The 72,089-nt window shown below is 35.9% G+C and overlaps 2 protein-coding genes and 1 long non-coding RNA gene across 3 annotated transcripts; all 3 read right to left on the bottom strand.

Moving 5' to 3' along the window:
- Positions 1-3,958: 3,958 nt before the first annotated feature.
- Positions 3,959-4,975, bottom strand: LOC115699243 (signal peptidase complex-like protein DTM1). The gene is made up of 2 exons (XM_030626549.2): positions 4,451-4,975; positions 3,959-4,196 (listed from the first exon to the last, which is right to left on the bottom strand). The coding sequence occupies exons 1-2, from the start codon at positions 4,693-4,695 to the stop codon at positions 4,109-4,111; spliced, it is 333 nt and encodes a 110-aa protein (XP_030482409.1). The 5' UTR covers positions 4,696-4,975; the 3' UTR covers positions 3,959-4,108.
- A 36,105-nt stretch (positions 4,976-41,080) lies between these two features.
- Positions 41,081-42,501, bottom strand: LOC133032502 (uncharacterized). Its single transcript, XM_061106469.1, has 2 exons — positions 41,458-42,501; positions 41,081-41,406 (listed from the first exon to the last, which is right to left on the bottom strand). The coding sequence occupies exons 1-2, from the start codon at positions 42,214-42,216 to the stop codon at positions 41,359-41,361; spliced, it is 807 nt and encodes a 268-aa protein (XP_060962452.1). The 5' UTR covers positions 42,217-42,501; the 3' UTR covers positions 41,081-41,358.
- A 20,977-nt stretch (positions 42,502-63,478) lies between these two features.
- LOC133031898 (uncharacterized) lies at positions 63,479-65,622 on the bottom strand. Its single transcript, XR_009684948.1, has 3 exons — positions 64,965-65,622; positions 64,185-64,247; positions 63,479-63,708 (listed from the first exon to the last, which is right to left on the bottom strand). It is a non-coding gene; the product is annotated as an uncharacterized LOC133031898 (long non-coding RNA).
- Between the last annotated feature and the right edge of the window lie 6,467 nt (positions 65,623-72,089).

Genomic DNA, 72,089 nt, shown 5'->3' with positions numbered 1-72,089 from the left:
TATTTTTTATGAATCTTAAATTCAGATTTTTTTAAATGTTTTATATGGTTTTTTTTTTTGAAACTCGTTGGCATGATACAAGGTTGATTGGGTAGTCCATACTGTACGCTTGGTACACTAGGCCGAGTTTGCCTAAGTGACATCGTAAGCCGCAGGAGGCGCTTTTGTTGAAAATGAAGCTTGTTGGCAGGGTTGTGGAAGTAGTGCAGGGACCGTCAGATCTTTGTTAGTCACTGCAGTGGTCGAGAGTTAATGACTGAGATGGTTCAAAGTGGGATAGACACGGAATGCTTCAGTTGCTACATTGTGTATCAAGAGGGGCACACATGGAGACCAAGGGGGGGCATATGTCGCAATTGTCAGAGGATGATTGTACTTGGAGGTGTTCGCATGTGACTCTTATTTGATCCATATGGTAGCGCTGAGACAGTTGAGTGGGATGTGTCGGCTTGTAAAAGCGCCAGTGGGCGTAAGTCACACAAAGGCATCGATAGAGATGCGCAGTTGTGGAATGAATGCATCAAAGAAGCCAACAGGGATGAGAAGACCGAGCGTAAGCATTGAGATGGTGCTAGAGTTAAGTGGAGGCCAGAGGGCTGTGCCAGTGAGACTTAGTAGTCATGTGAGCCTACGAAGGTCAAGAAGGGTGCTAGAGTTTGCATGATGGCCAGACGGTTGAATCATTGGAACTTAGTACATCGTGGGAGCTAGAAGGACGTGATGCAAGTGTGAATTAGTTGGATGGTTGAGCGGACATTGCATGTTGGGTTTTGTGCCCTAAATAAAACCCATTACAATCTGATTAAGAGATTTGAAGTGATTTATGTTTGCATGTATTTTTCATGCTTATGGTTTAATATATATATTCAATATATGCACAAAATCAGTTAAGTCCAGAACATATGTTTATTCACAATTACAGTATTGTCAATACAGTGGAATGTGATTGTGATTATATGATTCAAAAGACTAAGTCCCTGTTTCATCAGTGTTTTAGATTTACATTGATGTGATAATCAACGATGAAGTATACTTACACTTGGAGTAAGTGTGTTCTTTCCAGGACATTGGTAAAGTATACTAGTTTCGAATGTATGGAGTATACATTGGACTGGACCGATATTGAACTTAGTCAAGATATTATAAACTTACCGTTATATCTTTCCAAGTCAATATCAGTAGTTGATCTTAGATTAAAAGAATCTAAATCCTGATATGCTTAGGCTCAATCTCAGGAGTGCTATTCATGTTCTTTGATTTATTAGTTAAGCCTACTTTTGGGTCAGGGTGATACGTATATTTTGGGAACATGATAGTATGACTGAGTGGGAGCGCTGAACATAAATATGGAATCTATAGCTTCTACTGGTGTATAGAAGTCAAGTGATGATTCCCTTCGAGCTTAGCTAAATAGAAGTAAATGGATGAGTTCTTGTTTCAGTGACTATATATATTAGATCACTAAAACATCATTTACAGGTAGTTAAGTGTTCTAAGGGGCCAAATACATTGAGGGGTGAAAATGGTAAATTTATCCCATCTCGATGTAAATCATCTATATAGAGGATCTTTGATCACATTAAGATTATAACAATGGTTAAATGAGATAGCATATCTATATCGTGGAACATATAGAATGCTCTATATAAGTCTGAGAGTGCAATTCCAAGTTCTAAGAGTGGATTCAACAAGGAATTAATAAGTTAGGGAATTTACTTGGTAAATTCGGTTCAACTTATTGGAAGCTCAGCAATATAGATCCATGGTCCCCATTCTAGTTGAGACCATACTGTTTGTAAGACTCAATAATTGATTTATGATTAATCAATTATAATTCTAAAAGTTAGACTATGTCTAATTTGTGAATTCTCACTAAGTAGGGGTGAAATTGTAAAGAAAATAGATTCTAGGTTTATTTATTAATTAAGAGACTCTATATGTCTAATTAATAATTATATTAAATGACAATATTATTTAATAATCTATTTTAGTTATTAAATAATTAGTTTTGGCGTTTAAATGGTTAGAATTGGAAAATTGGCATTTTTGGGAAAATAGAAATAAAATTGTGGAAACTGCAAAATCCAAGTGAGACCTATCACACCTATGGCCCGCCACTTGTGTGTATGTTTCCTAATTATTATTTTCAATTTTTTAATGCCAAATAATTACTAACCTAAACCTAGCAGTTATCTATAAGTGGAAAGTGGTGGCTCACACTAAATAAGGCAATTAAGCAATTACTCTGTAATTTAGGAAACTGCCTCTTTCAGAAAGTTGAGTTTCCCTTTTCTCTATATATAGCCGCCCATCATCTCTTCTTCGTGCTTGAACAATACACAACAATACAAGAGAGATACAATTTCGAATTCCCTAGTGAGAGAGTAGTGCCCACACACATCAAACAGTACCTCAATCATAGATTGGAAGACTGTGAAGGATCACATCCAACAGAAGGACATTCAGGCTCATATCTTGATTATACTCTGCAACAGAAAGGAATCAAGAGTTAGAGATCTGAGTGGAAGGAGACATATTATTCCGCTGCACCCACTGTAAGGTTTCTCATACTTTATATGTGTTTATTTATTATCGTTTTAGAAGTTCATATTTAGATTGTTAATCAACATACTTGTGAGTAGATCTAAGATCCTGGTAAAATAAATTCCAACATTGCATGCATACGGAAATCGACGGGGGTGCTATATGAGATAGTTGACTCGAGAGTCACATTCTGCGGGATGCACTTTTAGAGGCTTGGTGTGCATGAAGAGTTGGGCAGTCAGGCATTTGCGTGTGGGCATATTGTCGAGGACGCCAACAGATGAAGTGGGGGAGAGACCTCACGGTTCACTCAACAGACTAGGGATTCATTACAAGCATCGAGATAAGTATCATGGAGATTGATTGTTGTTCAGGATGTAAAGTCAAGAAGACTCGGGACACAGGCAGTGCCGGTTATCTAGGGTGAAAGTCTGCAGGACTCAGGTACTAAGATAACACCATGACAATATTTGCCTAAGGAGAAAGTCAGCAAGAATAAGGTACTAAGGTAACATTGAAATGTCAAGGAGCGAAGAGTTAGAGTGACCGAGGCATTAGTTCAACATCTTCATCAAAGTGATATGTGGAATGCAGGGACTGTATGCGAGTACTCGGGTAGCTTGCGAGATATATCTTGAGGGGTATTCCTCTAAGAGAGAAGTTTTTCCCAAGTTAAAGCGGGGGAGCCCACTAATTCATGTGCTTGAAGAATCAGGGTACTTGTTCAGTTTTGGTGTGTGAATCCAAAGAGAAACACTAGAACAGATGGGTTGTTCAGTGTGAAGACTTGCATGATTGTTGTAAACTGCAGATAGACAATATGCAGGGGCGTAGGCTGAGATCAAGACTGAGCTAGTTTGCGACATGTATGGGCATGTTTTGTGTTTATGGGGACACTGTAAGCCGAATGATTCAGAGAGGATATGCTGATGGGAGATAGCGGATTGGGACGACTTCAAGTCTTAAGAGTAAGACTGGGCGTTATTAAGTTTGTCGAAAGTTAGCGAGCCATATTTTTAGTTTGATTGGTTAAATAATGCTATATTTAGTGACATTTACTTTTTATGCTATATTTATGATAATTTTAATAATTTTTTTTCATATTTTTGAAAATAGCCAAATTTAAATTTTCCTCTCCTAATTTCAAAAAAAAAAAAAAATACAAAAATACTGAAATTTGAGTAACTTTTATAAAAATACTCACACAGAAATCTTTTCAAAAATACTGTGTTTTTGTAAAACAACAGTAGAACACAAAACAGAACAACTAAAAACAATAGTAGAACAGCTAAAAAACAACCGTAGAACAATAGTGAAAACTTAACTCAGTATAAAACTTACACAGTATTTTTTAAAAAAATTCTATCCCACAGTATGAAAATAAAAAAGTTAGAAATTTCAGTATGTCGTGTAATTATCTAAAAAAAAAAATAATTACTTTGAAATTTTTGGTACATTTATATTACAAATTAAAGGAAAGAAGTAGTCGGTAGCCCTCAAACAAAAGTTTTATCTCTAAAAAAAGATAAGTAATCAAAGTGGATTAAATGATTAATTAACTAAACTAGCTTGAGACGAACATCCACCACTTGTACAGCCCAAGCCCATAAATTATTGAATAGCCGATCACTCTCATTGGGTACATCCTAACTCTGCAGATCATAAACCAAACACTACTTAATTATAAAATTTTCTAATTCTAATAATTAATCAAGCTTAGTTAAATAATTTTGATAAATCACGAAACAAAAAAAAAAAATTCAAAAACAAATATTAGCACATATAATTACTTTTAAATTGAAAGGGGAAAAAAAACAAAAGATATTATTATTCCAAATTAACAAATATTAAACATTAATTAATTAAGTGAAAATGTATATAAGAGAAAAGGGATAAATAAGCTTGCCTTGGTAGTCCAGATCTGTGAGAAGCAGCATGAGAGGCCCTTTCATCAGCGGTAACTGGGTGGATCCAGCGAGAGAAGTCACGGTCGAAATAAGCCCAGTCTGGGCAAAACACCCCGGCAAGGCCCACTACTCCCACCAAGTATGTTCCCACTATTTTCTTAAACGACAACGTGCATACCCCAACCACAGCCACCACCGCAGCCAACCAAATCAAGCCTGACCGCAAACCTGTGTCGTTAGCCATAGTAATAAGAGATAGAGAGGGAGACACACTTATTCTCTTGTTTTGTTTTGTTGCCTAATTTGCTTTGCTGATTTTCTTTTGGACCCCCTTAAACTTAAACTCAAACTCAAAACTCATAACCTATATTTCTTGCTAAAAATATTATGCTCATTTTCTTAGCCAAGCCAACCACTACAACTAGAAAGAAAATAGCTTCCATATTATTATAGGTGGTGGGTCCCACTCCCATCCCATAGAAGGGGAGTTATGGACCCTCAGCTATCAACACTCCCAACTGTATCCATTAATAATATCTCATTCTAACCAATATCAAATATTATTATTATTAAATATAACTTGTTTTTTTTTTTTATCTTAAAAATATGTGTTGACTGTTGAGTGTTGGGTGTTTGTTGTAAAACAGAGTGAAATCATATGTGCACCTAATGTGACACTTGCCTTTTATCATATATACAGTAATTTTTTGATGGGTGTGTACTAATATATGTGCACGAGGTGTTGCGTACTAATATCATACTTTGTATTTATTTCGTATCGTGAGATTTTTAAAATTAAATATTTAGTTGAAATAAAGTTAAAAAAAAAATAAATAAAAAGATGAGGAAACACTAGTATTTTTTTTTACGTGATTTAACCGTTAACAAACCTAAATTCATGATGCAGCCTCAGAAACGTTTATGAAGTTTTTACAGTTCAAATGTGTATTTCTCGGATTGTGAACCCTTTACATGGAGAAGATAATATCATATTTATAGACATCCATGCTTAATGGGTCGGACATATTCAAGTTGAACTAAGGTTTATTATAAGAAAAAGTCCATTGATGGTGTAAAATACATTAGTTTAACATTTTTGTAAGCTATTGTGCTGGGTAGGTGAGGCCCAATTCCAAAAAGAAATTTGTCATACCGTGCATGGTACTATTGACAATGACAGCTGGTGTCGTATGAAAAGGCAATGTCAGAGTAGTGCTGAGTTCCACAAAAAGGTAACCACATTTTTGCCATGAGCCTTTCTAAAATCTGGCAGAGGGGACATGTCACCAGATTCCTCGAGATCGTGTCAGAGAGGTGCCACGTAAGAATCATCCGAGATAATATGTTGTCCCATATGCCCTTTCCACTTTGATTCCCGAATAGCCTTTGGTGGTGTCTCGGTATGCTTTGAGATATTCTTGTAAACTTCGTTGGTCAACAATGGTATAACTATTGTCTCGAAAAGCTCATGAATCCTGAGTATTATGTGGAATCCAGATACAAGATCCGAACTTATATTACTCAAGGAAAAAGTCTACCTAGCAGATCTTCTTGGACTGATTGACAGGCCCAAAACTCATTAAATATTGGCTAGGTGCCACATGTCTTTTATATGGAAACACAAAAAATATTTACTCCACAACTTGTTGGTTTTATAGTACTAAATCAGATACGCAGCGGAATTATTCGTATTAATGATTATCATTATATCATAGTCTCAATAGATCTCCAGATGTGTATACATTAAATCAAAATAATAAATTACGTGAAAAAATATATATACCTCTTGATAACTATCAGGGTATCCTCGAAACTTCTCGTATGTTGTATCCTTTTGGTTGATTAGAAACTCATACCGTAGTCTTCCAAATTAATCCACCACACACAAAGAATAGTGTGGACTATCAGGATAAAGTGTATAATTTGTTCATGTATAATTTTCAACACATGAGCAAGAACAATTTGAGAGAGAAAATATTTTTCTTTTTCTCCTCTAGGTTTTTCGAAAATAGAATATGAAAAGCTCTCTTTTTGATTTCTCAAATTAGACTTGTATTTATAGTAGTTAATTCCCTATTAATTAAATTATATTTAATTATTTAAATAATATCTATAATTGCCGGTTATTGATATTTCAGACGAGAAAATATCTCAACCAACTTGAAATATCTTTAACCAATTTTCAAATTCAAATATTTATCTAAGTTAATTAATTAACCTAAAAGACAAAACTAATAGGGACACCCTACTATAGGATAGGCACCTACCTTGTCTTATTTAGGACAAGGATGATGTCTTTTGTCCTGATAATTTTTGTCTCAACAAATATTGTGTTGACAAATTTTATCTTAACAACTTTTGTCTTTTCCCTATTTAATTAATTTAAAAAATTATTTATTTATTATAAAAATAAATAATTACTATTTTGTCAATTCTGAATAGATTTTTTTCGAATAACATTATACAACTCTTTATCCCTCACTTGACAGTGTTTCAAGGTGACGATTCGGGAACTATAGACCTATAATTTTAAGCTTTAATAAACTAGATTATTTATTGTGTTTCATCATCAAAATAATCTTTTGTTTATTAATTTCATGATTATTCCACTATAAATATAGAGTTGAACTCTTAGTAATTATAAAATTATATTTACTGAGTTTTACTATAGTGACCATTGATATAATTGTTAATGCAAATTTTTTGTTAACTAAATAATTAGCTTTTTTTTTGTAATAAATAACCTGTAGAATTAATTATATTGTAATTAAATATATAAAAAGCAATAAATAATAAGAAGGTTTTTACGTAGTTTTGAAGTTAAATTTTTATAGTCTACGAGTCTATCTTATTAAAGATTGATGTGTTTATATACATTTTACAATGATATTATTTTTTAGGAATAAATAATTGTAATATTATCTATTTTTCTCAAGATTGACCATCATTTGTTCTTTGGGCTCTATCCTTATTTATAGATGTACAAGGTGACAGATTTTCCATTGGAATCTAATCATTTGTAACTGATTATGAAATATGGACATTTCTCACGTAGTATCTTTGTACACATGGAATAATAACAAATAACTGCCTAACCACTCTTTATCTTTATCTATAAATGGTTATGCTAACTGTGCTAAATTGTTCTTGCCGTCTGAATATTATCTTTCTTAAACATCTTCGTAGAAAAATGTTAAGTGTTGAGTTATGATGCATCTTGTAGCCTTCCTTAGCCGTTGAGAGAGGAATTAGCGAGGTGGTTAATTCAATGCGTCAAGAGAGCAAGGTGAGTGAATGTTGAAGTTGTCTTCATTCCTTGAGCATACTCACGAGTATGTGGATCAATGAGATGCAAGCTCATACTCACAAGCATGTGGATCAATGAGCTACAAACTCATTGTCTACTCGTTCTGAACAATTTTATTGTGTTTTCTATTTATCCCAAGGTGGACCTATTTATCTCGCTGGTCTCATCAATCAATAGTTATTCCTCACGTCTCGCTATTGCCTATATGACAGTGAGTTTGAGTATTTTTATTAACTGTATTTCATGAAACGAGTCATTTAAGTACATTTAATAATGCGTGATTTGAGCTGGTTCATATTCCAGCTTTGATACACGTGTTATTTTCTTATTGTTGCCTAAAATATTGGTATAACAGTTGCTCCCTAAAAAATATTTTTTTTTAAAAAAAAGGACTTTTTGAATGCTTCAAAGGGTATGATCATACTTTTCCATTTAAATTTTGCATGCTTTTGTTTTGGTTGTTCAAAAATTTGAGGCGAATCATATCACCATTAATGCTCTGATTGTTCCTTTCTCAACTAGTTCTAATCCTTCAATCTCTTCTTTCCTTGATCGAACGGTTTTCACCGTTTGGGTATAAATTTTAAAATTTCCCCTTACTTTTGCCATTTTTGCCCGTAAAACCTTAGAACTCAAAAATTTCTTAACCACCTTCCTCTCTGAGATTGCACGCCCTCACTGTCTTTTGCTTTCTTTCTTCGAATTTCACCCGATTACACCCCACAACTTTGGAATCACTAATACCCAGTTTTCCTGAACTCAAAGTTCTCATCGCGAAGTTGTTCAAAACCCATAATTTCTCATCAAACAAGTAAGTGACATTCGCTTTTGCTGACTTCTTGAAAATTTCAATCTTGAATTCCCTATATGTGTGTTAATTTGCATTTGTAATTTGTTTGTGTAAGTTTTATATGAATGTTTGGGTAATTTAGGGCTTAGAAAATTTAAGGTTACGTGATTCGCAGGTTTTGGGTTTTATTTATGCTCTATTTTTCCAGGAATTAGGGTATTATTCTCTGTATTCATGTCCCACTTTAACCTAAAATATATGCTCCCAGAATCCTCAGAAATCAGACTTCTTCAACTCCAAGCTCTAGTTTATAAACCTTAAACTTAAAAGCCTCAATCCTTACTTGAAATTAATGATGTAAAAATTAAGAACCGCCTCATTAGGTCTAACCAAGAGGAAGTTTCTAACAATTATATGCGATTCTTAGAAGAAGTCATTGAGGGTAAATGTTGTTACTTGCGTAAAGTAACCTGACTTGACTCTCCTAGTTTAGTTAATATTCCCTTAGCGAAGCTAATATTTTTTCCTCCAACCACTGTTGCTTTTTCACCAGGTCACTTAGATTTTGAACTCATGGCTCAAAAAGCTTGCAAATCTAAGACCCCTCAGAACCTTTCTATCACTTTCAAGGCAAAATTAATTGAGTCCAGGGTCATGTCTATTGGCCCTTATGTTAGGGACATTTTGAGATTGTGCAACATAAGGAACGAGAAGGGATGTCGCATTCGATTTGTTGCTCAAGGAGAGTTTATCTGTTACCCTCCTGAACGTTTGATCCAAGATGAAGGTTGCATCACCAGCGAGCCTTCTAAAATTAGAGCATGGAGCGTCAAACATATAAGGGCTGGAGCAGCTCTCCCCCTTAGGGATTATTTCAAAGAGCTCTACAATTATCTTAGTATTACACCATTTTAGCTTGCACAAAACTCTTGCAGGATCCTAGCCTGTTTGAAATCTCTTTACAACATTTTGAAATGGAAGTGTCTAACACCCCTAGAAATTTTATACTTATACTTCGTCAAGGCCTGTCCTACAAGGAAGCATGGAGTAGAAGGTTTTTATTATCTCGAAACCCATACCAATGATCGCAAGATATTGTGAGGCTGCCCAACAAAAAATAATTTAAAGACGATTCCTTTTGGACCACTGGATTATATCCAATCAATACTACCAAATTTAGAATTATACGTAAGTACTGACTTCTCTCCAAATCTTGGTTTTGAGTTACTATCCTTTTTCAATAGTATTAATTCTATTCTTTTTTCATGTTTCCAGCAATCACCAGGAGACCCATCCCCACACCAGAAATCAAAGAAAGGCATAATATCTTGCTCAACCTTCCTTATGGTTTGCGAGCTACCAACTTCTTATTGCACAATGATAACTTGAAGGCATGTGCCCTTCTCGGTAGGGATCAATGTACAAATTACTTTAAGACCCCCAAGTTTCCAAACTGGCAATAAATCCCTATGCCCAAGGATGAAGAAGATTGTGACTACGTCGCTCGCATCTATTACTTTAAAAATATGACCACTCGGGAAGCTGAAGATGAGGCCTCCCGAGGTAATAATTCTGGTGTTTGTGGCTGGTCTCCTACCATTCTTGGGGCTGATCGAATAACATTAGTTCAATTTAAGGAGGGTCAGTATAATTTCTTTATCTGAAACTGCATTGACTTAATTACATATAAGTTCGATAGTTGGTATCCTAAACACCATGTCTAGTTAAGTTGTAATAACTCCTACTTTGGGATTACTAAATAGTATGAAACTAAATTCGATAGGGCTGGCTATTCAGATTAGGACATGTCTCCTCTTAACCTCTTTTAGCTTTATATGATCAGTGGCTCTAAGGAATTTAGTAATTATTATAGCCTTTTCTCCTCGTCTAATGATTATAGTAATGTCCTAAGTGGGAGATCATACCCATGGGTGTGATTAGGTCTAAATACAACTTGTGAATGTGTGTTGTCTAAATCCCATAAAATTGAAACATTTTTTGATGTAGTCTTGGTGGTGGTGGTAGAGTTGATGAAGGGACTGTTAAATACTACTAAAAAAAAAGGGTTTAGGCGTCACTTTTAAATAGACACTTATATTTTTACCGTCGGTTCTCAAGACCAATGTATGTACCACCGACACAAAACTAGACACAATTTGTGTTCGTTCATAACAGGCGCTTAAGATCATAACCATCGATTAACGATCAATGCCAAAATAAAATATTTGACGGCAAACACTCGCGCCGTAGCAGGCTTGACTTCTTATTTATGTTCTTCTTTCTTCAATTGAGGATAGTCTTTCTTGAGGTGTCCAACCAACCCGCACTGAAAACAAGCTCTTCAATTATACTCCCCAAGGTGATGCTTCTTACAATGTAGACATTCAGGATAGGAGTAAGTCTGACGCCCTCTTTTGACTTTGTTCCCATGAAACCTCTTATTCTAGCCCGAACTACCAGAAGTTGTGAATGTCCTCTTCTTCTGCTCAGCGGTAGAAACACCTCTCTCCCTACCAGGATAAGGAGTAGGAAGAGTAATGGTCTTGCCGACACTAGGGATCACTCGAGTCTCTTGCAGGAATTCAACTGCACCTTCGGCTCAGACAACTTTATCCATTATTTCAGCATAAGTTGTGGTATCATTAGTTGTGATAACCAAGTCATGCCTAATCTTGGCATTTAACCCTGCCAAAATATTTCTCCTTCTTGCTGAAATCTGTAGGTACTATCCCAGAAGCTACCTTCGCTAATCGATCAATATTAGTCGTATATTCTGCTACTGACATGTTCTCACCTTGAACAAAATCAGTAAACTCTTTCCTTTTTGCACTGCGCACTGCCTCATTGTAGTACTTGTCATTAAACAAATTCTGAAATTCTTCCCAAGTCATTACCGTGACGTCCCGAGTGAGGGACACCATCTCCCACCACACTAGGGCATCCTCTTGAAACTAAAACGTGGCACACGTCTCTCTGTCATTCCTGGTAACTCCCTTGAAATTCAAAATTCTTTCAATTACCGTTAACCACTATTCCGCTTTCATAACATCGGGACCTCTCAAAAATATTAGAGGTGCCTACTTCTGAAATCATTCATACAGAGGCTCCATACGATTACCAGCAATAGGTGGTTCTATTGGCACCGTAGGAACAACAAAAACTGATGGTTGTAAAGGCGGCACTGCAGGGGAACCTTGCTGTCTAAGCCTTCAAATTTCATCGTCTTGTTGGTTAATTCAGTCCTACATCTCAGCAAACCTCTGCTCCCAATCAGGACGAGCCTAAGGTGGATCCCCTTGGCCACCCCTTTGAGTACGACCATGACCTCTGCTGCATCCACAAGGGTTTTAGGGGTTTCGACCACCCCGATCATTCCTAGTCTCAACCATTTCTCTACGTCCTCTTACGTTTTGCTGGGCGTCCATTCTTTAGGACTTGGCCTGCGAACCCATGAGGTATATAGGTTAGCCAACGGTCATATACATTTCTGATATCGCATTTATGGATTTGGGCAACATACAACATATCTAATATATTATAAGTTAAACAAATCGCTAATAGTAAAAGCTTACAGAACCGTGAGTTGATCTCATCTTTGGCAATGATTGTACATATCTTAACGATCTTCAATAAACAACCTAGTGGCTTTGATACCAAACTTGTAACGCCCAACATGAAAAACATTTAAATATTTACACCATAAAAGTCATATATATATATTAACAAAAGTTAGGATCCCGATTTCAAAACTAGTTTCTTGTAACATAACATATTACTAATAATACTTTTTTATACATGTCACATAGTGACCACAAAAGTTGACTCAAAATGTTCCCAGGCCAGAACCCTCTATGTTGTACTGTCGCGATATGTACAATCACTGCTGAGCTCCAAACTCACTGCTCCACCGCTTTGGCCTTTCCTTTACCTACACATATAACACATTGGCGAGTCAACAAACTCAATAAGATATGCATAAAATATACAGTGTAATATCGACTTTTAATTAGGCCCTCTCGCACTTATCAACTAAGCTTGTCATATGGTCAAGAATGTTCTTAACTAGGGTACGACCGCTGTACCACATGCACTACATACCATCGCTGTATTAGTGTTGGTAGTGTATAATTCGTACCCCGATTACCACTAAGTATTGTACCATATGCACTCAGTACCCAACTATACTAGTGTTAGTAATACTGGGTTGTACTCTCAGGCTGTACCACATACACTCAGTACCATTACCGTACTAGTGTTGGTAGCCTATAAAACATATAAGCATGCATATAATATCAATACACACATTCATATACCATACTTTATGCTTATCTTACCTCGTTTCCAGATTCAAGCGTGCCAGTCGACCTGAATAGAAACTCACTCACTGAACGGAGGCCCTATATCACAATCGCATAAACCGGTAAACAACTTTCTAAAATCTTTTCGGGGATTTAAACTTGAAACTAAAGTCTCCCTATCGATAAAAAGTATAGCAAAGTCCTAAGTATCGAAGAAACACACGAAAACCCTAAAACAAGGAAACTGCCCAAAAAATGGTAGACGTTTTTTTGGATATTGTACCAGAATAAACGACAAGTCGTTTTTGCAAAAATGACCTGTCATTTTTTATTGTAGAAAAATAAAAGGCCCCCATTTTGAACCAAATCAACCCCAAACTTCACCAAAATGCTCCAAAACACCTACAATCATCAATATAAACCAAATCCAAGCAATAAAACTAAAAATAGCACAAAAATACACAAACCACAATTGTTGAGCCATGTTTGAGTTCTTGAACTCAAACTTGCTCAACAATCAAACCAGCCCCTAATTTTAGCTAAAATAAACCTAAACCAACTTAAATTAACCTAAAAAAATATTCTCTAGCTTCTAGGGTTCAGACAGAGCTGAAAACAACCTTAGCATACTAGAAATTAATGAAAAACAAAAAAGCTTGTGGAAATAGGTTCTAGGGTTCTTACCACAACTTGAATTTCACAAATCCCCTGCTGCAATCCTAGAAATCTAGCTTTCCCTTGGCTTCTCTAGGGTTCGAATGGAAGAGAAAGAGAGAGATGATATTTGGTTGCAATTGTTCTTTTTTCCCTTAGTTTGGTTTCTCATAATAATTGACACTTAATTAATTTTAATCTATTAGAAAATGGCCAGCTGCCCCCACTAAGAGTAGCCACCTAATTACCAAAACCAAAAATGACCATAATACCCTTCAACACACCTAAAAGATAAAGCGACTTACGGTTAAAATAGTCCAAAATCATAACCTCGCTTATTTCTCGATATCTCAAATATCACTTAGGAATATCCCTCTAAATAATAAGATTCTAACTAACCCATGTGACTAATTTGGCCATCCGTCACATTTTCCATCGTCGTCAGGCAAAAATTATAAAAACTGTAAAATTTGCATATAACATAACTAATATACTTAGAGTTTAATAAAATCTCCGAGATTGAAAAATTCTAACTCTAATGCCCATTGCTAAAAATAGGACTCCCAATAAATATAAATAATCATATATAATCGATAAATAACAATAATTAATGTCTATTGCCATACTAATCCTAAACTAAGTCATGCGTTCATTACAGTCAAACATGGCTTTTAACAGAGAAATTTATATGAAAATGATTAACTGTTAACAGACCACGAGTTTTAAGGGTATTGCTGCTAAAATATTGGTTTAGGCGGTTAATTGTTAGTGAGATAATTTTTTTAAAGTTTTACTACAATTAACTCTTATTTTATTACTAATTAGATATAGCAATAAGTTATAGATATATATATTTTTTATTATCTTACATAATAAGATAATAATTAAAATTAATGATAAAGTTATTTTAAAAAAATAATAAAAAATATTAATGAAATGTTAAATTTTGTATTATTTTATTTTTATGCATTGTCATTTTTTTAATAAATATATCACAAATAAATTTTGAATTGATTTTTTTTGAAAGAATTACTGTTATTGCCAACAATATAATCTTTATGAGAATACACTTTTTTTCTTTTTTTTTTTTGCTAAAATGACCATTTAATCTTTTTTTTTTTAAAAAAAAGAAATAAAGAAAAAAAAAATACAAGAATACATGATCTCTATCACTACACATCTATTCCTTACAAATACATCTTAGCAAAAACCAAAATTACACTTTTACCTCTCAAAAATTTATTGTAATTAAAATAGAAAAAAATCAATTTAAAAAATATTTTCTTTTTCTTAAAATATTGTACTATTCGGTTGAAAAACTTGTTGTAGGAGGTCATGAATTCATGGCCATGTGACAAAGATTTCAAATTTTCTTTTGTCCCATTTGAGGGATCTAACTCCTCAAACCATTGTGTTTAATTTTTTTTATTCTATTTCTTCTCCAAATCTCATTTCATTTTCTTTTGTTAATGACTTCAAAGGTTAATGATTATCTAAATTTTTTGTCAACAATATAATTTGGAAACAAAAAGACAATATTCTTTTTTATTTATTTAAAAACAGTTACAAAATAGAAAATAAGATATTAAATTGTTTTTTAATATATATATAAAAGAAAAAATATATAATATCAAATTTTACATTTTAAATATATAAAAATAAGTAATAATTATTTGAAACTATTAGTAAGAAAATAATATAAAAAGTAACAACAGCTAATTTTTATTTCTCTTTCTCAGAAAAAAAAACTAATGTGAATGTATATAATCATAAATAGTGATATTATATGTGAAGAAATAAGAAAATGAATAACGTATGAAAATTATGCCCTTGAAATTCGTTGATTTAAAAGAAAAAAAAAATGATTCTAAAAGATTAATGACATTAGTTCTCATGAATTAAAAAATTGTCAAGTAGAATGACACGTCATAAGTTGTTGTGCTGCCTATCAATAATACTCTAAAAATTTGAGATCATTATAAAAATTTTGAGAAAATTATTCTAATAAACTAATTTTCATTCTTATTATTTTTATCTATTTTTAAAAAAATAAAAATAAATAAAAAATGGTAGTAACTTATAATAATAGGTAGTTTTAGTTAATAGTTTAATTTATATCTTTTAAACAATTAATTCTTTTCTTATAAAACATATGCATATGCATATGCATATTGATTTAAAAAAATTCTTATGAAACAATTTTTCATATATATAAATAATTTATTTTTACTTACATTAAATGTAATTAGATTAAATCAATTTTAATTGGATTTTAAGATTGATATTAATAACCAATTCAATCTAATTAGAATCTAACTTTTAATATTCAGTCTAATTCAATTGTAATTAGATATCTAATCTTTTATAATTGAATTAGATTGGATCGGTTCGGTTTAATTGAATTAAATTAGATACTACCCAAGCACTCCCAATAGCTCATTTCAAATAAAGATTCTTTAAAAATTCAAAGAACAATAGAGCAAAACACCTTCCAACAAATGACGTAAACTCATTCTCTATTTTAAAATATTTCTATTTTTTTCAAATGCTTCTATGCATGTAGACTGTAAAGACAGTTAGAGAGTTAGGTAGTTGTTAGTTGTTGCTGTCCAATTTTGTTACAATTCTGTTATGGTCTATTGGTTTATCTTTGGCTCCTTGAGCCATGTATATATTGTGTACTTCAGCTCAATATTGTAATAAGGTAAATTCTTTCCTTTCACTCTCTTTCTCTTTTTCTTTCCGTCTTCTTCTTCTCTTTTCTTCTCCTTCTCTTTCTGTTTCTTTGTTTCTTGTTACTCTGTAACAATGGGGAGAAAAGATTCCAACACTAACATTGTATCAGAGCCTTACCCACGATTGGTGGCGAATATGGCAAATGTTGGAACTACTAATTCCAGCTCCACTTACCCTAGACGACCACCAGGTTTCTCGACTGCAAATCGAACTTGATCCAGAGATGATGAATCTTCACCAGTGTACTTCAATCACACATTGTCGATTAAGATGAATGATCACAATTTCCTTATATGGAAACAACAGGTTCTTGCTGCCATTAGAGGTAACAGGATGCTGAAGTACATTCAAGATTATGCTCCACCTCCTCAATTCTTGAGTGATGCAGACCAGGCAGCTCAATTCTTGGGAGGTTCAAGATCAATTGCTGGTATCTTGGCTCCTATCTTCCATGACTGAAAGCTTGCTAACTCGAATGGTTGGATGCAACACAGCCAGACAGATTTTAAGTGTCTTGGAGAAACATTTTACCTTGCAAGTCTCATTTAAGATCTTGGAGTTCAGAATTAAACTTCAGAATCTTAAGAAAGGACCACAATCTCTAAATGATTATCTGCTTAAGGTAAAACAACACGTTGATCTTCTTGCATCTGTTGGTGATTTCTATCTGCACGTGATCATATAGCTACAATCTTTAAAGGATTTCCAAGTGAATATGACACGTTCATCATCTCATTGAAGACTCGAATTGAAGGATATTCAGTTGCTGAGATTGAAGCACTCCTGCTTGCTTCTAAATCAAGAATTGAGAAGACAGATAAAGAATTTGATCTGAATGCAAATCTTACAGCTAAAAATGCAGGAGCAGATCTGGACAATCAATGGTCATATGAAGCCTTGCTTGCTCACTACAATCGAAATTGCAGGGGCTCTAATTCTGGTTTTCTCCGTCGAGGTGGATCAAGCACTGTCAATCCAGGCAGGGGAAATAATGCCACTCAATTTGGAGGAAGGTTTCAAACCACTCCAAACAAACCACAATGTCAAATTTGTCATAAGATAGGACACTTGGCCCTTGAGTGTTTCTACAGGTTTGACAAAAGCTACGTGTGCTTCTTACTGCAGATAGCAACACACCTTTGCAAGCTCATGCTGCTCAGACCTCTATGCAAGCTCAAAAGTCAAACACAAAGTGGTTCCCTGATTCAGGTGCTACCAATCATTGTACACCAGATGTGAACAATCTTGTGCAGAATGCAGACTACACTGGTCACGAGAGGCTGTATGTGGGAAATGGCTCAGGTCTGGCAATTCAACATACTGGTAGTGCTTTCTTTAAATGTCAATGTTTTGATAAAAATTTGATTCTTAAAAATCTTTTGCATATACCAGAAATTACCAAGAATTTACTAAGTGTTTCTAACTTTGCTCAAGATAACAATGTTTTCTTTGAATTTCATCCTTCTGTCTGTTATGTTAAGGATCTGAGGACCAAAGCCATAATCTTGACTGGGATACTCCACAATGGCCTATATACTTTTGTTCAAGACCAATTGCAGGTGCTATCTCAAATCCCTACACCTTGTTCAACTCTCAATCTCCAAGATCAGCAACATGACTGTCTTGTAACCTCTAGTGCTAGCAATCAAGACTCAAATAAAAACAATTATAATCCCTGTCATAATTCATCTATGTCTATTTTAGATTTATGGCACAATAGGTTAGGACACCCTGCTGAAAGAGTTGTTCATTCTGTACTGAATTCATGTAATATCTCTGTTAGTAATAAAAATACCATTTCAGTTTGTCAAGCTTGTTGCCTTGGGAAAATTCATAAGATGCCCTTTCCAAAACAGTCTAAAACTGTTTATACTGAGCCATTGCACCTCATTGTTTCTGATCTTTGGGGGCCTTCCCATATTACCTCTTACAATGGCTACAAATACTATATGAGTTTTATGGATGCTTATACTAGGTTCACCTGGATATATCTCCTTAAAAACAAATCTGAAGCTCTCAAAACTTTTCAAAATTTCAAAGCTGAAACATAACTCCAATTAGGCAAGAAAATCAAGGTCTTACAAATTAACTGCGGTGAGGAATATAGAACCTTTACTGAACCACTAAAACATGCAGGAATTGTGCATAAACATCCTTGTCCTACCACTTATGAACAAAATGACCTTGTTGAGAGAAAACATAGGCAAATTGTTGAACATGGCCTAAGTCTTCTTGCTCAAGACTCCATGCCTCTCAAATTCTAGGATGAGGCTTTTAGATCAGCTGTTTATCTGCAAAATCGATTACCTACTCATGTCTTACAACAACAATCTCCAATTGAATTGTTGTTTCACATTAAACCTGAGTATAGTAATCTAAGAACCTTTGGTTTTCTCTGTTATCTTAATATCAATCCATATAATAGGCACAAACTAGACTTTAGATCCTCTCCTTGTACCTTTGTAGGATATAGCTTAAATCACAAAGGATATAAGTGTCTGGATGCCTCAAGAAGATTGTACATCTCAAGAGATGTAATTTTTGATGAAACAAAATTCCCCTATGATATTAACACTAATGAATCTTCCAATTCATCTACCTGTCATGAGGAAACTATGCCATCTGCAACAATTCCTAAGTCATCTCATATGTACACTGTTGAGTATCTGTTTCCCACAGATCAAACACAACCCTCTTCTCAAACACCTGTGTTCTGTCCTGCTCCCATAGCTGAGTGTTAGGTTATAATTAGCCTATGTTTCGGGTCCTTAAAGTTAGCATTATCTCATCTATTGGTGTCTTTTGGAGCAGTTTTACGCTTGATTTTCATTATTTCAGGTTCCCGGAGTGTTAAAGTTCAAATTCAGTCAAATGGCGAAAAACTGGGATAAATTGGAAAAAAATTGGAAAATTCGTCTCTAGAAGCTACAGTAGTCGCGACTTCATAAGAGCCAGGTCGCGACCCTTTTTCTTGGTCGCGACCCTGGTCGCGACTTCGAGGTTTGGCAAAACCTTCGATTTTTGAGGTTTGCCTGTAGTCGTGACCAGCTTAAGGGCTAGTCGCGACTTGGTACTGACGTCGTGGTTTTGACCTAATTTTGATTTTTCTCTCAATTGGAGCACACTACTCATCCCTATATAAGGAATACGACACTGAAGGTCAGAATCAAGAAAAAACAGACCTAATAGTGGAGGCAAGTGGAGAGGAAGCTATCTTGAAGACCCGGAGCGATATCATCTTCTAGTTTCTTTCTTTTACCCTTTTAATTCTTCTTTATGTTTGTTTTTATTTCTGAATTAATCATGGATGCTTTTAGAGTTATTATGAACTAAATTTTCCAATAAGGGAGGATGATGATTGTTGTTTAAGTTTATGCCTAGTTAATAAATAATTGCCATTCCTTCATCTTATGTGTGAATACTATCTTTATTTGTGTTTAATTCCATGTGCAAGCTTGATCACCTTTTACATGTTTAATGATCTCAATTCGAAATCTGAAAAGTGAGAATTGAGAATGCTAAAATTTGGATAGTCTAGGTTTTGATGTAAAACGAAAGTATTTACATAGCCTCAGTGACTAATAGATTATTGCTTAATGCTGATTTTATGTTGATTTAATTAAGAAGTTAATTAGAGAACATAAGATTTAGAACCTAAAAGATCTGAAAAGAGTTAGGTTAATTTATAATCTGTCATTCACATTGAGATAAGGATAGCAATTAGGTATTAACATTGGTAGCTTAACAACAGGATTCACCTCCCTAATCTCTCATCTTGATTAATCTTCGTTTATTTTCTCTTTAATTTCTGAGTTATTTACTTTCAAATTGCAAACTTATTATTTTACCGAATAGAATCATAAGTATAGTTCAGTAATACTTAATTCAATTCCCTGTGGTTCGACCTCACTTGCGTGAGATACTACTTGATTGCGTACACTTGCGTAATAAACATAATTTTCGTAACAAGATTGAAGATTGGAGATGAAAAATTGAAATTTTGAGATGGGAAGGGGTAGTGTTCGGCTGAGAGGATTTGAATTTTGAAATTTTTGGTGCCCAAAATCGCTTCATGAGGCTAAAGAATAGGGCTTATATTGATGATCGGGGTATTGAATTCCCGGAGAATCCCTTGAGGCGTCAACCTCGATTTGAAACAATCAGAGCTCAAATAGAAAGAATGAAGTGGGGGAGCTTTGTAGATGCTCGGGGTCGGGCTAATGTTACTATGGCTTGTGAATTCCTTACGAATTGGCCCGACCGCCGGAATGGGGAAGTGAAGGTGCGTGGAAAGAAAGTGCCCGCTACTACTGATGCATTTAATGTGATGTTCTCTGTCCAAGATTACACTAGGGAAGAACAACGCCTCTGAATTATTGAGGAGGAATAGCAGTTTGATATGGTGGATGTGGCGGAGACAGTGGGGTTTCCTGGGTTGAGGTTCCATGACAATGATGGCACCGAGGGGTCGCCAAATATTCTATACTGATGTGAGCTGAACCCGGTGGCAAAAACATGGCTGTACTTTGTGAGTGCTCGGTTAGTGCCAAACAAGTATTTTTCTGATGTCCAAATGGATCGCCTGAAATATGTGTACGCCATAATGAAGGGGTACAACATTAACATTGGACAAGTCATAAGGCAAAGCATTGAGCAGATCGTGCAAGGAGCCACGGGAGGTGGTTTCGGTTTGGCAGGAGTTATCACAGAACTCTGCGGGGCATATGAAGTTCCCCAGTTAGAGTATGACAACACGGTGTTGCCACTTCGCAAGATGGACATCGCCTTTATCAACAGGCTGAAAGAGCCACATCCCTATGGCCAACCACCACCTGATGCACCGCAAGGGCGTAGGCAGCAACGCGAGCCTAGTGTTGAAGAAGAAGAGGAGCAACCCCTACAATTGCCTGGGCCTATCGATCCTACAACACAATACACTCATGCACAGCTGAGTTATATAATTCAGCAGAACAACCACATGCAACAATACATGGTGCAAAGAAGTATCTATGATGAGGGACAAGTTCAGCAACTCAACTCTCTTATCAACAGAATGAACATTGGGATTGATGACCCGAACTATTTGGCACAACCTCCTCGGTTCTATCCCTATGACCAGCCGCCACCACCCAACCCTTTCTGAGAGGGTCTCAGGTAAGTCTCTTTTCTCTGCATATTCCTGTATACATTGGGGATAATGTCATATTTAGTTTGGGGGGAGAGACTTAAAACTTTTAAATTCTGCACTTTAATTTCTGCATTTTAATTTTCTGTTTTAGTTTTTTTTTTGTTTTAGTCAAGGAATGGCAATAAGCTTGATGATAGTTGTATACTGCTGATTAGTGCGATGTGTTCTGAAATTGTAAAATAACTGTGTGCTTGATTCTGTTAACTCTTTGGATTAGTTTGGATGCTTAGAAACCTGTGAACAATCGTAATTACTCAATCTGTGAAAATTGTTATAACTGTTTTACTATGGTTTGTGGTAAGATTAACAGGATAGCTTAGAACTTGCATGTTTATTCTTTTGAGGCGAAATCCTTGATAGTGTTCAATTGGAATATGACTTAGGCATTTGTTGGATAGTTTGAGCCTTTCAAGCCTACCATAATAATGTGTATCCCTAGTGAACCTTTTGAGCCTAAACCTGTTTTGTTTTTCACCCGTTGAATTGAAAAAAAATTTGCAACCACACTATTAATTTTTTCTTCACCATGTTATCCATGATATCATAAGCTACATAATTAGTTTGGGGGAGAGGAAACACTTAGTGAGAGGGAGAAAAACCTGTAAGATTGAGAAGAGGAAAAATTTTACTTCAATGTCACTGATGAAAAAAAAAAAGAACAATAAAAAGTGAAAAAAAAATATGTTTGAAAAAAAAAGAGACTCAGTGATGTTGGGAAAATAATAGAGATATTTTCTATCAATCTTGGTAAATTTGGGGAACATTATGGGATTCTAAAAAAAAAAAAGCTTGTAGGTTTTATTTGTGTGCTTATGATATGTTGAAAAAAAAAATTGTCTTTTGCCTATCCCTGAATATCTGAGCCATTATACTTAAGCCTTTAAAAGACCTAATGATTCCAAAGAATACTGTCAACATTAGTGGAGAAAGGTAAGCATGCAAGCGTATGAGTTATCGGATTGTGGATCTGTTGGAAAGAGTAAAACTTTTATAACAATGTTTCACATTTGAGTAAATTGTTGTAGTTGTACATAGTGTTATTAATGGAGCATCCGAGTTAATTGTTAGAGTTAGTAGGATCAAAATTCTAGTTTATGCAAGTAGAAAACAGAGCATGAGTCAGCAGCATAGTAATTATTTGATAGCGTAGTTAGTTTTTTTTTTTTATCTTACTTGGGGGCGAGTAAGAATCTAGTTTGGGAGATTTTGTTAGGTTATAATTAGCCTATGTTTCGGGTCCTTAAAGTTAGCGTTATCTCGTCTATTGGTGTCTTTTGGAGCAGTTTTACGCTTGATTTTCATTATTTCAGGTTCCCGGAGTGTTAAAGTTCAAATTCAGTCAAATGGCGAAAAACTGGGATAAATTGGAAAAAAATTGGAAAATTCGTCTCCAGAAGCTACAGTAGTCGCGACTTCATGAGAGCCAGGTCGCGACCCTTTTTCCTGGTCGCGACCCTGGTCGCGACTTCGAGGTTTGGCTGAACCTTCGATTTTTGAGGTTTGCCTGTAGTCGCGACCAGCTTAAGGGCTAGTCGCGACTTGGTACGGACGTCGTGGTTTTGACCTAATTTTGATTTTTCTCTCAATTGGAGGCACACTACTCATCCCTATATAAGGAATACGACACTGAAGGTCAGAATCAAGCAAAAACAGACCTAATAGTGGAGGCAAGTGGAGAGGAAGCTATCTTGAAGACCCGGAGCAATATCATCTTCTAGTTTCTTTCTTTTACCCTTTTAATTCTTCTTTATGTTTGTTTTTATTTCTGAATTAATCATGGATGTTTTTAGAGTTATTATGAACTAAATTTCCCAATAAGGGAGGATGATGATTGTTGTTTAAGTTTATGCCTAGTTAATAAATAATTGCCATTCCTTCATCTTATGTGTGAATACTATCTTTATTTGTGTTTAATTCCATGTGCAAGCTTGATCACCTTTTACATGTTTAATGATCTCAATTCGAAATCTGAAAAGTGAGAATTGAGAATGCTAAAATTTGGATAGTCTAGGTTTTGATGTAAAACGAAAGTATTTACATAGCCTCAGTGACTAATAGATTATTGCTTAATGTTGATTTTATGTTGATTTAATTAAGAAGTTAATTAGAGAACACAAGATTTAGAACCTAAAAGATCTGAAAAGAGTTAGGTTAATTTATAATCTGTCATTCACATTGAGATAAGGATAGCAATTAGGTATTAACATTGGTAGCTTAACAACAGGATTCACCTCCCTAATCTCTCATCTTGATTAATCTTCGTTTATTTTCTCTTTAATTTCTAAGTTATTTACTTTCAAATTGCAAACTTATTATTTTACCGAATAGAATCATAAGTATAGTTCAGTAGTACTTAATCCAATTCCCTGTGGTTCGACCTCACTTGCGTGAGATACTACTTGATTGCGTACACTTGCGTAATAAACATAATTTTCGTAACACTGAGCCAAATATTCCTCTGCCTAATCCCATTCCTATGGCTCCCTCTCTAAAGTGAAGTAATCAACCTACACTTGTGTTATCTGACTCTGTTACATCCTTAAAGCCATCTCCTACTCCTCAACCTAATCCAATTCAACAGTCTGTGTCCCAGTCCAATGGTCCCATAAGAAACAGGCATTCAATGAAAATAAGAGCCAAATTAGGGATCTTTAAACCCAAAGTGTATGTAGCTTTTCAAGAACCTACTAGTGTGAAAATGGCTCTGCAACATGAAAAATGGAGGAATGCTATGTCAGACAAAATGGGAGCCCTGAGAAAAAATGTCACCTGGACTTATGTTCCCTTACCAGATGGGAGAACACCTATTGGATGCAAGTGGGTGTATAAAATTAAACTAAATGCAGATGGTACTATCAACAAATTCAAGGCCAGATTGGTTGCTAAATGCTTTCATCAGCAACTAGGGTTTGACTTCACTAAGACATTTAGTCTAGTGGTTAAACCAGTGACAATAAGGATTGTTTTGTCATTAGCATTGGCCAAAGGATGGTGCATACAACAGTTGGACATAAATAATGCTTTCTTGAATGGTGATCTTAAGGAAGAAGTCTATATGACTCAGGCCCCTAGTTTCGAGTTACCAGATGCACCTCACTTAGTATGCAAGCTAAATAAGGCTATCTATGGTCTTAAGCAAGCCCCCAAGGCTTGGTTTGACAAGCTTCATCAATGTCTCTTGTCCTTTGGTTTTGTCTCTTCCAAGTCAGATCACAACCTCTTCATTCAACATACTTCTCATTCTATGATTCTGTTGCTGGTTTATGTTGATGAGATCATCATCACTGGTAGTGATGCTGCACAAGTTGCTGCTTTAATTCAAGCATTAGACAACAAGTTCTCACTCAAGAATCTTGGGAAATTACATTACTTTCTTGGAATTAAAGTTGAACACATAGAAACAAGGCTCCATTTGTCTCAAGGAAAGTATATAAAGGACTTACTATGTAGAGCTCAAATGTAGGATGCCAAGCCTGCTCCTACACCTATGACTAGTGGTTTAAAATTGTCTGCCTTTTAAGGAGACCCTGTTGAGAATCCTCAGCAATACAAATACATAGTTGGAGCTCTACAATACTTGACTATCACCAAACTTGAAATCTCATACAGTGTGAACAAAGTATGTCAATTCATGTCAAATCCTCTTCATACACATTGGAATGCTGCTAAGAGGATCTTGAGATATCTCAGTGGAACCATTTCTCATGGCCTGACTTTACAAAGATCTGCTGAGCTTGATGTCACTGCCTTTGGTGATGCAGATTGGGCTAGTGATCCTGATGATAAAAGGTCAACATTTGGATTTTCTATTTTCTTTGGCTCTAATCTTGTTGCTTGGCAATGCAAGAAGCAACATACTGTCTCTAGATCAAGCACAGAAGCTGAATATAGGAGTTTAGCTCAAGTTGTTTCTGAGATCACTTGGATGCACTCATTGTTTACGAAGATTCATGTTCAACTTCCTCAATCTCTTGTTATTTGGTGTGACAATTTGAGCACAATTCTCCTTACTACAAACCCTGTTCTACATGCTAAGACTAAGCATATTGAACTGGATCTGTATTTCGTTCGTTAAAAGCTTTCTTAGAAACTGGTGCGAATCCAACATGTTCCTGCAACAGACCAAATTGTAGATGGATTCACTAAAGCCACTTCAACATCTCGATTTGATTTGTTCAAAGCTAAATTTGGCATTGGTCCCTGCACCAATTTCAAGTTTGAGGGGGAGTATAAAGACGGCTAGAGAGTAAGGTAGTTGTTAGTGGTTGTTGTCTAATTCTGTTACAATTCTGTTATGGTCTGTTACAATTCTGTTAGGAGTGTAAATACTATTCATCTTTTAAATATATTTTAATAATATTTTAACTATATTTTATTTCATTTTTATTAATATGTATTATATATATTAAAATATAATATTTAAATAATATCATAAAGATAGAGAGAAAAAAATGATATATGGTGTTACATGATGTAAAATAAAGAAAGTAATATTTTAATAATGTATTTTAAAGAATAGAATAAAAAAAATTGTTGAGAGTGTAGTCCATCCTTAGTGTAATTGATAGTTATTAGAGCATCTCCAAAGAGACATTATTTTTGGTATTACACTATCACTAAATTTGGTGTCAAAAAATATTTTCACTCCAACCACAATACTAAAATTTATACCAAAAAATATATTTTATTATTAAACAATATATAAACAAAAATTAGCTATTAAATATTAATAATAATAATAATAATAATAATAATAATAATAAAGATGCAGTTACTACAGTGCTACTGCATATATGCAGTGCACTGTAGCAAAGAGTGCATAAATTACCTCAAAATGGTGCTACCTTGGAGAAGATTAACCACTGCATCCTCAAATTTGGGGGTTCTTTGGAGTTGCTCTTAGCAGATAGAGAGGGATACAGGAACACGTGGGTTTCATCTGAACTTTTTCAAAAAAAAAAAAAATATTACATTCCAAAACAAAAATGTAGGAATTCACTAAAAAAACCTTGTAAAGATTAAAAATACAATTTCCTAGTGGAAATAACAAAAGTAAATAATTAAAAGTAGAGTATATTTGGTAAAAAAGGAAAAATAGTTGATGAACTGCTTACAGAGACTTATTATTAGTATACAGATGAGACATACATTTGATCCTCTTTAAGGGTTGACCAATTTAAATAATAAAGATATAGTGAGAATTTTATATTTTGCCTAATTTTCAATAAAAAGAGAAATAGTAAATTAGTACTTCATAAAAAGAGAAAAAGAAAAAGAAATCAACATAACCTTTTTTTTTTCGCATATTCGTAAAATTATATACCATCGTGACGCATCGTCTTACCAAACCAAAATTTAACTATATATTTTTATATAAAAAATTTATGTACATCTGGGGAACGAAATAACAAATTAACTAAAAAAATATAAAAGTGTAAACTTAAACTGAATTATGCGTAGTTTTCAGAAAAAAAAAAAATAAAATAAAACAGAACAAACTGAATGATGCTTTAAACAAAAAAAAAAAAGAAAGAAACTTACAAAAATATTGAAAATTAAGTTAACTTTTACAAAAATACTATCAGACAGAAGTTTTTTCAAAAATACTATGTTTTTATATAATACAACAGTGGAACACAAAACAGAACAACTAAAAACAATAGTAGAATAACTAAAAAATAACAGTAGAATAAGAGTGAAAACTTAACACAATACACAGTATAAAACTTATACAGTATTTTTGAAAAAAATTCTGCAACCCCCACAGTATAAGAGGGAAAAAGTTAGAAATTTTGTGGTGTAATTATTCCAAAAAAGTCAATTTCATGGCCCTTTCAAAAAACATAAAAGAGGATTGGGCCTAGGCCAGGCCCGACCTCCCTGAGCATGCCAGTAGCCATTTCAAACAGAGGCAACCTGAACTTTCCAAGTTTAGGTCTAATATTAAAAAAGTAACTGGTTATCGAGCTACATACGTTTTGTTCTTCAAAACTAACATTATCCATTAGTAAGTTACATGATAGGGTCGTTATTTTAAGCGTAACAGGTTCACTATTACAAGAGAACACAAGAAAAAGTAAAAAAGACGAGAAAACTAAAATGGTATTGGTTACCTATCATCTTACCACAACAATAGTAATAGTATCTTGTTACCTTTCATTTTAGTTCCACATCAAGCAAATAAAAGAGTAATTGATTCAATTGTGATCATTTCCAGATAGGGAAGTATACAACCTCCTTAAAATCAATTTTGAGGTAAACAGAATGAAATAATACTATGTCTCCAATACTAATTCCACCAACTTGTTTTTATTAAGAACTTTGTGCTAGGGGTGTAGATCAATTGGTTTGGTCGGGTTATAGTGTATTTTTACTAACTCAATATAAATATTGGGTTGTAAATATCTAATTGTAACCCGTCCAATAAAAAAATAAAAAAAAAAGTCTAACCCGCCCAATGATTTTCGTTAGTTTGGTCGGGTTAACCCGTTTAAACCGATTTTTATTTTTTATTTTTTTTTCATTGTTATTAATTTTTGGTGTTCAAATAATTGATTTGAAAAAAATAAATGTATAATATATGCCTTTCAAGATTAAAATAGTTATAGTTTAAACTAATGTTAAAAAATAGTTACAGTGACATTTGAGGTATTTGCAATAAAAAATTATCATCGCAAATACCTAAAATGTTTCTGGAAATGAATAGTTTGTTGGAATTTATTTTACCAGGACCTTAGATCTACTCACAAGTATGTTGTTTAACATCCTAAATATGAACTTCTAAAACGATAATAAACACATATAAAGTTTAGAAAACCTTACATTGGTTGCAGCGGAATAATATGTCTCCTTCCACTCAGATCTCTAACCCTTGTATCCTTTCTGTCGCAGAGTATTATCAAGATCTGAGCCCGAATGTCCTACTTGTTGAATCTGGATTCTTCACGATCTTCCAGACTATGATTGAGGTACCACTTGCTGTGTGTGGGCACTACTCTATCACTCAAGGTATTTCGAAATTGGAAGAGGAAAAGAGAGAATGAGAGGGTCGGCTATAGAGAGAAAGTGGATGGCTCAATTTTCTGAAAGGCAATCTCTTGAATTACTGAATAATTCTCTTCTTTTGGTGTGAGCCATCACTTTCTATTTATAGGCAACCATTAGGTTTAGGTTAGTAATTATTTGGCATTAAAATAATGAAAATAATAATTGGAAAAAAGCTATCCAAGTGGCTGGCCATGGTGTTAATGGGCCCCACTTGGAGCTTTACAGTTTTAACAATTTTATTTATATTTTCTCAAAAAACGCCAATTTTCCAATTCTAACCATTTAAATGTCAAAAATAATTATCTAATAACTAAAATAGATTATTAAATAATATCGTCATTTAACATAATTATTAATTAGACATATAGAGTCTCTTAATTAATAAATAAACCTAGAATCTCTTTTCTTTACAATTTCGCCATTGCTTAGTGAAAATTCACAAACTAGACATAGTCTAATTCTAGAATTATAATTGATTAATCATAAATCAATTATTGAGTCTTACAAGCAGTATGGTCTCAACTAGAATGGGGACCATGAACCTATATTACTGAGCTTCCAATAAGCCGAACCGAATTACCGAGTAAATTCCATAACTTATTAATTCCTTGTTGAATCCACTCTTAGAACTTGGAATTGCACTCTCAGATTTATATAGAGCGCTCTATATGTTCCACGATATTGATACGCTATCACATTTAACCATCGTTATAATCTTAATTTGATCAAAGATCCTCTATATAGATGATTTACACCGAGAAGGGATAAATTTACCATTTCACCCCTCAATGTATTTAGCCCCTTAAAACACTTAGCTACCTGTAAATGATGTTTTAGTGAACTAAGATATAATCACTGAAACAAGAGCTCATCCATTTACTTCTATTTAGCTAAGCTCGAAGGGAATCATCACTTAACTTCTATACTTATGTAGAAGCTATAGATTCCATATTTATGTTTAGCGCTCCCACTCAATCATACTATCATGTTCCCAAAATATACGTATCACCCTGACCCAAAAGTAGGCTTAACTAATAAATCAAAGAACATGAATATCACCCCTGAGATTGAGCCTAAGCATATCAGGATTTAGATTCTTTTGATCTAAGATCAACTAGTGATATTGACTTGGAAAGATACAACGGTAAGTATTATAATATCTTGTCTAAGTTCAATATCGGTCCAGTCCAATGCATACTCCATACATTCGAAACTAGTATACTTTACCAATGTTCTGGAAAGAACATAACACTTACTCCAAGTGTAAGTATACTTCATCGCTGATTATCACATTAGTGTAAATCCAAAACACTGATGAAACATGGACTTAGTCTTTTGAATCATATAATCACAATCAGATTCCACTGTGTTGACATTACTGTAATTGTGAATAAATATATGTTCTAGACTTAACTGATTTTGTGCATATATTAAACCATAAGCATGAAAAATACATGTTAACATAAATCACTTCAAATCTCTTAAATTGATAACTAATCAGATTAGATTGTAATGGGTTTTATTTAGGGCACAAAACCCAACAAACTCCCACTTGCACTAACATAAAACAAGTTGTGCATTCCAATCAATCTGTTGTCTTGATCTTCAGATCAAGTGTAGGATATTTGACTCTACCCAAATTTCTGGAACCAAGTTCATAAAACATTATGAAACATCCTTTACTATATGCTTTACTCATCAAGGGATACTGAAATCCTTACTGCTTATTAAGTACATCTGAATAAACAGAAGACATATCTATCATACTTTAAAGGTTGGAACTAAGATAATACAGTGTAGAATTTTCTTCAGTAGAATAACTTTCTGGTAATTTCGAATTTACAAAGTTATATATATATATCTTCACTGATGGAGCTTGAATTATTATAGATGGGTTTTTACACTCTTCTAGAATAACTCCTCCACCCCCAGAGTAACCACCATCTCAAATTCTTAATGAGTTGGTGTAGATATGAGGATTACTAATATAAAGTTCCTTCATATCTAACAAATAGGTCACTTTCATAAATCTTTCTTGACTGTCCCCTAATGTTCCTTATTTGATTACATCTCAGATTGGCTCCCACTAAATTGTAGATGTCTGGTTAAATTGTACTTTTAACCTCTCACTATTGTTATGAGGGATATCCAGTTGTGACTTATTATCTTAGTCTGAAACTATAAGTTTCTTTAAGACTAAGTCATCAACATAGAAATCTAGTATTTGAAGTGTAAAATACCTGCTAGAGATAAAGCAATCAAATTGAGATACCATAAAATGCTATGAGGATTAGAAATCTTTGCTCAAGTCATTCGAATAGACTATGCAAGAATTCTTGTATCTTATTCTCATAATTCTGATAAGTTATTTCTATCCACATGAATGGTTAGATTTACTTTCTCAGTAGTGTTCTTAAGTTCCTATCATAAGTGTCAACCAAATGAAGATGGGTAAAGAATTTTAAAATTCTCCCACTCAATTCAGGTAGTATGATACATTATCAAAGAACTTTATTGGTATCATTTTCTATTACAACAGTAAATATAAATTGGAACATATAATCAAGATCAAGGATTTATTCTGATAATAGCTAATTCATTATATTACTTCCATGTTTAAAATTATGTGTTACAAAGAGTACTGTGGTATATAGTCCACCCCTAAGTATATAGAGATTATGATCCACCCCTCAGGAATATAAAGATCACAGTTCTCTAAGTGTTATAGAGATTATGTGGAGTTTCGAATATAATCCAGAGTTCAATAGATATAAAAGATCGTTGAACTGCATATTATTCTAAACTTTTTCTCCACCCCTATCAGATCAAAAGATCTTTTCATTAAACAAATTCTTAATAATTGTCTTTAGAATTAACAATTATTCACAAACATAGAAAATAATTTCTAGTGTTTATGTAGTAATAATTTCTACTCTATCACTCAAGGTATTTCGAAATTGGAAGCGGAAAAGAGAGAATGAGAGGCTCGGCTATAGAGAGAAAGTGGATGGCTCAATTTTCTGAAAGGCAATCTCTTGAATTACTGAATAATTCTCTTCTTTTGGTGTGAGCCATCACTTTCTATTTATAGGCAACCACTAGGTTTAGGTTAGTAATTATTTGGTATTAAAATAATTAAAATAATAATTGGAAAAAAGCTATCCAAGTGGCCGGCCATGGTGTTAATGGGCCCCACTTGGAATTTTGCAGTTTTAACAATTTTATTTCTGTTTTCTCAAAAACACCTGAAAAATTTTGACGTCTTTTCTTTAATATTTGTGGTGACATTACTTTATATTGAGATGATGTTATTTTATATTTTATTTTACTTTCAATACTTTTTGTTGAATTGAGAGAAAACGAACGAAGAATGTAAATGAATTTCTCATTAATGAAAATGGATTCAATGCTCCTTTTAAGTACAATATGTAGCTAAACACAACTTAAGCTTAGCAAATTAACTGGAAATAGTCAGAATGGGTTGTACCAAAGAATAATAACCAACCTAACTAATTCTCTCTGTCTAATAGAGAGAATAGTCATCTACTATTCTCTCAGTCTTGGTATTTTTTGTCTTCTCACTTCTTTTCCATACCTTTTGTTGTGTTGATCGTGCTTTAGCTTCCCCTGTGTCGTGTGTCTTGTATGTTTGTTTCTCTTGCTTTGTGTGTGGTGCTTTGGCTTTTCCTTTGTTCCTTTGAGTTGACCTTTTTTTTTGGTGTGTCCCTTGTTTTTCCATCTTTCCTGTGGTCTGTGGGGTTGGGTGTAGGTTAGTCTTTGTCACATGTGTTTTATCTGGTGTCTTTGTTTGGTGGCTGGCTTTAATATGGAGGGAGTTATTGATTGTCTTGGGGGTTAAGAGAGGTAGATGTATCTCATTTAATGAGGCATCTATTTCTCTCGCCCCTAGTGCATCTTTAGCACAAGTCCTTTCTAATTTTTGCCTTGTTGGTAAGGTCCTCATCTTTGGGGAAAAGGAAGTGATAAGTGTTTGTGCAAAACTATGGAATACACAGGTGAAAGTTGATGCCCTTTTTGCTGACGAAGCATTTTCTAATGTCTTCTGTTTTAGCTTTGAAAAGGTGTCGGATAGGAAACGGGTTCTGGAGCATGGTCCTTGATGCATCAAAGGGGAGATTATTGTGCTTCTTTCTTGATCTTCTAGCTTTGGTGTCAAAGAGTTGGCCTTTGACACAATCCGTTTATGGATTCAAATACACAACCTGCCACATGATTATTATTCCAGAGTTAATGCAAATGTGTTGGGAGCTCGAGCTGGTAAGGTTGTATGTATTGAGCTGGACGAATCTAAACCTGTTTCCAAGAACAAGTAGATTAGAGTAAGTTGATATCGAGGTTAAAAACCCATTGTTTTGTTGTTGTTTCTTCAAACTGATGAATGGTTGCTAGGTGCAAGTTAAATATAAAAAAATTTGGTAATTTTTGTTACCTGTGTGGGCGGTTGGTTCACCAGAGAAGAGATTGCTCGCTGCAGTTGCAAGTAACAATCCGTAATGCTAGTGGTATTCCTTGTTGGGTTTTCTGCCCTAAATAAAACCCATTTCAATATAATCAGATTTACTAATTAATAAAAGATAAGAAATCATTCTATGTTGTATGGTTCACATGATTTATTTTATGATTATATATTTAATGTATAAATTCTATTAAGTCCAAAACATATATATTTATATATTTATTCATGATTATAGTGTCGTCAGCATAGTGGAAATAATCATGATTATATGTTTAAATGTTTAATTCCCATGATTTGTCATTTCACTGAATTTAGACTGACATGATAATCGACGATAAGGTATACTTACACCTTGGATAAGTGTTATGTCCTTTCCAAGGCATTAGCAAATTTTACCAGTATCAGATGTATGAAGTATACATTAGATTGGACCGATATTAATTTTGGATAAGATATCATAAATGTACCGTTATATCTTTCTAAGTTAATATCACTAGTTGATCTTAGGTCTGTAGATCTTAATCCTGATATGGTTAGGTTCAGCTTATTTGTATTATTTATGTTCTTCAATTTGTTTGTTAAAGTCGACCAATTGGATCTTCTCGTGACATACATATTAAGAATATGGTAGTTCAATTGAGTGGGAGCGCTAATCATGGATATGGAATCTATAGCTTCTATAAGTATTTAGAAGTGAAACGATAATTTCCTTTGAGCTTGGCATAATAGAGATAAATGATTGAGATCTCATTTCTGTAATTATATTAGTTTACTGAAATATTATTTATAGGTAGCTAAGTGTTTTAAGGATAAAATACATTGAAAGGTATAACAGTAAATTTGTCCCTTTTCAATGTAGATCATCTATAGAGGATCTTTGACTATTACGATTGTAACAATAGATAATCATAACGTATCTATATCTTGGTATATATAGAGCGTTTTATATAATTAAGAGTGCAATTCCGAATCTATAATGGCGCAAGGATGAATTAATAAGTTAGGAAATTTACTTTGTAAATTCTAGATCTACTTATTGGAAGCTTAGTTATATATGCCCATGGTCCCCTTACTAGTTGAGATAATACTGCTTCCAGACTCAGTTAATTGGTTTTAACTAATCAATTATAATTCTAAAATTAGACTGTGTCTTATTTATAAATTTTCACTAAGGAAGGGCTTAATTGTGAAGAAAAAAGGTTTTGGGGTTAATTTATTAATTAAGACACTTTGTATGGTCTAATTAATAAATAATATAAATGACAATTTTATTTGATAATTAATTATAATTATTAAATAAATAGTTTTGGCATTTATAGGATTGAAATCGGAAATATAGTATTATTGAAAGAAGAATAACTAGTTGAAATAAAGTGGTAAAATTGTAACTAGTAAATGGCCCTTAAGTGGCCGGCCACTAGTGGTGATTTTTGCCCAATATTTTATTCTTTTTTAATCCATATAATTCAAACCTAAGTCCTAGTTGAAACACTATAAAAAGAATATGATGCTCTCATCTCATCCAACGATTCACTTTAACCAAACTTAAACCTAGTTTTCATTCTCTGACAACTAGTAGATGAGAGACACCTTTTATAGTGATTCAAACCCTCCTTCATTGTTCTTCAACCAATTTGCCCATAGTGATAGAGTACCATGCCCACACATAGCAAGTCAAGTACTCAATCATAAAGCGAAAGACGGTGGTCACCAACCCGAAGGAGAGAAAGAGATCCAGACTCAAATCTTGATAATACTCGACGACAGAAAGGAACAAGAGTTAGAGATCTGAGCGGAAGGAGTCATATTATTTTGCTGCAATCAATATAAGGTTTTCTAGACTCTTATGTGTTTGATTTCATTGTTCATATTTAGGATGTTAATTCAACATACTTATTAGTAAATCTAGATCCTAGTAAAATATTCCCAACATTCCTTTCCCATTGTTTGGATCATGGATGAATGTATCGTCTCTGTATGCGAGTTCTTTCTCAGGGAAAATTGGTGGGTCTAGTTTTGGCAAAGGTAGAGGTTGTGCTAAGCCAAAGTTGAGAGGTCTGGGGCCAACACCACCAGCAACGGTGGAAGAGCTTCAAGTCGTGAATGTCGAGGCTGCACCAAGGATTCGTACACACAGCTTGAGCTTTGAGCCTAGGTTAATAGCAACGAGTTGATTAAGTTTTAGACTTGGCAAAGTGTGAAGGCCCAAGGAATCGTTGATTGTGCCATTTAGAGTAACGCAGGGTTTGGCTGAATTTGGTAAGTTTTCCTCAAAGCCTTTATTGCACTTTGAAAATGGCTATACAATTTTGCCGAAGGTAGGTGATGATTTAAGTTTTAGGGGGAGTCTTGCTATCTGTCTGAATGTGAAAGGTCAAAGTAAGGTTGACCCTACTCAACCTAAACTTGTTTGTGATATTTGTGGGCCTGAGAATGATTTCGGTTGTGGGTACATTTCAAATGGGGAGGTGGATATTAACAAAAGCTCTTTCTCGAGTAAGGCTTTCAGGCCAATTCAAAAGACTTTTATTGATGATGTGGGCCGTGTGGATCAATTGGAGGGTGTGATGACTAGTCCATGTCTTAACATCTCAGGCAAGGCATCTGGGCTAATTAAAGGAATTTTATTTGAGGGGTCGTGCGATGAGAATAGAGCTACTATGGGCCATCATTTTAATTTGGATAATGGTCTACTTTGTTAGGACTCGAATAGCTCCTTAAAGGGCCAAGATGTCTTTGCCCATCTTGATGAAAAGAGATCATTGTCCAAATTTTTTCAGACCCAAGAGGGATATATCCAAGAACCTGATGCTATTGGGACGTCGAGCCAAAATAAACGGAAAGCCTCCTTTGTGGATATTGGTGTCCAAGCATCTTCTGAAATCAATGAGAGAACTACACCTATTAAGAAGCGAAATTTGGATTTTGAAACTTTTTCTCCTGGGAGAAAGCCAAACCTGTTCATTAGAAGAGTGAAGCGTGTGGTCAAAGATTTCCCATGTGGAGTTGGTCTGGTGTATGGAGATGATGATGCTAATGTTATTCGGGTTTCTACTGATTTTTTCAGATGAACCTATGGCCAGTGATGAAGTGGAGAAGATTAATTACACTGAGGTTAATACAGTATGTTCTCAGTAAGTTGACAAACCGATCTCTTTGGGACAGTCAACTAGACTGATAGCATGGAAAACCAAAGCTCGGTTTATGGACATTATAATCCATATCAAGGAGGATATTGTGATTGAGGATGAGGGATCCGCGATTGGTGTGTCAGTTGGTGGTTTGACCCTTTTGGAGGAGGATGGTGTCCCTCCTCCACAGGAGCCATGAGAGGCGTTGCTTGGAACTGTAGAGGATTGGGGTAGACCACCCTCTACAGTTTTGGCATTAAAAGCCCTCACTCGGTCGTGCTCTCCTCACTTTATCTTTATTACCGAACTGATGCTACCTTTTTGGTACGTTCTTTTAAGAACTTACATTTTTATTTTAATATTATAGTGCCTATTGTCGATAGTACGGGGGATATTATTTTAGCTTGGAAAGCGGGTTTTATTTTTGAAAGCATTTGTATATCTAAAAACCATATTTTTGGCATTGTGTACTCTGACCTTGAGCATGATCCTTGGTTATTGTCTTGTGTTTACGGGCCACCTACTTCCAAGAGAAGAAGAAATTCTAGTCAAATATTATGGAAGTTGGTAGCAAATTTGTCGGGCCCTGGTTATCTTGGGAGATGTGAATTTTGTTTTGAGTAGCTCTGAGCGTGTCGGGTCAAAAGGGAAAGACCAATTTCTCTCACTACTGAGCTGATTAAGTGTCATGCTTTGATGGACATTCCCATTAAAGGGAACAACTTGACGTGGGATATGTTGGGATTATATGCCCTAAATAAAACCCATTTCAATCTAATCTGATTTGTTATCAATAAAAGATTAGAAATCATTTATGTTTACATATTGTTTTCATGTTTATGGTTTAATCTGTACAAAATCTGTTAAGTCCAGAACATATAGTTATTCACAATTACAGTGATGTCAACACAGTGGAATGTAATTGTGATTATATGCTTCAAAAGACAATGTCCCTGATTCATCAGTGCACTGGATTTACACTGATGTGATAATCAGCGATAAAGTATACTTACACCTTGGATAAGTGTTATGTTCTTTCCAGAACATTGGCAAAGTATGCTAGTTTCGGATGTATGGAGTATACAATAGACTGAGACCGATATTGATCTTGGTAAAGATATTATAATCTTACCGTTGTATCTTTCTAAGTCAATACCACTGGTTGATCTTAGATTAAAAGATCTAAATCCTGACATGCTTAGGTTCAATCTCAAGAGTGTTATTCATGTTCTTTGATTTGTTAGTTAACCTATTTTTTGGTCAGGGTAATACGTACATTTTGGGAACATGACAGTACAATTGAGTGGGAGCGCTAAACATAGATATGGAATCTATAGCTTCTATCTAGACATAAAAGTGAAACGATGATTTCCTTCGAGCTTGGCTTAATATAGATAAATGGAAGAGCTCTTGTTTCAGTGATTATATTAGCTCACTGAAATATCATTTATAGGAAGTTAAGTGTTTTAAGGATAAAATACATTGAGGGGTGAAACGGTAAATTTGTCCCCACTCGGAGTAAATCATTTATAGAGGATTTTTGATTATTGGGATTAGAACGATAGTTAAATGTTTATAGCATATCTATATCGTGGAACATTTAGAGCGTTCTATATGACTGAGAGTGCAATTCCCAGTTCTACTGTGGATGCAATAAGGAATTAATAAGTTAGGGAATTTACTTGGTAAATTCTAGTTCTGCTTATTGAAAGCTCGGTTGTATAGGCCCATGGTCCCCATACTAGTTGAGACAATACTGCATTTAAGACTCAGATAATTGATTTTAATTAATCATTTATAATTCTAAAATTAGACTACGTCTAGTTCATGAATTTTCACTAAGCTAGGGCTTAATTGTGAAGAAAAGAGATTTTAGGGTTTATTTGTTAATTGAGAGACTTTATTAAGTCTAATTAATAAATATGTTAAATGGCAATTTTATTTGATAATTAATTTTAATTATTAAATAAATAGTTTTGACATTTAAGTGGTTGAATTGGAAAAAAATGGCATTTTTGACAAAATAAGACAAATTGTTGAAAAGTGGCAAAATTGTAAAGTGGGGGCCCACATCCTATGGTCGGCTACTTGAAGGGATTTTACCATTTATTTTTTCAATATTTTATTGCCAAATAGTTCAAACCTAAACCTAGCTGGTTGCCTATAAATAGATAGTGATGACCTCAAATCAAATGATGATGAACACACTTGATTTGGATGGTTTATGTGCTTATTTGATGATTGTATGGAAATCGCAATGTATGCTGTAAAATATTTTTTATTTCATTCTGGAAATATTTTTACTGTAAAGTAGACAAAAAATTAATGAATTTAGGCTTTTACTGAACTTAATTTGATTTTTTTATGAATTACTTATCATTTTTTGAAGTTGGATGAAAATATCTGAATTTGGGTTGCACACACGTGCGCGCGCGAGGTGCATCACTCGGCTTCCTCACGCGGTTTCAGACAACCTGACAGAGGAAACTCGGACACGGGCTATCTAAAACCGTGTCACGCCGAGTTTTCTCAGCCACTGAGGCTGCATGCAGCCCTTTATCTCGGTCAGCACCCCACTTCCGCGCGCGCAGGGGTATGCAATGCATATCCCTGTGCACCAAACTTGTTGTCATATTTTTTAATTCAAAAAGCATTTTTCATTGAAACAAAATTCAAATTTTGGTAGAATTTTGTGTAGAATCTAAATTTTCAATTAAAAAATCTAATTATCAAAATAAAATTAATTTTTATTAATTTTAATTAATTAAAATTAGTTTTAGATATTAGTAGGCTTTGAATTTGAAAATTTGATTTTTCCACAAAAGTAGCTTTATGGTTAATTTTAAATTTTTTGATTATTTTATTTATTTTAATTATAAGATTAGATATTACTTATTTTTATTATTAAAATTTGAATGATCTTATTTTGATATTAAAATATTAATAATATTAAAAATAATCTAGTTTGAATTTATAAATTTGCTAACCATATATATATATATATATATATATTTTAAAATTTGTTATTTTTGAAATATATTTTATTAAATTAAATTATAAAATTTGAAAAATGTTAGTTTTGACATTTTATCTTATTAGATATATTTTTGAATTAAAATTAATTTTGGCAAAAATAACATGAAATTTTGGTAATGTAGGTTTGAATAGAAATTTTAGGATATTTTTTTTTTTTAATAAAATTGATAATATCCTAACCATAAAATATCTTATTTTTTAAATTGTTTATTTTGCTAATATTTAATTTATTAAATTATAAAATTAAGAATATAATATTATGAATATCTAAATTTTAAAATTCAAGATATTATATTTTATTATCTTAATAGATATTTAATTAATTTAAATTTTAAATAAACTTGAAATTTGAAAATTGGTTAGATATTTGAATTTAAGTTAGAATTTAGGATATTTAGGAGATTTGTTAGTTTTTGAATTTTTTCAAATATTCTCTAACAACCTAAATTTCAATTTCTAGTTATCTGTTACATGTTGTTTGTAATGTTTGATTATTTATTTATTCAATTTTTTTTTTTACAAACCTATTATTTATTTGATCTAAATTGCTATGATTAATTTGTTGACAGATCCAATAATTTGATTTTAACCATAGTCCAATTTTCAATAGATCTTATAAATAATTTGTAACAGGTAAATTTTGCAATTTCTTTTATCTATGTAAACCTAGTAACATGATACGGTCCATCCAAATCATTTGACCTATGTGAGCCTATGTGTTTGCTTTTGGGCTTAGATGCATATTGGAAGCCCATTTAAGTTTAATTAATTAAATGGACTAAGTTGCTAAAATAAAATTTCACATAAGTAATTTTAGTTAGGCCCAATTAGAATTGGGCTTATTCAATGAATAACAATTATTTATTTAAAGGTTAAATTCCTCTCGTTTGGGCCTTGGGTGAAAGTTAGGGGGCCATAGAAGTGGGTACGACATACTGAACACAGCCCTCCCTCACATGAACCACCCTAATTGTGAAGGCCCATTTGCCTTATTTAAATAATTGTATTAGGTTAATTATATTAGTCTGACCTAATTAAAATTAAATTAGCAACATAATTAACTTTAAAATATATAAAATTTATTTTTCATTGAATATTTTAAAGTTAATTTTAGAAAAACACTTAGTTAATAAAATATATTCTAGATAGTTATTTCTAGTAACTAATTATATTTTCTAATATTTAATTAGGAAAATCTTTTAAGTTAAAAATTAATTAATTATTAATTAATTTTGGACCAATTGAAATTAGAATATTTTTCCTAGTATTGAATTAGAATTAATAATTAAGTTAATTTTATACTTAATTATTTAATTCTTATATTTAATACATTTAATTAAATTAAAAATTAAATACATAAGTTTATTTTATTCTTGATACTAATATATTATTATTTTCGGAATATTTAATTAAATAGAAAAGTATTTTAAGTTAGAAATTTTAATTTTGGAACAACTTAAATTAGAATAATTTTCAAAATATATTTTATTTTATTTTATTAATCATTTTTAATAAATTTGAAATTGTATTTTTTTTTCTTAAATGTAGATAATTTTGATTTTTTTTTTTTTTAAAATAGATTAAAGTTGAAAATTAATTATTTTAATTAATTTTAGATCAGCTTAAATCAAATAAATTTTTCATTAATGATTAATAAAAATAAATGGATTAAAATATATTATAATTAGAAAATAAAGTAATTAGTTAGTGAAAGTTTAGATAGTTATTTTCTGTTTGCTTGAAGTATTTTTCTAGTTATATTTAATTAAATATAAAATTAATATTTAAGTTAATTTTAATCATGACACTTAAATATTTGATAATTTTCTTAATATTTAATTAAATAGAAAATTATATTTGTGTTCAAAATTATTTTTTTTAATTAATTTTGGACCAACATAAATTAGAATAATTTTTCAGAATTTATTTTATTTTATTTTAAAGCATTTTCGAAAAATGTTTTTTTTTTTTTTTTTTGATTAAGAGCCATTAAGGCAAGAGCAAACAACAAAGCCCCACACAGCAGGGGACCAGAGAAAGCAAACAACAAAAAACTAAGCCAACAAAACAAAAAAAACCAGCAATAGAGTCTAACTTCTAAAAAAACAAGAAACTAACAAACTAGGATAACACATGGCCATCTGCATCCCAAGGGTACAGGGAACCACCAAAATTGACCAAATCGAAGCACCCAAACATTCCGTGTCGATTTGCCCAGCGAGCCGCATCATGGGCCACACCATTTAAGTTTCTTCGGATCCAATGAGCCTCCCACAAGTTGAGAGCAGACACTGCACTGTCGAATTTGAGCAGACACTGCACTGTCGAATTTGAGCAGACACTGCACTGTCGAATTTGAGCAGAAGGCTTTGGATGTTGTGGTGATTGGTTCTTAAGGAGGACTGGTTGCACTGAATCGCATTGATCGCATTAATGGAGTCACTTTGGAAAATGACCTTGTTGAAGCCCAACTCAGAAGCCATTTCAGCTCCTTTAACTAAAGCATAAACTTCCCCTGCAAGTGAGTCCATGTAATAGGAATGGAAAGTATAGATCTTTAGTGTGTCACCTTTGTCATTACGAAATATAGCTGCCCCTGCCGATTCAGAATTTCCCAAGGAAATATCCGTGTTACACATTATCCAACCTGGAGGGGGAGGAAGCCAGGTCATTTGAACAGAGCAGTATCCATCATGAACTGATGTAAGTTCCATGAGGCGTTGATTTATGCGATGGATCAAAACTGGCAAAGGTTCATGCGTGTTGTCATGAGTTAGTTTGTTTCTAACTCTCCAGATTTCTTCAAACACCGTTGCTGTTCCTCCCAGAAACAGGTGAAGGTGCATTCGATTAGGGCGTTTATCTTCATCCGAGAACCACACCAGCCAATCCTCCCAACTTGCAGCCGTGAGCGCATTTGTACGCACTTGCCACATGCAACCAAACCATATGGCTCTTGTGAACTCACAGCTCCAGAGCAAGTGAAGAGAATTTTCTTCATCCATGTTGCAAAGAGGGCAGAGGGCGTTATCCAAGGCAAACACCATACTAAGCCTAGCTTTGGTGAGAAGGCTATTGGACAGTATTTTCCACCATATCATCTTAAGACGGTTGTGAATCCTCACTCCCCAAACGGTTTTCCATTTAGTATACTCAGGCCGGTTTGTATCAATGTTCAAGGACAAACGGTAGGCAGATTTTATAGAGAACTCACCACTCGGTTCTGGCAGGCAGATTGTATCAACCAATACTCAGGCTGGAAGTGATATATTCAGAATCCGTCTAGTGTCATCGAAATTAAACCACTGTCTAATTAATGCAAGATCCCACTCATTATTTCTGATGAAATTACTTACCAAGCTAATTCCACCTGTGGCGTCAACTCGGGGTATTGGTTGGAGGCGCCCACCTGGCACCCAAGGATCGAACCAGATGGAAGTGGTTCTACCATCTCCAATCCTCCTACAGAGACCTTCCATGAGAAGAGGACGCCCCCTAAGAATGGCCTTCCACATTAATGAGTCTGAGTTCTTTATTTCCAAGTCCAAGAAACTTTGGTTTGGAAAGTATTTGTTCTTCATTAGCTGCCCCCATAGGCTATTCTCATCCATCAGAATTTTCCAGGCCCATTTCAACAGGAACGCCTTATTAGTAGCAAGTGTCGATCGAAATCCGAGGCCCCCAGCCACCTTGGGGGTGCATAGTTTTCCCCATGACACAGTGTGAAGTGTTCGTTTGTCATCCACGTCTCCACACTAGAAGTCTCTAAGAACTCTGTCAATTTGATTGGCCGTTGTGACCGGGATAACATCTGAAGAAGTTACATAATTTGAGAGTGTTGATCCCACGGATTTGACTAAGCATGTCTTTCCGGCGCTAGAAAGGAGTCTAGCCTTCCAACCTTGAACACCCTTAAGCACTCTCTCAACTAGGTGATTCGTATCCTCAGTTCTTTTGAGCGATCGGAATAGGGGCAGTCCGAGATATGTAGCTTTGCTATTCATTTTCTTCATTCCCAGCAGCTGAGAAATAGCTTGAGCTTTTCTTGATGAGACACCCTTCGAAAAGAAAATTGAAGACTTAGCCTCATTAACTTCCTGACCCGACCAGTTGCAATACGTGTTTAGGCAGTCAAGGAATGATCTTGCTTCTTTGATGGTAGCTTGCCCGAATAGAATAATGTCATCCGCGAACATGAGATGAGTAATTGCCGAGCCTCTTCTAGATAGTTTAAATCCCTTCAGGAGGCCAGCCTTTTCTTTGGAGAATAGCAATCTTGATAAAGTTTCATCCGCAAGAATAAATAGGGAAGGGGAGAGTGGATCACCTTGTCTCAAACCTTGATCAGGTGTGAATTTTCCCGCAATGGACCCATTGAGCAGCACTTTAACTGCTGAAACCGAAATGCAGGTTTTAATCCACTCCGTGAAAGTATTTGGGAACCCAGCAGACCGAGAACCTTAATGACAAACTCCCAACCCATTCTATCATAGGCATTCTCTAAGTCGATTTTGATGAGCATGTAACCCCCTTTTCCTTTTCTCTTCTTCATAGAGTGAACAATTTCCTACTCGATCATTGTGTTCTCAGCAATGTATCGACCTTTGACAAAGTCCGCTTGGTTGGGAGAAATAATCTTTTGAAGAAAAGGTCACAATAGAGTGGCAATAATCTTCGAAATTACTTTGTAAGTAGTGTTGCACAGCGCAATCGGGCGATAATCAGTCACAAGAGAGGGGGAGTCCTTCTTCGGGATTAGAACAATGGAGGTATCTTTGATATAGCGCGGCAGATCATTATGATTGAAAAAATGGGAGATCACTTGGAAGAGATCAGAGTGTACCGTGTTCCAGTGGTGATTATAGAAGCTTGGAGGGAATCCGTCTGGCCCCGGGGCCTTGTCTTTTCCCATTTCAGATAACGCCTCTTCCATCTCACTCTCGGACGGAATTGAACATAGAATATTCCCTTCCTCTGTACTGATTACATTTTGGAATAGGTCTGAAGGAATTGAGGCAGAGCCATCCCTTTGATTTCGAAAGCCATCGCTGAACTTCTTGAGGAAGCAATTGGCAATTTGTTGCTGGTCTCTAATCCATTCCCCGTCAAGTGTGTCTTTAATGCATTGGATATAGTTTCTCCGGTGACGAACTATGGTAGAGGCCATAAAGAATTTAGAGCACTTGTCCCCCTCTTGCAGCCATTGCACTCTAGACTTTTGTTTCCAGTGTATTTCTTCCCTGAGAAGGGCTTCATTAAGCTGAAATTTCGCTTGTTCAATCGTCGATCCATTAAACGGGTCTTCCATTTCAACCTTTTGCAAAAGATCATTTGCAGCATGGACTTGCTTTTTGACTTCCTGGAATTGAATTTTGTTCCAGGATTTGAGCTTGTCTCGAGTAGCTTTTAATTTTCTATTGAAGCTAACCATTGGGTTGTGGTGCCGCTGACTAGCCCAAGCTTCCTTAACCACCCAAACACATCTAGGATCCCTCATCCACATATTTTCATATTTGAAGGAACGTCTTTTGCAATTTACACCAGCTGTAGTATCCAAGAGAAGCGGTCTGTGGTCAGAACCGGTAGCTGAAAGGTGCGTGATGACGGCGTTAGGGAAGAGAATGCGCCAATCTGGCGAAGCCAGCCCATGATCAAGTCTTGCTCTTTTAGTAGTTCTTCCCAGGTAGCTGCAATTACCATCTTTGATCCAAGTAAAGCCAGGGCCCAGATGGCCAAGATCAACCAATCCAACTCTCTGAACCATTCGCCTAAAATCGAATGCGTATCTAGATGAATTGCTTCTTCTAACATAATTGAAGCATTCAGAGTCCTTCAGAGTCCCGTTCATGTCGCCACAAAGTAATATTGGTGTACCCGCACCCAGAGCTAGCTCCCCTGTATGAGTCCAGAATTCTTCCTTATCGCTGCTATGCGGTGGCCCATAAGTACCAAAAAACTTCCAGTGGCATCCAGGGGGATCAGAAGAAATTTCACCAATTATTAAGAAACGGCTTGCGAATTGGATTTTACAATTAACTCCTTTCATTCAGCATAATCCAAGTCCCCCCGCACTACCAAATGGAGGAACATAATGTGAATTCTCGAACTTCAACTTGTTGCAAATTCTAGAAAATTTGGTGCTTAGTAACCGAACTTCAGATAGGATTACCACTTCGGGATTATGTTGACGGACAAGCGCCGCCAGTTGTCGAACTGTCGTGGAATTCCCGAGCCCACGACAATTCTAGGATAAGATTTTCATGGCGACTTTGGAGACTTTTCCGGGCAAGTCTCCGTAGCCCCAAATCGAAAATCCTCATGTCTGTTAACTTGGTTGTCTTGACTAGTCGACACATCAGGGATTTCAGTGATGATGCAGTTATTGCTAGGTCGTTCATTCTTCTCAATTACGACAAAGTGATTATCTAAATTCACAGTTAAGTCGAAAGAACTACCTTCGCTTGAATTCAACTTCCTCTTCTCGAAATGGCTAGGTTCCAAGCCATGGTTCTCTTCATCACCATCTGCCCCCTCCAAAATAGGATGTTCAGCTTCTGTCTCTATCGACCTCTCTTGTGCCTCCAGTGCTGGCCTGCCTCCCAAAGTACCGTTGAGAGTTGCCTCTGGTAAAGCATCAGTACAGCGGGCAAGTTGCAGTTCCAGAATTAAAACAGCTTTTGTATTATCCAAAGGGGGCAACTTCTCCGATACCTGGGAGATAAACCATGGGGAGCTGGGTAATAACCATTCCGTCTTTCTCCGCCTCGTCGTCGGAGACAATTCGTTTCTTGGAGGGAAGTTGTCTTCGACATTCTCTCAGTTCATCCGAATCGCCATTTTTAAGTGCCTTCTGCACTTTTATCTGGTTCCGTAGAGTTGGGTCATTGATTAGCCTCTTCTGGAGTGTCCAATCCTGGAACCATTTGGCAAGGGAAGTGGAGAATGTTGATTTTTCATTTGCGTCCTTCTTTAGCCACACCCCATACATTGGGTATAAATTCCCCTGTTCATCCTTGATTACAGTGGGTGGTTTGAAGCAAAGGCTTTGATCGTGAGTTAAGACACCGCATTTGAAGCACATTTTGGGGAGTTTTTCATACTTATACTGCAACCACAGGTCCTTGAGACGTTGTCTACGGAGGAAGAATCCAGAGAATAGGGGCTTGTTGAGGTCGATTGTGGCTCTAAATCGTAGAGAACTCATACCAACGACATCCTCAATACCCGAAGGAAGCTCATACACAGGAGAGGCTTTGGATGCGAGTTCCTTCAGGTTGGATAGGTTCCAGTAGAATGGAGGGATGCTATTGATGTTCCCCCAAATGGGTGTTTTATCAAATCTTACCTCAGAAGGAGATAGCCATGATGGCCATGGCATGATTACAATGAGAGCCCCACAAACGAACCATGGGTGACGGGCTAGGACATTCAAAGCATCATTACGATTAGCAAATGTGAACTGTATAATGTTATCATCGAGTTCCTTCCATTTCCATCCCTTTATCGCATTCCATGAAAGTTTGAGAGAGCCCTGAATCGCAACCTTACCTAGTTTATACCGGCTGATTATTTTCCCCAGTAGGACTTGGTTGGCCTCCTCTGGCTCGTCCACTTCACTAGGGTTAAGGGCAAATGCTATGTCATCGTGCGAAATCTGAACAGCATCCTGGAACATGTTAGTAACAGCTGCAGGATCCATTGAGTGTGATAACCAACTGGGGATTATAGTAGTCGTTTGAGATGAGAAGAGCAAAACTCTATAAACTTCTATGAAGTAGGCTCCTCAAAGAGCATTTTTTACACATTTTAAATCCCGCTAATGAAAAAAAAAAGAAAAATGTATTTTTTAAATACATTGGATTTTCGAATTTTGCAATATATTTATAGAAAATTAAATTTGAGTTGAAAATTAATTTTTAATTAATTTTTGGATCAACTTAAATTGAATAATTTTTGAAATATTTATTGAAAAATTATTACTAAGATGGAAAATAATTTTATTTATTTTCAGATCAATCTAAGTATAATTTTATAAATATTAAATTAAAATTTATATTTAGAATTTCTCTAAATTGGAAATTTTAATTAAATATATATATATATATTTTAAAATAAGTAGATTAAAATAAATATTAGAAGAAAATACACTTTAAATAATGAGCTTTATTATAAGGATATTCGATCTCCATTGTTGGTTCTACATAGTTCTTGTTTTAGTGAGTAATCATCCCTAATGGATGGATGTTCATTAACAATTTAACGTCGTAGAATCTCGAAAGATAAGTAATATTTGTAAGTGTTTTATTCTTAGTATGAATCACCCTAATGGTGGCGACTATTAGTAAGACTTACAAAGTATGAAACAATGGTAGAAGCTCATAAGATAGAATGGCCTTGACTCTCGCCTAAACGGGACAACGTTGGATTCTCATCTTGATCGAATAAAAGGTTGCTAGAATGTTTATCATTTTAGATGAGCTGACAACTCTATTCAATGAATGGTATCTTTGACTCTCGCCTAAACAGGACACAGATATCAGTTTATTGAAAACCTTGGAAATTATTTAGGATTGTATGTTTTAGTATTTTCACTTTTCATTCTTACTTGCTAAGTGCTAATAATTTCTGAATATGATTTTGTGTTAAACCTTACTTGATTTCTACTTATTGTTAATTGTAGTACCCAAAATGACTATGAACAATCCCATGGTGTCACTGTTGACTGATAACAAGCTGAATGGAGCTAACTTTATCAAATGGAGAGAGAACATTAACATTGCTCTCATTGGTGAAAATGCCCTGTTTGTGTTGACTGAAGAGGCTCCTGAGCAGCCAGGTGAGAATGCAACCAAGGCAGTTAAAGAAAAGTTTGAGCGTTGGCAGAATGCTAACAACAAAGCTCGATACTTTATGCTGTCTAGCATGGTTGACACCTTGAAAACAAGGTTTGCAAACACTCTCACAGCTACAGAAATCATGAATCAGTTAACTGAACTGTTCAGGATGGCATCAATTCAAGCTCGCTTTGAAGCGACTAAGAATTTCATCAATGCACGGATGAAACCTCATCAGAGCGTGCATGATCACCTACTCCAGATGACTAGTTACTTCTAAGAAGCTGAGAATCATGGAGCTGTTATAGATCAGATAACTCAAGTGAGTTTGATCTTGAACAGTTTGACTCCAGCCTTTCTGCCTTTCACTTCAAATTATGTCATGAACAAGTTGGAGCTTGACTTCTACGAGTTCATCAACAACCTATAGACATTTGAAAATTTGATTGGAGGACCACAGAAAGGAGGAGCTAAAGCTCCTAATTCTAGGACTGCTAATGGTACGGTCAAGGCTGAGGCAAACATTGCCTCTATTTCAAAACCCAACAACAAGAAGAAGTGGAAGAATATCAAGAAGCCAGTTCAAGTTGTGAAAACAGTTAAAAAGAAAAAGGCTGCTAATCCCGATGAAAGCCAAAAGGAAAATGCTTCTATTGCAATGAAAAGGGCCACTGAAAACCCCAATGCCCTAAGTTTCTAGCAAAGAAACAAGGTATTTCTTTCTATGCTATAAACTCATGTGTTTTAGAGAATTATTATCCCCTTGGGTTATTAATTCTAGATCTACTAACCATGTTTGTTTTCTTCTTATTTCAGCTCCAGCTGCTTAAACTTGGATAACTATCCTAGCGAGTTGAGTCGGATGGTTGGACAAAAGGGTGGAGATTGTCCAAGATTGAAGATGAAGCTCGAAATCTTCTTTTAATAATTTTTTTGAATTAATTATTTTAATTTATGAACAATTTGATTTTAATTATTAGTTTAGGGTTTTTATTCTCTATTTTTCATATTATTGCAGACAATTCATTTTTTTTAGAATATTAATAAAGTTTTCTCTTTTAGTAATGAATTGCACTTATGAATTGAACTTCATATTTCTTTATCTTGTGTATGCCAATACTAATTATATTTATATGTTTATAATGTTTGTATGTGTTTGTGTTTTATTATTGATACAAAATCTATGGTATATTTTTCTCTGCAAAGAGATAATACCACATAAACACTTTGAATTTAATTTCAATATTTATGAATAATTGTTAATTCTTAAACAATTCTTAAGATTTTGTTTAATAAAAAGATCTTTTGATCTGATAGGGGTGGAAGAAGTTAAGAATAATATATGCAGTTCAACGATCGTTTATATCTATTGAACTCTAGATTATATTCATAACTCCACATGATCTCTATAACACTTAGGGGTGGATGAAGCTATTGACATATGTAATTCATTTTGAACTCTTAGACTATGCTCAATACACCACAGTATCTCTATAGCACACGTATTTTGATTAAACATGGAAGTAATATAATAAGCAAATTAGCAAATTATTAGAACTTATTCTTGATCCTGTAATTTTGTTCAAATTAATATATTACTGTTGTAATAAAATTGATACCAATAAAGTTCTTGGACATAGTGACACAGTACCTTATTTGAGTGGGAGAATTTTAAAATTCTAAGCCCATCTTTATTTGGATGACACTTGTGATAGCATACTATGTTATGATTGTGATAGGAACTTTAGAATTCAACTGAGAAAGTAGATCTAACCATTCATATGGATAGAAATAACTTATCAGAATTTTGAGAATAAGATAGGAAATTTTGCAAAGTCTATTCGAATTACTTAGGCAAAATTCCTAATCATCATGAAAGGTTTTATGGTATCTCTAATGATTACTTAATCTTAAGCAAGTATTTTACATTAATGTAAATACTAGATTGCCATGTTGATGACTTAGTCTAGAAGAAACTTTAGTTTCAAACTAAGATAATATGTCACAACAAGATATCCTTGAGAAACAATAGTAAGAGGTTAAATGTACTATTATGTACAAATTTAACTAGACTCCTACTGTTGAGTGAGAGCCATCTAAGATGTCATCAAACGAGGAGCATTAGGAGATAGTCAAGAAAATTTTTTGAAAGTGACCGATATGTTAGATGATAGGGGTGTATATTAGAATCCTTATATTTACACCAACTCATAACCTATTAGAGATGGTGGTTACTCTGGGAGTGGAGGAATTATTCTAAAAGGATATAAAAACCCATCTATAGTAATTTAAGCTCCATCAGTGAAGCTAAATAACTTTGTTGTTTTGAAAAGCACTGGAAAGTTATTCAACTGAAGAAAGTTCTACACTGTGTTATCTCTATTCCAATTTTGGATAGAATTAGAGATATTTCTTCTGTTTATTCAGATGCACTTAATAAGCAGTAAGGAATCCAACATCCCTAGATGAGTAATGCATGCAGAGAATGATGTTGCATAATGTTTTATGAACACAAAGGAAGTAATGGTGGAGAAAGTAGTTGCTTACCACTGACTTACAGTTCCAGTAATTTGGGTTTAGTCAAATATACTACGCTTGATCTGGATATCAAGACAATTGATTGATTGAAATGCACTACTTGTTTTATGTTAGTGCAAGTGGGAGTTTGTTGGGATTTTATGCCCTAAATAAAATCTATTTCAATCTAATCTGATTTGTAATCAATAAAAGATTAGAAGTCGTTTAGTTTACATGTTTATGGTTTAATGTGTACAAAATCTGTTAAGTCCAGAACATATAGTTATTCACAATTACAGTGATGTCAACACAGTGGAATGTAATTGTGATTATATGCTTCAAAAGACAATGTCCCTGATTCATTAGTGCACTTGATTTACACTGATGTGATAATCAGCGATAAAGTATACTAACACCTTGGATAAGTGTTATATTCTTTCCAGAACATTGGAAAATTATGCTAGTTTTGGATGTATGGAGTATACATTGGACTGATATTGATCTTGGTAAAGATATTATAATCTTACCGTTGTATCTTTCTAAGTCAATATCATTGGTTGATCTTAGATCAAAAGATCTTAATCCTGACATGCTTAGGTTCGATCTCAAGAGTGTTATTCATGTTCTTTGATTTGTTAGTTAAGCCTACTTTTTGGTCAGGGTGATACGTACATTTTGGGAACATGATAGTACAATTGAGTGGGAGCGCTAAACATAGATATGGAATCTATAGCTTCTATCTAGACATAAAAGTGAAACGATGATTTCCTTCGAGCTTAGCTTAATAGAGATATATGGATGAGCTCTTGTTTCAGTGATTATATTAGCTCACTGAAATATCATTTATAGGAAGCTAAGTGTTTTAAGGATAAAATACATTGAGGGGTGAAACGGTAAATTTGTCCCCACTCGGTGTAAATCATCTATAGAGGATTTTTTATTATTGGGATTAGAACGATGGTTAAATTTTTATAGCGTATCTATATCATGGAACATATAGAGCGTTCTATATGACTGAGAGTGCAATTCCAAGTTCTATGGTGGATGCAATAATGAATTAATAAGTTAGGGAATTTAATTGGTAAATTTTAGTTCTGCTTATTGGAAGCTCGGTTGTATAGGCCCATGGTCCCCATACTAGTTGAGACAATACTGCTTGTAAGACTCAGTTAATTGATTTTAGTTAATCATTTATAATTCTAAAATTAGACTACGTCTAGTTTATGAATTTTCACTAAGCTAGGGCTTAATTGTGAAGAAAAGAGATTTTAGGGTTTATTTGTTAATTGAGAGACTTTATTAAGTCTAATTAATAAATATGTTAAATGGAAATTTTATTTGATAGTGATGGCCTCAAATCAAATGATGATGAACACACTTGCCTTCAGTCAAATTTTTGAGCCATCTATTCTACTCTATTCGAACCACTCTTCTCTTTTTCTCTCTTCATAATTTCAAACCCTACAGTGATAGAGTAAGTGCCCACACACATCAAGTGGTACTTAATCATAGTGTGTAAGGTTGTGAAGAATCCAAATTCAAGAGAAGGAGATTCGGGCTTAGATCTTGGTGATACTCTGCTACAGACAGGAGACAAGGGTTAGAGATCTGAGTGAAAAGAGCTATTATAATTCCGCTGCACTCACTGTAAGGTTCTTCAAACTTTATATGTGTTTATTTACATTGTTTTAGAAATTCATATTTAGGATGTTATATAACATACATGGTAGTAAATCTAGATCCTGGTAAAACATATTCCAACAGGATAACCATAGGGATGGCCTGGATCATATTAAATTAGCCATTAATAAAGTAGTGGTCAATGAGGAGCGGTTACGTATTTTCCTAAAGCTTTGTTCCAATCACTCCATACTTACAATTCAGACCACAGAGCCCTATATATTCATACAGTGGATCCTGATGCTATATCTAATCGACCATTTTGATTTAAGGCTTGGTGGACAAGGGTCCCTCGGAGCTCACTAATGGTTGACCATGCCTAGAATTCATTGTCTCATGTTTGGGCCCCAGCTAGTGTAACGCCCTAAATAATTAGGCACGCTACCCAAAATACTTATAAAGCCCTAATCCCCTAACCGGGATTACTAATTAAAATAGCGCAGAATTTAAACTTTTATATTAAACAGACTGAAAATAAACTTGTAATATATTTAAAACTTTTCAAAATAGTTGGGATCCCAAAAATATTTACAAACTTATTACAAGTTCTTTCTTACTAGCCGACCTAAGCGGCAAAACAGAATACAAAAGTCAACACTGTTAGACCCATAACCCGCTTGGTCTGAAGTGGCGTGAACATGTACATTCTTCGCCCTGCTCCTGAAACTCATGGCTGATCAGCTAATGCCTTACCCTTTCTGCACAAGAGAGCACCCGTGAGCCAAGCCCAAGAAGACAGTATAAATCATAACAAATATATTATGCTCATTCACATATGTCTGTATAGCACAGACCTGATCATTATTTCATCATGCCCAATTATGTCTACATGGCGTAGACCTATGTGTTGCGCTCACACATCTAATTAAATCTACGTGACGTAGACCCACGTGTTACTCTCACACGTCTAAATACATTAAGGCCTTAGAAGCGGTTCATCTCGGTTATGACTACCGAGTCCAACCTGATTATGCCTTGAGCACATAATCCTTAAATCTCATTTCAATTAACATAGCATGGCATTTATACACATATATCACTAGGGTAATAACCCTAGGCTATTAGACCGTTCCTATTAGGGTAATAACCCTAATCCCGGTTACTTAACATTCATGCATATCATTCTCAACATAAGCGCCACTGCGCATACTCTACGTGCTAATCACTGTCTTACCTGTTGTCCCGCAATAGTAGAGATTCCAAATCCCCGGGTGCTCCTGACCAGGTGCCGGTAATCCTAGTCACACACAATCCGGGATTTTCACAAATAGGGTTAACCCCTGATTTCACATTCATAAAATAAATTCATGGCATTTCAAATACAGATAATCACATAGAGCTCGAAAAGAGCTTTCCAACGGTATAAAGAACGTCCCAAACGGAGTCCCGAGTCAAAAGTTATGGCCAAAACAAATTCAGGAAAAAGATGGCTCTCTGCCAGGTTTTATGGCCGCGACGACCATAGATCAGCAGGCCACTGGGTTCGAAAAACCCAGAAAACCAGATTTTAAGGTCTAAACATGCCCACTTTACCATATATTCGAACCTTAATCAATCCATACCCAAAATTAACTTCTTACAGATAAGAATCATCACAACAGAAAGCTAAAACAACAATTCCAACATGTAAACCCCTAATTTCAAATTATTCAACAACACAACAATCAACTTCTCCAACAAGAACTCAAGCTCAAAACTTGAGCTTGACCTCAAACCAAACCAAATAATTCCAGCAGCAAACAACCACAACAACTTGAGATTTAGGTTAAGAAAACCCTAGAATTTCAACTAAAGCTCAATCAAACACCACAACAATGATTCAAGCACAAACATACTCAAATTAAACAAGAACTCACAATCATGCAACATATTACCATCTTCAACAAAATCATGCTTTTCCACAATAAATTCAGCAAGGATAACAAGGATTTAAGCTTCAAAGTTTACCTCAAAATTCAATTCAAATGCTAGCACAAAGATCCACCAAGATTAAGCTTCAAATCCAACCAATTTCTCACCAAATCAAAGAGAAAATAAGAGAGGGTTTGAGAGAGGGGAAGGGTTCATCCAAGGAGGAAACAATCACCAGAAAATTAATTTGTTTTTCCTCAAAATACCATTTTTATCAAAGTAAATCAATAAAGGTCAAAAGACCATTTTGCCCCTAAGGCTTAACACACACATATTCATTTTCAAGGGCATAAATGCCATTTCACACCTAAATATTGCCAATTAAATTTCAGATTATCACATATCAAATAAAATGCCAAATAATCAATTCGATTTACATTTCGGGCCCGAACCCGGTTCGGCCCGAAATTCCCGGGTGTGACTATACCGCGCCAACCTGTCAGAACACACCTGAAAAGACAACACAGGCATACTATATAATAATATAATTATATTAAGCACGTAATTAAATTAATCTCAACAATTTACCCTTCTCGGGTCATAATTACCAAAATGCCCCTGGCTCACCAACGGGGTCTTTAACATGTTAAATTTCATATAATTTCACATATATTAAATTATATAATAATATAATTTCCTCAATTATACATAATTATCTAGTTAGGGTTTTGCTAATCCTTTTCTTAATCCCGGGTATTACAATTACCTCATCCTTATAGAAATTTCGTCCCGAAATTTACCTGAACAACTCCGGATATTTCTGCTGCATATCCGTCTCGAGCTCCCAGGTTGCCTCTTCTACTTTACTGTCCCTCCACAGTACTTTCACCAGTGCCACAGTCTTGCTTCTCAAGACTTTCTCTCTTCTATCAAGTATCTGCACTGGTTGTTCCTCGTATGACAAGTACGTTGAAGTTCCAATGTTTCATAACTCGAACGTGGGACGAGTCCGAGACATACTTCCGAAGCATTGAAACATGAAACACATTATGTACGGCTGCACGTGGGGGCATAGCCAACCTGTACGCTACTTGCCCTATCCTTTCTAGGATTTCAAAAGGTCCAATGAACCTCGGGCTAAGTTTTCCTTTCTTCCCAAAGCATTTTATGCCTTTCATCGGAGATATTCGGAGAAATACCATGTCCCCGACCTGAAAATCAATATCTCGACGCTTTGGATCGGCATAACTCTTTTGCCTACTCTGAGCCGCGAGCATTCGCGCTCTAATCTTATCAACTGCCTCACTTGTTTTCTGAACAGCTTCGGGACCCAAGAATTTTCTTTCACCCACTTCATCCCAGTGAATGGGCGATCTACATTTTCTTCCATACAAAAGTTCATAAGGAGCCATCCCGATTGTTGCCTGATAGCTGTTATTATAAGAAAACTCGATCAGGGGAAGGTACTTTACCCATGATCCCTCAAAGTCAAGCACACATGCCCGTAGCATGTCCTCTAAAATCTGAATGGTCCTCTCGGATTGCCCATCCGTCTGAGGATGAAAAGCTGTGCTGAACTTTAACTGAGTTCCCATAGCTCGATGCAGACTCTCCCAGAATCTCGATGTAAACTTTGGATCTCTATCCGACACAATGGACTTTGGGACACCGTGCAGACGAACAATTTCTCTAACATATAATTCAGCATACTGATCAATGGAGAAATTCGTCCGAACAGGTAAAAAGTGAGCAGACTTTGTAAACTCCGTCCACTATGACCCACACAGAGTCAAAATGTCCCGTGGGTCTAGGCATACCTACCACGAAGTCCATAGCTATATCTTCCCATTTCCATTACGGTATTTTCGGTGGTTGCGGCAACCACTGCAGTCGCTGGTGTTCAGCTTTCACTTGCTGACATGTAAGGCACTTTGCAACATACTCAGCGATGTCATTCTTCATGCCGGGCCACCAAAACATGGCTTTCAGGTCTTGGTACATCTTTGTCGACCCTGGATGAACTGAATAAGGAGTCGTGTGAGACTCATCCATGATCTCTTTCTTGATGTTCTCATCCATAGGTACACAAACTCGATTCCCAAATCTCAACATTCCTGTTTTATCCACTGAAAAATCACTAGCTTTCCCAGCCGAAACCCTAGCTCGGGTTTTTATCAATTCTGAATCCTGCTTTTGCGCTTCTTTAATTCTCTCAAGAAGAGTGGGTTGCAGGGTAATATTAGCCAATTGCCCCACAACCAACTCAATTTGAGCTCGAGTCATTTCATTTGCTAACGATCGGGAGATTTGCTTCATAGTACTCAACTGACTCTGACCTTTTCTACTCAAAGCGTCAGCAACCACATTGGCTTTACCAGGATGATAAAGGATCTCACAATCATAATCCTTCACCAATTCTAGCCAACGTCTTTGTCTCATATTCAAGTCCTTCTGGGTGAAGAAGTATTTCAGACTTTTATGATCAGTATATATCTCACATTTCTCGCCATAAAGGTAATGCCGCCAAATCTTTAGCGCAAATACCACTGCTGCGAGTTCTAAATCGTGAGTAGGGTACCTCTGCTCGTACTCCTTTAACTGCCGAGAAGCATAAGCTATTACCCTCCCAGCCTGCATAAGCACACAGCCAAGACCCTGTCTCGAGGCATCACAATATACCACAAACTTTTCCTTATCTGAAGGAAGAGTTAGTACAGGAGCGGTAATCAAGCGTTGCTTTAACTCCAGGAAACTTTTCTCACACCGATCAGTCCAAACAAACTTCTGGTTCTTTCGGGTCAGCTCCGTTAAGGGTACAGCAATCTTTGAAAAACCCTCAACGAACCGACGATAATAACCAGCCAAACCCAGAAAACTTCTGACCTCTGTAGCTGACTTCGGTACTGGCCAATCCCGTACAGCTTCAATTTTAGCCGGATCCACCATGATCCCATCTTTATCCACTATGTGCCCCAAAAATGAGACACGAGATAACCAGAATTCACACTTTTTGAACTTAGCATAAAGCTTGTGATCCCGTAATCTTTGCAAAACCGCTCTGAGATGCAACTCATGCTCTTCTTCTGTCTCAGAGTACACCAAAATGTCATCGATAAACACAATCACGAACCTATCCAGATAATCCTTGAACACTCAGTTCATCAAATCCATGAATGCCGCCGGGGCATTAGTGAGTCCAAAAGACATCACAAGAAATTCATAGTGTCCATACCGAGTACGGAACGCAGTTTTCGGGATATCTTCCTCTCGAATTCTCAACTGATGATAGCCTGAGCGAAGATCGATCTTGGAAAAGACCGTCTTCCCCTTCAGTTGATCAAACAGATCATCAATTCGAGGTAAAGGATACTTGTTCTTAATGGTAAGCTTGTTCAACTCTCGGTAGTCAATACACATTCGCAGGGTTCCGTCTTTCTTCTTTACAAACAAAACCGGAGCACCCCAAGGTGAGTAACTCGGTCTGATGAATCCCAGATTTAGTAACTCTTGCAATTGTATCTTCAATTCCTTCAACTCAGCTGGAGCCATTCGGTACGGTGACTTAGACACCTTTGGATCCACTCCGGAGCGTTCAATAACAAATTCAATCTCCGGACAGGTGGCAATCCCGGCAAATCTTCTGGAAAGACATCAAGGAACTCACATACCAATTTCGTATTCTCAGGCCCTGATGTCACAGGTTGGCTAGTGTCCACTGTAGTAACTATGAACCCTAGACAACCTCTACCCATCAGGTCTTTAGCTTTCAACAACGATATTCTCGGTATGCGCGCCCCCTGAACTTTACCCACGAACACTGCTGGGTTAGCACTCTCGGGCTCAAACACCACCATCTTCCGTTTACAATCAATCATTGCTCCATACTTAGACAGAAAATCCATTCCCAGGATTATGTCAAAATCAGATAATTGCAACTCAATTAGATTGGCGGTCAACTCACAGCCGTCAATCCAAAAAGACAAGGACCGAATCCACCTTGTGGATATTATCAGGTCTCCCGAGGGTAACAGGGTTCCAAACCCCGAAGCATAAATATCACATGGCTTATGTAAACATTCTATCACCCTACTCGATACATATGAATGAGTAGCTCCCGAATCAAATAACACAGTATAAGCACAACCATTAATAGATAACTGACCTGTCACAACTGACGGACTAGCATCAGCATCTGCCTGAGTTATAGTGAAAAGTCGCCCCGGGTTCTGAGCAACATTCTTCTTAGGCTCTTCTCTCTTGGCTTGGGGACAGTCTACGATAAAGTGGCCCACCATGCCACACCGGAAACATGCCTTGGCTCGGCACTCACCGGGATGATGCTTCTTGCATTTAGGACATTACGGATATGATCGAAATGAGGACCCGCGACCCTGACGGCCACCTCTGTTTCCCCGAAACTTTCTATTTCCCCCTGAAGCTCCGGAAGCCTCAGCCTTCCGCTTGTGCTCAGGGTTGCCACTGTCGGTCCCCTTACTGACATTACCACCAGCAGGAGGGTTTGATGCCATGGCGGCATCCTTTGCAGCCTGCTCCTTCATTACTTGCTGCTCGGCCTCCTCAGCAATTAAGGCCAAGTCTACCACTCTCTTATACAGAGTGTCATGCGATGTGGTAATCTTCAAGTCCCGACTAATTGTAGCATTTAGTCCTCGAACATATTTCTGCTTTCTGGTAAAATCGGTAGGCACCAAATCACCAGCAAATTTAGATAACCGGTCAAATTCTAGAGTATATTCAGCTACCGACATCTTCCCTTGAGTCAACTTCACAAAGTCTTCCTGGTGTGAAGTCCGTACAGCCACATTATAGAACTTTTCCTCAAAAAGTTTCTTAAACTCATCCCATGTCATCACACTGACATCCCGAGTTTGATTCACTATGTCCCACCAGACGCGGGCATGATCTTGAAACATAAAGGCCGCACAATTTACCCTCTCAGTTCCCGTCACCCCCATATTATCGAGGATACGGGTAACAGTGCTCATCCATTGATCGGCCTTAATAATATCAATGCCTCCCAGAAAAGTCGGAGGTTGCAGCTTCACAAACTGCTCGAACACAGAGTCCCGGTGCGGCATAATATACCCTTGGTTACCCACCCCTGGCACAGGAGCTGGTGGTAACCCTTGATTCACTGGGGCAGCCTGTTGCCTTAAACGTTGCAACTCTTCCTCTTGACGAAGTATGACACTTCGCATTTCATGAAACATCTGTTGCCGGTCGGCGGGGAGGATTAGCATTAACGACCCCTGCATTATCCCCCGGATTTTGCGGAGGTGGAGGCAGTGCTGGTGGATCGGTTTGGGTAACCCCGGGCTCTACTTGCTCGCCCTGTGGTCTAGATGATTGCGGAGGGTCCATTACTAGTACCCCTGTAATCAACAACCCCAGCAAGTTAAGCACCAATACCACACTTACGCACTTATTGCCTTAAACCCTAACTCATCTATTGCAATGAAAAGGGCCACTGAAAACCCCAATGCCCTAAGTTTCTAGCAAAGAAACAAGGTATTTCTTTCTATGCTATAAACTCATGTGTTTTAGAGAATTATTATCCCCTTGGGTTATTAATTCTAGATCTACTAACCATGTTTGTTTTCTTCTTATTTCAGCTCCAGCTGCTTAAACTTGGATAACTATCCTAGCGAGTTGAGTCGGATGGTTGGACAAAAGGGTGGAGATTGTCCAAGATTGAAGATGAAGCTCGAAATCTTCTTTTAATAATTTTTTTGAATTAATTATTTTAATTTATGAACAATTTGATTTTAATTATTAGTTTAGGGTTTTTATTCTCTATTTTTCATATTATTGCAGACAATTCATTTTTTTTAGAATATTAATAAAGTTTTCTCTTTTAGTAATGAATTGCACTTATGAATTGAACTTCATATTTCTTTATCTTGTGTATGCCAATACTAATTATATTTATATGTTTATAATGTTTGTATGTGTTTGTGTTTTATTATTGATACAAAATCTATGGTATATTTTTCTCTGCAAAGAGATAATACCACATAAACACTTTGAATTTAATTTCAATATTTATGAATAATTGTTAATTCTTAAACAATTCTTAAGATTTTGTTTAATAAAAAGATCTTTTGATCTGATAGGGGTGGAAGAAGTTAAGAATAATATATGCAGTTCAACGATCGTTTATATCTATTGAACTCTAGATTATATTCATAACTCCACATGATCTCTATAACACTTAGGGGTGGATGAAGCTATTGACATATGTAATTCATTTTGAACTCTTAGACTATGCTCAATACACCACAGTATCTCTATAGCACACGTATTTTGATTAAACATGGAAGTAATATAATAAGCAAATTAGCAAATTATTAGAACTTATTCTTGATCCCGTAATTTTGTTCAAATTAATATATTACTGTTGTAATAAAATTGATACCAATAAAGTTCTTGGACATAGTGACACAGTACCTTATTTGAGTGGGAGAATTTTAAAATTCTAAGCCCATCTTTATTTGGATGACACTTGTGATAGCATACTATGTTATGATTGTGATAGGAACTTTAGAATTCAACTGAGAAAGTAGATCTAACCATTCATATGGATAGAAATAACTTATCAGAATTTTGAGAATAAGATAGGAAATTTTGCAAAGTCTATTCGAATTACTTAGGCAAAATTCCTAATCATCATGAAAGGTTTTATGGTATCTCTAATGATTACTTAATCTTAAGCAAGTATTTTACATTAATGTAAATACTAGATTGCCATGTTGATGACTTAGTCTAGAAGAAACTTTAGTTTCAAACTAAGATAATATGTCACAACAAGATATCCTTGAGAAACAATAGTAAGAGGTTAAATGTACTATTATGTACAAATTTAACTAGACTCCTCTTGTTGAGTGAGAGCCATCTAAGATGTCATCAAACGAGGAGCATTAGGAGATAGTCAAGAAAATTTTTGAAAGTGACCAGATATGTTAGATGATAGGGGTGTATATTAGAATCCTTATATTTACACCAACTCATAACCTATTAGAGATGGTGGTTACTCTGGGAGTGGAGGAATTATTCTAAAAGGATATAAAAACCCATCTATAGTAATTTAAGCTCCATCAGTGAAGCTAAATAACTTTGTTGTTTTGAAAAGCACTGGAAAGTTATTCAACTGAAGAAAGTTCTACACTGTGTTATCTCTATTCCAATTTTGGATAGAATTAGAGATATTTCTTCTGTTTATTCAGATGCACTTAATAAGCAAGAAGGAATCCAACATCCCTAGATGAGTAATGCATGCAGAGAATGATGTTGCATAATGTTTTATGAACACAAAGGAAGTACTGGTGGAGAAAGTAGTTGCTTACCATCGACTTACGATTCCGATAATTTGGGTTTAGTCAAATATACTACGCTTGATCTGGATATCAAGACAATTGATTGATTGAAATGCACTACTTGTTTTATGTTAGTGCAAGTGGGAGTTTGTTGGGATTTTATGCCCTAAATAAAATCTATTTCAATCTAATCTGATTTGTAATCAATAAAAGATTAGAAGTCGTTTAGTTTACATGTTTATGGTTTAATGTGTACAAAATCGTTAAGTCCGTAACATATAGTTATTCACAATTACAGTGATGTCAACACAGTGGAATGTAATTGTGATTATATGCTTCAAAAGACAATGTCCCTGATTCATTAGTGCACTTGATTTACACTGATGTGATAATCAGCGATAAAGTATACTAACACCTTGGATAAGTGTTATATTCTTTCCGAACATTGGAAAATTATGCTAGTTTTGGATGTATGGAGTATACATTGGATCGATATTGATCTTGGTAAAGATATTATAATCTTACCGTTGTATCTTTCTAAGTCAATATCATTGGTTGATCTTAGATCAAAAGATCTTAATCCTGACATGCTTAGGTTCGATCTCAAGAGTGTTATTCATGTTCTTTGATTTGTTAGTTAAGCCTACTTTTTGGTCAGGGTGATACGTACATTTTGGGAACATGATAGTACAATTGAGTGGGAGCGCTAAACATAGATATGGAATCTATAGCTTCTATCTAGACATAAAAGTGAAACGATGATTTCCTTCGAGCTTAGCTTAATAGAGATATATGGATGAGCTCTTGTTTCAGTGATTATATTAGCTCACTGAAATATCATTTATAGGAAGCTAAGTGTTTTAAGGATAAAATACATTGAGGGGTGAAACGGTAAATTTGTCCCCACTCGGTGTAAATCATCTATAGAGGATTTTTTATTATTGGGATTAGAACGATGGTTAAATTTTTATAGCGTATCTATATCATGGAACATATAGAGCGTTCTATATGACTGAGAGTGCAATTCCAAGTTCTATGGTGGATGCAATAATGAATTAATAAGTTAGGGAATTTAATTGGTAAATTTTAGTTCTGCTTATTGGAAGCTCGGTTGTATAGGCCCATGGTCCCCATACTAGTTGAGACAATACTGCTTGTAAGACTCAGTTAATTGATTTTAGTTAATCATTTATAATTCTAAAATTAGACTACGTCTAGTTTATGAATTTTCACTAAGCTAGGGCTTAATTGTGAAGAAAAGAGATTTTAGGGTTTATTTGTTAATTGAGAGACTTTATTAAGTCTAATTAATAAATATGTTAAATGGAAATTTTATTTGATAGTGATGGCCTCAAATCAAATGATGATGAACACACTTGCCTTCAGTCAAATTTTTGAGCCATCTATTCTACTCTATTCGAACCACTCTTCTCTTTTTCTCTCTTCATAATTTCAAACCCTACAGTGATAGAGTAAGTGCCCACACACATCAAGTGGTACTTAATCATAGTGTGTAAGGTTGTGAAGAATCCAAATTCAAGAGAAGGAGATTCGGGCTTAGATCTTGGTGATACTCTGCTACAGACAGGAGACAAGGGTTAGAGATCTGAGTGAAAAGAGCTATTATAATTCCGCTGCACTCACTGTAAGGTTCTTCAAACTTTATATGTGTTTATTTACATTGTTTTAGAAATTCATATTTAGGATGTTATATAACATACATGGTAGTAAATCTAGATCCTGGTAAAACATATTCCAACAGGATAACCATAGGGATGGCCTGGATCATATTAAATTAGCCATTAATAAAGTAGTGGTCAATGAGGAGCGGTTACGTATTTTCCTAAAGCTTTGTTCCAATCACTCCATACTTACAATTCAGACCACAGAGCCCTATATATTCATACAGTGGATCCTGATGCTATATCTAATCGACCATTTTGATTTAAGGCTTGGTGGACAAGGGTCCCTCGGAGCTCACTAATGGTTGACCATGCCTAGAATTCATTGTCTCATGTTTGGGCCCCAGCTAGTGTAACGCCTTAAATAATTAGGCACGCTACCCAAAATACTTATAAAGCCCTAATCCCCTAACCGGGATTACTAATTAAAATAGCGCAGAATTTAAACTTTTATATTAAACAGACTGAAAATAAACTTGTAATATATTTAAAACTTTTCAAAATAGTTGGGATCCCAAAAATATTTACAAACTTATTACAAGTTCTTTCTTACTAGCCGACCTAAGCGGCAAAACAGAATACAAAAGTCAACACTGTTAGACCCATAACCCGCTTGGTCTGAAGTGGCGTGAACATGTACATTCTTCGCCCTGCTCCTGAAACTCATGGCTGATCAGCTAATGCCTTACCCTTTCCTGCACAGTAGAGCACCCGTGAGCCAAGCCCAGCAAGACAGTATAAATCATAACAAATATATTATGCTCATTCACATATGTCTGTATAGCACAGACCTGATCATTATTTCATCATGCCCAATTATGTCTACATGGCGTAGACCTATGTGTTGCGCTCACACATCTAATTAAATCTACGTGACGTAGACCCACGTGTTACTCTCACACGTCTAAATACATTAAGGCCTTAGAAGCGGTTCATCTCGGTTATGAGTACCGAGTCCAACCTGATTATGCCTTGAGCACATAATCCTTAAATCTCATTTCAATTAACATAGCATGGCATTTATACACATATATCACTAGGGTAATAACCCTAGGCTATTAGACCGTTCCTATTAGGGTAATAACCCTAATCCCGGTTACTTAACATTCATGCATATCATTCTCAACATAAGCGCCACTGCGCATACTCTACGTGCTAATCACTGTCTTACCTGTTGTCCCGCAATAGTAGAGATTCCAAATCCCCGGGTGCTCCTGACCAGGTGCCGGTAATCCTAGTCACACACAATCCGGGATTTTCACAAATAGGGTTAACCCCTGATTTCACATTCATAAAATAAATTCATGGCATTTCAAATACAGATAATCACATAGAGCTCGAAAAGAGCTTTCCAACGGTATAAAGAACGTCCCAAACGGAGTCCCGAGTCAAAAGTTATGGCCAAAACAAATTCAGAAAAAAGATGGCTCTCTCACAGGTTTTATGGCCATGGCGACCATAGATCTCAAGTCATGGGCCACCGGGTTCGAAAAACCCGTAAAAACCAGATTTTAAGGTCTAAACATGCCCACTTTACCATATATTCGAACCTTAATCAATCCATACCCAAAATTAACTTCTTACAGATAAGAATCATCACAACAGAAAGCTAAAACAACAATTCCAACATGTAAACCCCTAATTTCAAATTATTCAACAACACAACAATCAACTTCTCCAACAAGAACTCAAGCTCAAAACTTGAGCTTGACCTCAAACCAAACCAAATAATTCCAGCAGCAAACAACCACAACAACTTGAGATTTAGGTTAAGAAAACCCTAGAATTTCAACTAAAGCTCAATCAAACACCACAACAATGATTCAAGCACAAACATACTCAAATTAAACAAGAACTCACAATCATGCAACATATTACCATCTTCAACAAAATCATGCTTTTCCACAATAAATTCAGCAAGGATAACAAGGATTTAAGCTTCAAAGTTTACCTCAAAATTCAATTCAAATGCTAGCACAAAGATCCACCAAGATTAAGCTTCAAATCCAACCAATTTCTCACCAAATCAAAGAGAAAATAAGAGAGGGTTTGAGAGAGGGGAAGGGTTCATCCAAGGAGGAAACAATCACCAGAAAATTAATTTGTTTTTCCTCAAAATACCATTTTTATCAAAGTAAATCAATAAAGGTCAAAAGACCATTTTGCCCCTAAGGCTTAACACACACATATTCATTTTCAAGGGCATAAATGCCATTTCACACCTAAATATTGCCAATTAAATTTCAGATTATCACATATCAAATAAAATGCCAAATAATCAATTCGATTTACATTTCGGGCCCGAACCCGGTTCGGCCCGAAATTCCCGGGTGTGACTATACCGCGCCAACCTGTCAGAACACACCTGAAAAGACAACACAGGCATACTATATAATAATATAATTATATTAAGCACGTAATTAAATTAATCTCAACAATTTACCCTTCTCGGGTCATAATTACCAAAATGCCCCTGGCTCACCAACGGGGTCTTTAACATGTTAAATTTCATATAATTTCACATATATTAAATTATATAATAATATAATTTCCTCAATTATACATAATTATCTAGTTAGGGTTTTGCTAATCCTTTTCTTAATCCCGGGTATTACAATTACCTCATCCTTATAGAAATTTCGTCCCGAAATTTACCTGAACAACTCCGGATATTTCTGCTGCATATCCGTCTCGAGCTCCCAGGTTGCCTCTTCTACTTTACTGTCCCTCCACAGTACTTTCACCAGTGCCACAGTCTTGCTTCTCAAGACTTTCTCTCTTCTATCAAGTATCTGCACTGGTTGTTCCTCGTATGACAAGTCTGGCTGAAGTTCCAATGTTTCATAACTCAGAACGTGGGACGAGTCTGAGACATACTTCCGAAGCATTGAAACATGAAACACATTATGTACAGCTGCCAGCGCTGGGGGCATAGCCAACCTGTACGCTACTTGCCCTATCCTTTCTAGGATTTCAAAAGGTCCAATGAACCTCGGGCTAAGTTTTCCTTTCTTCCCAAAGCATTTTATGCCTTTCATCGGAGATATTCGGAGAAATACCATGTCCCCGACCTGAAAATCAATATCTCGACGCTTTGGATCGGCATAACTCTTTTGCCTACTCTGAGCCGCGAGCATTCGCGCTCTAATCTTATCAACTGCCTCACTTGTTTTCTGAACAGCTTCGGGACCCAAGAATTTTCTTTCACCCACTTCATCCCAGTGAATGGGCGATCTACATTTTCTTCCATACAAAAGTTCATAAGGAGCCATCCCGATTGTTGCCTGATAGCTGTTATTATAAGAAAACTCGATCAGGGGAAGGTACTTTACCCATGATCCCTCAAAGTCAAGCACACATGCCCGTAGCATGTCCTCTAAAATCTGAATGGTCCTCTCGGATTGCCCATCCGTCTGAGGATGAAAAGCTGTGCTGAACTTTAACTGAGTTCCCATAGCTCGATGCAGACTCTCCCAGAATCTCGATGTAAACTTTGGATCTCTATCCGACACAATGGACTTTGGGACACCGTGCAGACGAACAATTTCTCTAACATATAATTCAGCATACTGATCAATGGAGAAATTCGTCCGAACAGGTAAAAAGTGAGCAGACTTTGTAAACCTGTCCACTATGACCCACACAGAGTCAAATTGTCCCGTGGTTCTAGGCATACCTACCACGAAGTCCATAGCTATATCTTCCCATTTCCATTCTGGTATTTTCAGTGGTTGCAGCAACCCTGCAGGTCGCTGGTGTTCAGCTTTCACTTGCTGACATGTAAGGCACTTTGCAACATACTCAGCGATGTCATTCTTCATGCCGGGCCACCAAAACATGGCTTTCAGGTCTTGGTACATCTTTGTCGACCCTGGATGAACTGAATAAGGAGTCGTGTGAGACTCATCCATGATCTCTTTCTTGATGTTCTCATCCATAGGTACACAAACTCGATTCCCAAATCTCAACATTCCTGTTTTATCCACTGAAAAATCACTAGCTTTCCCAGCCGAAACCCTAGCTCGGGTTTTTATCAATTCTGAATCCTGCTTTTGCGCTTCTTTAATTCTCTCAAGAAGAGTGGGTTGCAGGGTAATATTAGCCAATTGCCCCACAACCAACTCAATTTGAGCTCGAGTCATTTCATTTGCTAACGGTCGGGAGATTTGCTTCATAGTACTCAACTGACTCTGACCTTTTCTACTCAAAGCGTCAGCAACCACATTGGCTTTACCAGGATGATAAAGGATCTCACAATCATAATCCTTCACCAATTCTAGCCAACGTCTTTGTCTCATATTCAAGTCCTTCTGGGTGAAGAAGTATTTCAGACTTTTATGATCAGTATATATCTCACATTTCTCGCCATAAAGGTAATGCCGCCAAATCTTTAGCGCAAATACCACTGCTGCGAGTTCTAAATCGTGAGTAGGGTACCTCTGCTCGTACTCCTTTAACTGCCGAGAAGCATAAGCTATTACCCTCCTGTACTCGCATAAGCACACAGCCAAGACCCTGTCTCGAGGCATCACAATATACCACAAACTTTTCCTTATCTGAAGGAAGAGTTAGTACAGGAGCGGTAATCAAGCGTTGCTTTAACTCCAGGAAACTTTTCTCACACCGATCAGTCCAAACAAACTTCTGGTTCTTTCGGGTCAGCTCCGTTAAGGGTACAGCAATCTTTGAAAAACCCTCAACGAACCGACGATAATAACCAGCCAAACCCAGAAAACTTCTGACCTCTGTAGCTGACTTCGGTACTGGCCAATCCCGTACAGCTTCAATTTTAGCCGGATCCACCATGATCCCATCTTTATCCACTATGTGCCCCAAAAATGAGACACGAGATAACCAGAATTCACACTTTTTGAACTTAGCATAAAGCTTGTGATCCCGTAATCTTTGCAAAACCGCTCTGAGATGCAACTCATGCTCTTCTTCTGTCTCAGAGTACACCAAAATGTCATCGATAAACACAATCACGAACCTATCCAGATAATCCTTGAACACTCGGTTCATCAAATCCATGAATGCCGCCGGGGCATTAGTGAGTCCAAAAGACATCACAAGAAATTCATAGTGTCCATACCGAGTACGGAACGCAGTTTTCGGGATATCTTCCTCTCGAATTCTCAACTGATGATAGCCTGAGCGAAGATCGATCTTGGAAAAGACCGTCTTCCCCTTCGCCTGATCAAACAGATCATCAATTCGAGGTAAAGGATACTTGTTCTTAATGGTAAGCTTGTTCAACTCTCGGTAGTCAATACACATTCGCAGGGTTCCGTCTTTCTTCTTTACAAACAAAACCGGAGCACCCCAAGGTGAGTAACTCGGTCTGATGAATCCCAGATTTAGTAACTCTTGCAATTGTATCTTCAATTCCTTCAACTCAGCTGGAGCCATTCGGTACGGTGACTTAGACACTGGATCCACTCCGGAGCGTTCAATAACAAATTCAATCTCCGGACAGTGGCAATCCCGCAAATCTTCTGGAAAGACATCAAGGAACTCACATACCAATTTCGTATTCTCAGGCCCTGATGTCACAGGTTGGCTAGTGTCCACTGTAGTAACTATGAACCCTAGACAACCTCTACCCATCAGGTCTTTAGCTTTCAACAACGATATTCTCGGTATGCGCGCCCCCTGAACTTTACCCACGAACACTGCTGGGTTAGCACTCTCGGGCTCAAACACCACCATCTTCCGTTTACAATCAATCATTGCTCCATACTTAGACAGAAAATCCATTCCCAGGATTATGTCAAAATCAGATAATTGCAACTCAATTAGATTGGCGGTCAACTCACAGCCGTCAATCCAAAAAGACAAGGACCGAATCCACCTTGTGGATATTATCAGGTCTCCCGAGGGTAACAGGGTTCCAAACCCCGAAGCATAAATATCACATGGCTTATGTAAACATTCTATCACCCTACTCGATACATATGAATGAGTAGCTCCCGAATCAAATAACACAGTATAAGCACAACCATTAATAGATAACCGACTCCGTCACAACCGACGGACTAGCATCGGCATCCGCCCGAGTTATAGTGAAAAGTCGCCCCGGGTTCTGAGCAACATTCTTCTTAGGCTCTTCTCTCTTGGCTTGGGGACAGTCTCTGATAAAGTGGCCCACCATGCCACACTGGAAACATGCCTTGGCTCGGCACTCACCAGGATGATGCTTCTTGCATTTAGGACATTCTGGATATGATCGAAATGAGGACCCGCGACCCTGACGGCCACCTCTGTTTCCCCGAAACTTTCTATTTCCCCCTGAAGCTCCGGAAGCCTCAGCCTTCCGCTTGTGCTCAGGGTTGCCACTGTCGGTCCCCTTACTGACATTACCACCAGCAGGAGGGTTTGATGCCATGGCGGCATCCTTTGCAGCCTGCTCCTTCATTACTTGCTGCTCGGCCTCCTCAGCAATTAAGGCCAAGTCTACCACTCTCTTATACAGAGTGTCATGCGATGTGGTAATCTTCAAGTCCCGACTAATTGTAGCATTTAGTCCTCGAACATATTTCTGCTTTCTGGTAAAATCGGTAGGCACCAAATCACCAGCAAATTTAGATAACCGGTCAAATTCTAGAGTATATTCAGCTACCGACATCTTCCCTTGAGTCAACTTCACAAAGTCTTCCTGGTGTGAAGTCCGTACAGCCACATTATAGAACTTTTCCTCAAAAAGTTTCTTAAACTCATCCCATGTCATCACACTGACATCCCGAGTTTGATTCACTATGTCCCACCAGACGCGGGCATGATCTTGAAACATAAAGGCCGCACAATTTACCCTCTCAGTTCCCGTCACCCCCATATTATCGAGGATACGGGTAACAGTGCTCATCCATTGATCGGCCTTAATAATATCAATGCCTCCCAGAAAAGCCGGAGGTTGCAGCTTCACAAACTGCTCGAACACAGAGTCCCGGTGCGGCATAATATACCCTTGGTTACCCACCCCTGGCACAGGAGCTGGTGGTAACCCTTGATTCACTGGGGCAGCCTGTTGCTTGTAGGGAATTCTCAGAGTTCCTGGGGGACATCTTCACCAATCTGGTTTAGGGCCCTCTAAAGAGTCTGGGCCACTTAATTACAGATCACATATCCCCTCTTGAGCAGTTTGAATTTGAATAAGTTCCTGGGTATGAGGAAATTAGACAAACTCTTTTCTCTATGGGAAGTTTAAAGCCCCAGGTCCTGATGGTATGTCTGCCCTGTTCTTTAAGCATTACTGGAATTCTGTGGTTGCAGATTTTTGTGAGGCAGTGGTGGATTTCTTTCAATCTAGGTCTATGCATAAGGGAATCAATGATACAAATGTAGTCTTGATCCCTAAGGTTCCCAATTGTGGTATCTATTTAAAGCTTGGGATCAGTTGGGCCTTCTTAAGTCTGAGGGTGGGCTTGGCTTTTAGAAGACTTTGGAAATGAATTAGGCCTCACAGGCTAAATGGGGGTTTGGCTCTCCTTACTAAGGATCAATCATTGTGCTGCAAGGTTTTGAGTGCTAAGTATCTAAAAGGTAGGCCTTTCTTGAAGTGTTCCTTCAAGAATTCTGACTCGTGGTTCTGGAAGAGTGTTGTCATGACTAAAGAAATTCTTTTGCAAGGAGCCTGTAAACTTAATTTGGATGGGAAAAAAATACTAATATTTAGGAAGATCTGTGGGTTATACATGGTCAGGATTTTTATCCTTAACTTGTTAACGCTCAACCTGAGGGTATGGAAAAAGTGGCAGATTTATTATCAGACAATGGAAATTGGGATGTATCTAAACTCCATACCCTTTTTGACCCAGAAACAACCAATAATATCATCAAAGGTGGTAGACCCTGTGGTCAAGGTAGTGATAAGTGGATATGGACTAAAGAACCAAATGTTTTATTCTCTACCAAATATGCCTATCTGATTCAGGCCTTGAATTATGCTCCTCTATGCAATGTTGCTCTCGCTTTGTGGTATAAACTTTGGAATTCTAAAATCTTGGATCATCATAAGGTCCTTTGGTGGAACATCCTCTCAAATAGCTTGCCTATCTATTCCATTCTTGCTAGAAGAATGCTTATTGAAAAAGTTTCTTGTCCTATTTATGGAGAGGGAGAGGAAACAATGGAACATCGTTCCTCTATTACAACTTTGCCTTTCACGTATGGAGGTCTTCTGTTACGAAAATTATGTTTATTACGCAAGTGTACGCAATCAAGTAGTATCTCACGCAAGTGAGGTCGAACCACAGGGAATTGGATTAAGTACTACTAAACTATACTTATGATTCTATTTGGTAAAATAATAAGTTTGCAATTTGAAAATAAATTACTCAGAAAATTAAAGAGAAAATAAACGAAGATTAATCAAGATGAGAGATTAGGGAGGTGACTCCTGTTGATAAGCTACCAATGTTAATACCTAAATGTTAATACCTAATTGCTATCCTTATCTCAATGTGAATGACAGATTATGAATTAACCCTAACTCTTTTCAGATCTTTTAGGTTCTAAATAATATGTTCTCTAATTAACTTCTTAATTAAATCAACACAAAATCAGCATTAAGCAATAATCTTTTCGTCACTGAGGCTATGTAAATACTTTCGTTTCACATCAAAACCTAGACTATCCAAATTTTAGCATTCTCAATTCTCACTTTTCAGATTTCGAATTGAGATCATTGAACATGTAAAAGGTGATCAAGCTCGCACATGGAATTAAACACAAATAAAGATAGTATTCACACATAAGATGAAGGAATGGCAATTATTTATTAACTAGGCATAAACTTAAACAACATTCATCATCCTCCCTTATTGGGAAATTTAGTTCAACATAACTCTAAAAACATCCATGATTAATTCAGAAACAAAACTAAACATCAAAGAAGAAATTAAGGGTAAAAGAAAGAAACTAGAAGGTGATATCGCTCCGGGTCTTCAAGATAGCTTCCTCTCCACTTGCATCCATTATTTAGGTCTATTTCTGCTTACTATTGACCTTCAGTGTCGTATTCCTTATATAGGGATGAGAAGTGTGCCTCCAATTGAGAGAAAAATCGAAATTAGGTCAA

This window comes from Cannabis sativa, chromosome X, assembly GCF_029168945.1.
Source record: "Cannabis sativa cultivar Pink pepper isolate KNU-18-1 chromosome X, ASM2916894v1, whole genome shotgun sequence".
Classification (NCBI taxonomy): Eukaryota; Viridiplantae; Streptophyta; class Magnoliopsida; order Rosales; family Cannabaceae; genus Cannabis; species Cannabis sativa.
Note: the sequence above shows the minus strand (reverse complement) of the source record. Positions and strands in the feature narration are given on the sequence as shown.

What these genes read in the sequence shown, in the direction of transcription:
- LOC115699243 (XM_030626549.2), bottom strand. Translation starts at nt 4,695, where the DNA reads ATGGCTAACGACACAGGTTTGCGGTCAGGCTTGATTTGGTTGGCTGCG. An exon ending in CACAGATCTGGACTACCAAG is followed by an intron (nt 4,197 to 4,450) that starts GCAAGCTTATTT and finishes TATGATCTGCAG; the next exon opens with AGTTAGGATGTACCCAATGA.
- LOC133032502 (XM_061106469.1), bottom strand. Translation starts at nt 42,216, where the DNA reads ATGATATGGTGGAAAATACTGTCCAATAGCCTTCTCACCAAAGCTAGG. An exon ending in TGCTCAAATTCGACAGTGCA is followed by an intron (nt 41,407 to 41,457) that starts GTGTCTGCTCAA and finishes TCGACAGTGCAG; the next exon opens with TGTCTGCTCTCAACTTGTGG.